The sequence below is a fragment of the Patella vulgata genome, chromosome 1, assembly GCF_932274485.2.
Source record: "Patella vulgata chromosome 1, xgPatVulg1.2, whole genome shotgun sequence".
In the NCBI taxonomy this organism is placed as follows: domain Eukaryota; kingdom Metazoa; phylum Mollusca; class Gastropoda; family Patellidae; genus Patella; species Patella vulgata.
In genome coordinates, this window is record NC_065879.2 from 91141489 (window position 1) to 91206548 (window position 65060).

At 36.2% G+C, this 65060-nt stretch overlaps 2 long non-coding RNA genes across 2 annotated transcripts; both read right to left on the reverse strand.

Moving 5' to 3' along the window:
* Positions 1 to 36601: 36601 nt before the first annotated feature.
* Positions 36602 to 46714, reverse strand: LOC130012816 (uncharacterized). Its single transcript, XR_008788041.1, has 3 exons — positions 46178 to 46714; positions 38422 to 38973; positions 36602 to 37771 (listed from the first exon to the last, which is right to left on the reverse strand). It is a non-coding gene; the product is annotated as an uncharacterized LOC130012816 (long non-coding RNA).
* A 2812-nt stretch (positions 46715 to 49526) lies between these two features.
* On the reverse strand, positions 49527 to 51218 carry LOC126819018 (uncharacterized). The gene is made up of 3 exons (XR_007679462.2): positions 51084 to 51218; positions 50250 to 50351; positions 49527 to 49838 (listed from the first exon to the last, which is right to left on the reverse strand). It is a non-coding gene; the product is annotated as an uncharacterized LOC126819018 (long non-coding RNA).
* Positions 51219 to 65060: the final 13842 nt, after the last annotated feature.

The following is a 65060-nucleotide window of genomic DNA, read 5'->3' on the forward strand; positions in this document are numbered from 1 at the left end:
ACAATATATGATTTTTGACTTTCACCTCTATATAAATTCTGTTAAGCACGAACTTATTAAACATCTAATTGATTCAGTATGATCTTTACAAACTACGTGTGGTCTTTGCACACGCTCCGCTTTACTTCAAAGGAATATGCATTGGTCAGTAGGCATGCCGTGACGAGATAAAATAGACAATTGCATGTATGACCATGTGTGCAAGGGTATATATTGAGGAGTTCACTGACAGTTAGGAGAGAGGAGCCGGGAGGAGAAGAAAGGGTTGGACGAGTGTATGGACTCACCCGGGTTCAGCCGCTGCCGTGGCAGAGGGGCGGAATGGTTGATTCAAGATTGTTAGATGTGTTCCTGTCGTAGACTAGTTCTTGTATAGTTTTAGGACCTGTATTGCTGTTGTAATTCTGTAGATGTTTGATATTTGTTCCCGTTGTAAATAAACCATATATTTACGAAACCGGTCTACTGTTATCACTAACAATAGTGTTACAGTGATTTGTTATGGTGGCCGTGACTGAGAACCTGGGAGTTAATCGCCACAACAGCGTGAAAACCTGGACGATGATCACGGGCTAATGATTGGAAATACTCAGTTCAACGATATGGAAATTCGAACTTAAAAGATGGGTATGAAGAAAGGACCGAGAAATCACCCCCCCAAAAAAAACTACAAAAGACTTTCAAATCAATGGCGGCGGAACTGCGGGGATCCGAAAAATGTGTGTGATTGTTGTTTTACGGTGAGTCATTTTGTTTTTAAAAGAATGTAAATTATAATTGTTTGTTTTTGAACACATATTTTGGCTTTTAAAATGACTAGTAACAAATTATTAAGAGGTTTATATTGGAAAGTAAAATATTTTGTGATTGTTTGGCTGGAATTGAGTTAAGTTCCTAATTAGGAAATTCTTGAATAGACGGTTGAATAGATATTTCACCGTCCATCGCTATATTTGTGGTGAAGATATTAACTCACAAACATTCAAATAGTATTCACGGTTTTATCTCCTATGTTATTTTTTTGTGTGTTTTGTATATACCCCGACGTAACGGGTAAGGTTTTAAAGGGTTTTGCCTCGTAAATTCGAGAGTTTTGTGTATTTTTGCCTCGTAAATTCGAGAGTTTTGTGTATTCCTATTAAGAGGAATCGGTTTTTTATACCCTCAAGGAAGAAGGGTCGCGCTTAGGTTAGAAGCATATGTGGTGTTTTGTTTTGTTTAAGAAAAAGAGCGATAAACCGTTGTTAATTTTGATAAGTTCTTTGAAAAATATCTTATTTAAGATTGGTAAAATGTGTTCAAATCATTCTTTATTATTTATCTCAAGTAAAAAACAATATGACAAAATCCTATGTTAATTTATTTTCTATATATGCACATTTTCTATTCTATAAAATGTTTGCTATTTTTTTTCTTCAAATTATATTTTGATTGTATGGGTTTCCTTCTAATAATGTTTAGATATGACGTTTATATAATGAGTACTGAACTTATATCGTGCGTGCTGTTCTTATATCGTGTGTGATGTAACTTTCTTGTGTGTACCATCACGTAATGCAGATGAAGCAGTGTCCCATCTGTTGGAATTGTGTTAGTTATTTTAGTAAATAACTCAAGGGTGAGAAAGGAATGTGACAAAGTGATTTATATTTCTCACCAAATTGAACAGTATCATTTAGGTACATGGAACGTAATGAACTCCGCTATTACCATGTTTACGGAGAGGTACTTTGTGTGTTGTTGTCCACCAACATGGCGGCGTCCTGTATCTAGGTCATGTATCGGATACCGGTACGCTCTAATAGGCATAGACTATAATCAAAATGGCCGACGAGAATTGAATGTTTTGATAGTTGAATTTCATTAAGACCTAATGTGGCTTTGAACACACGGAATGCAAGCATGCCTGCCTTATTTGACATTATATTATTTCAAATTATACTGTCACCATGGGTCGTAGACGTTATCTAGCGATTAGCGACGATTCCCGAATGATCGAGATTTACGGTCGGCATTTCCTTTATCAGGCTACCGCTTCAATATGTACACAAGTGAATGACGAGTCTTATGTAAAACTCATCTTACAAATAAACTTGCTATTTCTATCAATGATTCGGGTACCTAAATATAATAACAGACCATCATATATGTGTAGGCTACGCGGTAAAAGTAAAAGTAAATTTGGTAATCCTTGTAAGATTTGATGTGTTGTGTCGGCTGCACGGTGCCGGTACATATTTAAAATATTTCATTCAATACGGTATTTTAAAAGACCAAAGCCACCAATAACACTCAATTAGCAATACATGTAATTTTACATCTGACTGAAAAAATAGGGTTGGCTGTCAAAAAATTTTGTAAATGTATATGATAGCCTAATATTGCTGTGATATTTAACTGTAGTTGTCGAGAAGATTTTTTAAGCAAAACTGTATTAAAATAACCAAATAATAAACTGGATCTTAGTAAAGCATCTAAAGAATGGGCTAAGTAAGATTTGGCAAATAAAAATTCCATTTGGCCATAAAATATATAAACAATTTTGCATGTGAAAGTGATAGCTATTAAATTGCTATATCCTATGTTTACAATAGTATGCTACTGACATTATTTGTTGTTGAAATGAGTTAGTGCATATTGCTTTAAGCGGTGGACACAGTAGCCGAATGATTCTGTTGAATGAATCCGCGCCGTCACTGTCATCTGACTGAATGATTCGCAAATCAAACATGTTTGATATATTCGCCCGAATTTTAGTTAATCACCAATCATATCGAGAATTCACGTGATTGTTTGAAGACGTGGTCGCTGCCATGTTTAATCATGCGAGGTCAAAGGTGATGCAATCGACTAGTGAATCGGGTGGGAGTATGCCCACTTATTTGGCCGAAGCCGAATGATTCGGATAGTGTGTCCACGACAGACCTTATGATTTCACGCGCACACATTAAGCACAAGACCATTCAACCCCCACATTGAAAAGAAAAGACGCAAGCAAAGAACTAAATGTTAGCCCGGAAGTTACCCGGTTTGTGTTGAGTGGACATTAAACCCCATTTTTTCACTATCTCATATACAAACACAAAATGTGCAGTGTGCTGTGGGAAATTTTACCTTGACAGCTGCCATATGACCTACTCTTATATCAAATTATAACTTCTTTTACATGTTGCTTTTGATTTCCCGGTTGTACGTGACAAGAAGTAGGGTCGCCTGTCCAACCTCATGGGTTTTCTCTGGGTCCTCTGGTTTCCTCCCACTGCTAAAGACCCCAACGCGAAAGCGAATTATTGAAATAAAATTGAACCCATATGTTAGTCCTGAAATGACCTAGTTTGTGTCGAGTGGAGGTTAAACCCCATTTCTCTCTCTCTTTTACATGCACACACACACACAAGACCTCAGACTCTTTTACGTGCGCACCAATGTCCTAACTACTCCAAACAACTATGGATACTTTCTTGACAGGCCCTCCGCTCTACACCACTGACAATGAGAAACCTTTGGTCAGAAAATCCTAATGAACTGTCTAGGCCAACAGTGGGATCCTGGTTAGTGAGCCTGCATTAAGCAACTGATATGAAATGAAATGGGGTTTAACGTCCTGCTGTTCTTCTCTGACTGAGCAAATGAAAACAGTAATACGCCATTCAAAGCGCTATAAGGGAATTTTTGCCCTGACACATTGAATTCAAACTGCCAAGGGTTCTTTTATGTGCACTCCATTACTTTGTCTCTTGCCAGGCCTTCCGTCCTGCACCGCTAACAATGGGGAACCACACCAGAAAATCATGATAAACTTGGGATTTCTTAGTTAGCGAGCCAATGTCTTACTCACAGAGCCACTATAGTTAGTAAAACAAACGTCTTACCCACCGAGCCACTGTGGCTCCCCTATATTAGCAAGTGACAAATTGAATGATTGGTTATAATGCCCTGTTTTTCTGCTCCATCTGCTGAAACCGGGGAATAATCTGTCAGACAATTTTGGAGAATGCACAGACAGCGGTGCTATATAAACAGTATGAACAACTAGATGCTGTTTCTTGCCAGGACCTCTGTCTGACAGGGGATCACGTGGCTAAGTGGGTAAGACGCTGGCTCGCTAGCCTGGAGGTCGGGTGTTCGATCCCTGCATTGGCCGAGAAAGTTCATCCAGATTTTCCGGCATGATTCCCCCTTGTCAGTGATGCAGGACGGAGGGCCTGACAAGGACAGCTGTCTTGTCCTTCGGATGAGACAAAAAAACCGAGGTCCCGTGTATACATTGGAATGCACGTAAAAGATCCCTTGGCAGTTGGAATTCGATATAAGAGTAGGCGATAGTGCCGCTGCCCGGGCAAAATTTCCCTCATAGCACACTGTATGGCGTATGCCCGTCTTCATTAGCCCAGCATAGGAGCAGAACAGTAGGACATTAAACCCCATTTCATTTGATTTCATTTCCTCTGTCCGACACCACTGTCAATGGTAAATTATTCTGGAAATACTGATTAATTTTGTTGATATGCCGGGATCCATCCTGGGATAATTGAAGCATTTATTCTTAACAAAAAAGAATTACTCATGCTCTTATTATCAATAAAAGACACCCATTACATACGCCATACAGTGTGCAATGAGGCAGTAAGGCCTTATCTTATTTCAAAATCCAACTGTCCAACTTTTACATACAGGCCAATGTGCATGTGTGATGTCGTTTTGTTTGTTGTTGTGCCATCCGCACGACTATACAACTGTTTCCTCCTGGTCCCCATGGTTTTCTCCCACTGCAAAAGACTCCTACAGCCAAATAATTGAAATAAAATTGATCATTGTGTTAGTCCTGCTATAGCGTAGTTTGTGTAGAGTGGACATTAAACTTCATTTCTCTCTCTTCTTGCCAGGCCCTATGTCCTGTACCACTTGAAAGGGGGAACCAAGGCGTAAAATCTAGAAAAGCTTTCCTCGGCAATGACAGGATCGAACATGGGACTCACTCGCTGAGCGGGGGGGGGGGGTGGCCGAATGGTTAGCACGTGCGCGCTGTATTATAAAGTCTGTCATTGAGTCAACTGGCGTGGTTTCGATTCCCCGGTTGTATGTGACAAGGAGTAGGGTCGCCTGTCCAACCTTGTGGGTTTTCTCCGGGTCCTCCGATTTCCTCCCACTGCTAAAGACTCCTACGCGCAAGCGAATTATTGAAATAAAATTGAACCATATATAAGTACCGAAATGACCTAGTTTGTGTCGAGTGGACGTTAAACCCCATTCTCTCTCTCTCACTGAGCCACAGTGTCTCCCAATATCAAGCAAGAATTTTCTTTGATCTGACAAGCTGGATTTTATTCAATATACTTGTAAGAACCAGAATTGTTTCAATTTGAGACAATTTTTTTAGATGTCGTTTATAATTATATTACATTTATTAAAGTGAAAAGAAATTGTACGACATGTACTTTTAAAGTGGGTTGATATATACAGTTTAAAAACAAATTTAGTTTTGTAAAAATAAAAGTTACTGTAGACTCTATTGAAAATTTCTCTTTCAGTATTTGACCAAATTTGTTATGGATGCTGACAAAATTGGGTTTTGATACCATAATTAACCTTCCAATACACCTATGTAAACTTTTGATAATACCGGGGGTGGGTTTTGGATGACTGAATGGTTAGCGTGAGCGCTTTGTATCGTAAGGTCTGTTATTGAGTCAAGTGGCATGGTTTTGATTCCCCAGTTACGTGACAAGGAGTAGTCGCCTGTCCAACCTTGTGGGTTTTCTCCGGGTCCTCCGGTTTCCTCCCACTGCTATAAAAACCCCTACGTGCATGCGCAAATTATTGAAATAAAATTGAACCATATGTTAGTCTCAAAAAGACATTAAGTAGGTCTATAGTCTATATTAAAATTGCGGGAATCTGTCATTTAAAAAAACAAACAGTCCTAGGCCTACGTAGGCCCTACACCTATCATATTTTCAATGACATCGAAATTTCAGAAACTATAATTCATGAAAAGTTAAAATATTGAACAACAATGTTTTGATACAATAATTAACATTTGCTTTGGAAGAAATGTAAAAAGATTACAAAAAATGTTGACATTTAGACATTGCTAAAGTTTGCTTATTATTTTTATTATTTCTGTTTATTAATATTATACTATTATTATTATTACAGCATATTTATAGTGCTCAGGGGATCTTCCAGAGTGACAATACAAAAAAACAATGTTATTGTTAACCAGTTGTATTATAAGGTCCATTGTATAGGCTACTATTAATACAACAGGGAAAAATCATGTTTAAATATGTGTTTTTAAGTTGTTTTTAAAATAAATATATAGAGATGTTGGCCTACAACATTTTAAACTAAATTTTTAATTGTAGGTCTAGCTGTAATTAAATTAGCCTATCTAGTATTATCAAAATGGCGATCAAGTATTTAAAAATATTGTTGACCTATTTATTTTTGTTGGTGTTACTACTGTGTCCCAGATGTGAGATAATTAATACATTAATGATTAGGCCTACAAGTCTCAAGCGAAATATAGCCTAGTTCATGAAAGTTGTTAAGATATTGGAAAACAATGTTTTAATACATAATTCAACATTTTTTTAGGAAATAGATTTATAACCAAACACAAACATAAGAATTTATGTTAATGATACCGGTAGTAAAAAATGATTTTAAAAATTTTATTTTTTTTTACTTGTATTTTCTAAAGATCGCTAGGATTGGTCAACAATGACGTAAGTGAAATTTAATCCAATCGTAGCCTTCGTCTCATGTTATCCGCCATCTTTTTATTTTCGCTAACTTGATCGATTGGCACTGATAAAAAAACAAATTAAGGTAAGTTATTGTTATATTTCTCAATGTTTTAATTGTTGTAAAGGCAGGTTTTTGTTATAGCTAGCCAATTTAATGATTAGTTACAATTTATCACTAACAAAATGTCTAAGTTGCTGAAAATCGCGTAAAAATAAGTTTAGTGTAATTATGACTCGCGAGTCACACACAATTTGAATTTGGATTTAGTGTCATGCATGGCATGGCGTCGACGAAATGCCAATTTCATTGATTGATGAAGTACACCGAATTATTTATAATTTGACGATTTGTCCCAGAAAATTCTTCAGTTTAATTTGAACTACTGTCTGAGTCTTGGTAAATTTTAAACAGATTTCTTCGATTATGAACAAACTACTTAACTTTGGTTATTATAAACTTACCTGTGTGTTTATCAACTCCCGTTCGATAAAATCCATTGCACAACTAATTATCACAACGATGAAAACAAGTTCTCTCTTGAAAAATTGAAATATCACAAACTTTTCCCAGAGGAAAATACCAATATGGAAGATGGTTACGTCACTCTGCGGAGGATATCATTTCGTATTAGGGGTGACAGCATAGGAAATTCAAGTACAATTACGACAAGAATCCATGACCACTCGGACCAAAGACCACCCGGTTCAAGACCAGTCGGACCAACTGATAGACCACTCAGCCCAAACAAATAGACTACTCGGACCATACAAAAAGACTATTCGGACCCAACAGAAAGACGACTCGGACCAATAATATAGTGTTGTTTTAATATATAAATTGATTATTGCGTTTGTTTTAATATGATTACTCGAACCAATAATAAAGTGTTATTTTAATAAATTGATAATTGTGTTTATTTTAATATGACTACTCGAACCAATAATAAAGTGTTATTTGAATAAATTGCTAATTGTGTGTGTTTTAATATGACTACTCGAACTAATAATAACGTGTTGTTTGAATAAATTGATAATTGTATCCCAAATCGCAAAATATCGAGAACCACACTTGTAGTCACGTTTAAAAAGGTGCATATAATAAACGTCCGGTCTTCGTATTATTATGGGCTGTTTATATTAACGCATCAAGGGCGGATAACTTGAAAACGTGTCTCCCCACCCCCCATATATTAACCCAGTCGTTAGTGGGGTAGAACGGAATGAAACCACTGGGGATACTGCGAATGTGGAAAAAGTAAAATTAGGCCATCAGATAAGAACAGTATACCCGTATATGTAGAAACTGTCAAAAGTCTGGACATACCGAGTCTCATTGCAAGAGTAAATAAGAAAAATTAGATTGATATTTTTTTTTGTCACCATTATTAATTAATTTTAAAACTAATCGTTGATTTATTTTCAGTACACAAAATTGAACTAAACAACTCTAAATATAAGAATTATATTATTTGCTTCTTTGTATTGTGATTTAATAATAAAAAAATAGCATATTGTCTAGCCTTATAATATAATTTAATTGGTCCGACTGGTCTTGTTTTGGTCCGACTGGTCTTAGTCCGAGTAGTCTTTGGTCCGAGTGGTCTGGATACCTACGACAATTGGCATTGAGTTTGAGCGTTCGCACACATAACTACCCGCATTCCTGTATTTTAGTTACCGTCTTTTACATTCTAGTACAATCTCTGCTAATTTTATAGCTTTACTTTTTGAAATATTTTGTTCTAATTATTTGATTAGCGATTCGGATGGGATAATTTACTTTTGAACACGCATGCCGCACAAACACAACTATACATTCGTTTTACGGGCTTTATCACACTTCGGTCAAAACTGTCGAATCAAGAATTAATGTTCCGCTTCTTACGGGGTCATACGGGCTTAGTAGCATTATATACCCACCCGGGCACCCAATAGGCACGTTGAGGGCTGTCGCAACACGCTTAAAGATGTTACTGAAGCGGTTATTATTCGATCGAAAGAATGCGTATAAAATTAAAAATACACTCAGAGAATTCGGAGGTAAGCTTCATAATCCTTGTTAAATTATTTATAACAGAAAGAAGATAGGATATTTATAGTTTATATATGACTTTATTTTTACGAGTATCCGTGCAATCAGTGATAATTTAATTGTGAAGAAAATTTGATAGACTGGCGATCAATGGTTTCCATATAAATCTCCTATGTAATTGCCTTCAATTGATATTTTTCGTCGCCCAAACCCATATACGATCAAAATGATCGCGCTGTCAAACTATCTTTCAATGTTAACCAACCCCCGCAACAGGTATATTGGATTCGACCAATACGTCACGAAGACATTGTTGACATCGACTCTGTCGAAATTACAAGTAAATTGTCAAATTTTGCAAGAGAGAACTTGTTTTCATCGTTGTGATAATTAGTTGTGCAATGGATTTTATCGAACGGGAGTTCATTACAAACACACAGGTAAGTTTATAATAACCAAAGTTAAGTAGTTTGTTCATAATCGAAGAAATCTGTTTAAAATTTACGATGGTTCACACAGTAGATCTATGCAGAGAATTGATTTATTCATTTCATTTTCATGGCATATCATTGCCATTGTCGAATTGAGGCGCCATGGGTGTGTCAACGACTAATAAACCAGTGTACATGTATTTTGATATTTGTGGACGACATAACTAGAGTTTTTGTGTGGACGAGTTAACTGGCATTCATTTTGAATGATTAAAGTTGTTTTCGGTAAATTTAAACTGCGGTACACTGCACCGGTACTGGAAAATAGGTGAATTTATTTCGTCTTTATTTTTTTTTCAGAGGTTGTAAATTAATAATCCACCAGTGCCGGTATGTGAAAAATGTGTCTAGACAAGGTGGTAAATTGAAGTAAACTTATTCTGTCACCCCTACATGGGCCGATGATCTGAAATCCGTTAGTTCGATGGTTCTTGAGGTTGATACAGGTTTGGGCGGCCTGAGAATTTGAAAGTCAGTTATAGAGATTACCCCTCAGTACTGCTGTCCAATAATCATACGTTCCCTAATTCCTTGTAGTTTAAAGGCAGCTAATGGCCCGTAAATTTAAATCTTTCAACCTTTTATTCCGATGGTCTTAATATTCAATAATTTTTCAAGTAGAAATCACATGGAATCCACCCTCGCCACTGTTACAGTTCAAGGTTCGATCCCAGTGTTGCCAAGTAAGTTCCTCAGAATTTCCTGGCATGATTTCTCCGTGTCAGATTCAGATAGGAAGAAAACCAGGGTCTCTTTGACATGATGGAGGACACGTAAAAGAACCCTTTGCAGTTGGAATTTGTTATAAAAGGCTGCAACTCTGCGGTCCAAACAAAACTTCCCTCAAAGTAAGTCAAAGCAACAGAAACCCTCATGGTAGGGTGACCCGTGCACTCTACAGAAAGTTGGTCTCGACACGGCTAAATGTGCACGCTTCAGTTGCGTGTCTCAAACTGATTTCTGACTACCCCGCACTCTCTTTGAGTCGATAAATAGCCATGGCACGTGCAATTCTCTACAAATATATCAACTATTACAGCCGTAAAAAATCTATTGTTGACGATTTTGAATAGCAGTAAAATTTAGCTTCTTGGTTATTACAGCAGCTTTAGAAATTACATTTGTTTTATTTTTATACGCCCACATTTTCATGTGGACGTATTATGCCGTTGCCCCTGTCCGTCCGTCCACAATTGTTTGTGGACTCTCTACAGGTCACAATTCTTATCCGATTTCGGCGAAACTTGAAATATAGGTTTATCCCCAAAAGATCTCGGCTGCTTTCGATATTGGCATGTATCGGATCGAAACTTCATGGATTATGGCCCCTGTTTGTACGAAAAATCACGTTTTTAGCTTGTGGACCCTATAGAGGTCACAATTTTTATCCGATTTTGTTGAAACTTGAAATGTAAGTTTATAACCCAAAGATCTCAGTTCCTTTCGATATTTGCGCATATCGGACAGTAACTTCCTGAATTATGGCCCCTGATTGTACGAAAAATCACGTTTTTAGCTTGTGGACTCTACAGAAGTCATAATTTTTATCCGATTTGAAAAACCGTTCTATTATATCACCGTTACACCCTAAGGATGACTGAGTTTGAATTTCGTGAAAATCGGCCCAAAATTGACAGACAAAATGGCCGCCATTCGTTCCCAAATAGCGTAAGAATATGGTATATCAAGGTTGTGGACCCTATAGGGGTCACAATTTTTATCCGATTTTGTTGAAACTTGAAATGTAAGTTTATAACCCAAAGATCTCGGTTCCTTTCGATATTCGTGCATATCGGACCGTAATTTCCTGAATTATGGCCCCTGATTGTACGAAAAATCGCGTTTTTAGCTTGTGGACCCTATAGAGGTCATAATTTTTATCCGATTTAAAAAACCGTATTATTATATCACCGTTACACCCTAAGAACGACTGAGATTGAATTTTGTGAAAATCGGCCCAAAATTGACAGACAAAATGGCCGCAGTTCGTTCTGGAATAGCATAAGAATATGTTATATCAAGGTTGTGGACCCTATAGAGGTCACAATTTTTATCCGATTTTGTTGAAACTTGAAATGTAAGTTTATAACCCAAAGATCTTGGTTTCTTTCGATATTCGCACATATCGGACCGTAACTTCCTGAATTATGGCCCCTGATTGTACAAAAAATTGCGTTTTTAGCTTGTGGATCCTATAGAGGTCATAATTTTTATCCGATTTAAAAAACTGTATTATTATATCACCGCTACACCCTGAGGACGACTGCGTTCGAATTTCGTGAAAATCGGCCCAAAATTGACAGAGAAAATGGCTGCCGTTCGTTCATTTCCTTTCGATATATGCGCATATCGAATTGTAATTTCCTGAATTATGGCCCTTGATTGTAGGAAAAATCACTTTCTTGTTAGCTTGTTCTCTATCCATCTCTCGAAAATGTGGGCGTATCCTGCCTGGCAGCCGCTGGTTTAAATTGCTTTATCATTAACTGTACCTTTAAGAGCGGAGCCCTTCTTTTGGTTTAGTACAAATACTATCTCTGAATCACTTTCTTTAGCAGGAACATGATACTAGCAGTAGTTTCATTTTACTTTTACAAGTTTCTTAAAACAATTGTTGAGTTGTCTAAAGTGCTTATTTCTAAATTCAATTTCTTGTTCTAGCTTTCTATTATGTTTCGTAAAAAAGTAGTCTTGATTATCCCGACCTGTCAATCAGCCGTAGAATGGTCGATAAACTGGTTAAGCGAGACTAATTTCAAAACAAGGGCACGTAACCTATCTTTTACTCAAAAGTGTCTGGATGTTATGGACGACACTTGGAACCAGTTTTCAGTCTATTATTTATAGATGATTAATGGTCATAGCTTATTAAGTACAACATGATCGTTTATTTAGTGACTATAATTGTGTGAAACTGATTTGAGGCTTGGCATATATATAAATATTGTGGCGTAATTGTCGAGATATTTGGAGATATTTATTTACATGTATGGTGGGTCACCCTACTCATGGTCATAGGCCACTTCATAGCGTATGTTCATCTTCATTCAACCTCATTTCCCTTTTTTTTTCAGAAAAATTCCAATTTTAAAGTAAAGAATTCAAAGACGTGTATGACACTCATTACCTTATACATGTGTAGGTAATATTTAAATTGATTTTTAAGAAAACTTTCTTCACAGGTCAAATTTAGCCTAGAAGACTGGAAATGATTAGGCTTAGTAAGACGCAGGCACCCTAACCAAGAGGTCTTTGGTTTGCCAAGAAAGTTCTCGAGCGGTTTTCCCTTGTCAGCGTGGTGGGACTGGGAGGGCCTGGCAAGGACAGTATCCAGTTGTTCAGAATCAGATGGTACAAAAAACGCAAGGTCCAGTGTAAACATTGGTGTAAAAGAACCCTTGACAGAATTCAATATAGTAGGCTTTAGCGGAGTGGTTCTGGGCAAAATTTCCCTTATAGGTTACTGTATGGCATATATCTGTATTCATTAGTCCGGTGGGTGCATAAAAGTAGACATTAAATTATTATGCTTGGGATTGTTGCTGGAAAATAAAACATGACACATTCCTAACTCAACATTAACTTCTTAGGGCAAGTAGTTCAATGATTTCACTTACCTGAAAATGAAACTGATTGCCCAAATGTACAAATTGCATCAATTTTGCTTTGTGGGATAATTAAGTCATATAGGTGGGATTGTTTATGTAGTCTGATAAAAAATCTCCAGTTAACTTTTAATGTCGCTCCCCGATCCTTTTTATACGCTCACATTTTCATGTGGACGTATATTGTCGTCGCCCCTGTCCGTCCGTCCACAATTGCTTGTGAACACTTTACAGGTCACAATATTCTTATCCGATTTCAACGAAACTTGAAATATAGGTTTATCTCCCCAAGATCTCGGTTCCTTTCGATATTAATATTAGCATGTATCGGACTGTAACTTCATGGATTATGGTCCATGATTGTACGAATAATCGCGTTTTTAAGTTGTGAACACTGTTGAGGTCACAATTTTTATCCGATTTGGTTTAAACTTTAAATGTATATTTATAACCCACAGATCTCAGTTCCTTTCGATATTCGCGCATATCGGACCATAACTTCCTGAATTATGGCCCCTGATTGTACGAAAAATCAAGTTTTTAGCTTGTGGACCCCATAGAGGTGAATATATCACCGTTACACCCGTTTCTTACTCATGGAGGGTGATGAAACTTAGTGTATAGTTTAACTAACAGGTACTTCAAAACCTTGACCGAGTTCCAGCATGATCATTTCCTGCTTAGACTTAGTATAGATATCTTTCAAAAAGATATATGTACAATTAATGTGTCTTCTATTTATTATTGTATTACGGTGGGTGTTATCGGTCTGGCTGTTGTTCTTAGTAATACATATTTCGTAATCAGCATATTATATTCTCATAAGCGCTAATACATCATTAATTTTCAGCTATATCACGAATTAAAAGCATGAACTATCTTCACCTGAAAGTATGGAAGAATACACACAACTACTTGGTAACCGAGTTCAGAAACATTAATATATATGAGTTCATGAGTGGGCTGAAGGAACAAAATATTATTCATGAGGACGACATTAACCAGTTAAAAAGGGAGACTGATGACATTCCAATTAAACTTATAGATTTACTCTCTGTACGTGGTAAAAATGTTTTACCAGATATAATAAAAGTTTTGAAATCGTGTGGTCATCATGGTGTAGTGACGAATCTGGTATGTTTACTCTTGGAAATAATAGCTTAACGTGTACTAGACAGAAGGTCATATGGTTCAATTTTATTTCAATAAGTTGCTTGTGCGTAGGGATCTTTAGCAGTAGAAGGAAACCATAGGACCCGGAGAAAACCAACGTGGTTGGATAGGCGACCCTACTCCTTATCTCGTACAACCACGCCACTGATAATAATAATGAATGACGATAATATGATAAGTCATATAATGTACACCTTAATATATCAAAATATATGTATAGTTTTAAAGTAAACCTAGTGATCTACCGAAAATTCATTTCGCCTTAAAATGCTAAGACAATAACTAATTACTGTTAATGAGAATGACAAGGTGTTTCAATAAATAGTTACACTAGGACTATTACAAAAACATATACATTATACACCTGTCAGTCATTCGTCCTTTTTCGACCATTGCTTCTTGAACACTTGCGTGGTGCTCATTCACTCCAATGATTCTCGTTTCAGAGTATATTTCACATTACATTTAGACATATTCTTATTATCATTTTGGCAACTTTTTTCTGATTTTAGTGTTTTGCCGTGTAGACATTTCCCCACATATACTGATAGACTAATTCAACCCATGTATTTGTGATTAATCTCACATGTAATCGGCATCAATTAAAATATCTCATGTTTCAGAATTATCTACATTAACCCAGTCTGTGCAGAAAAGTAGGACGTAAAACCCCATGTCTCATCATATCATTTCAGAATTATTCAGATTCGAAAACACGAATCGGGAAAACCAATCTCAGAATAGTGAAAGCATCCAGGAAGACCGAGGTAACCCAGGTAAAGATGTTCCTAGAATAATATATATATTTAACTATTTATACCTTTTCTGTTTATCTATATTAAATAGATTATAGGTATTTATACTTTACTGGTTTCATAGATAATTATTTATGTTTATATATATTTATATGTTTACTGTTTCTATAGATATTATTTATTTTTTACTGATTTTATAGATTTGTATAATAATAATAATAATAATAATAATAATAAAACCATGTGGTCTCTCGGATGCTTTAATAATCTGACAAGGGGTTTGTTTTTCGTAACTATGTTTACCCATTTATAGTTTAAGTACTTATTTTATTTTAAGAAATCGACATTAATTCAAACATTGATGTTATAGAATAAAACAATATACATCCTTAGACGAATGTACATGGAAACACGATACCTGTGCCGATTTTTCGGCGAATAATTCACGCCTGTGCTGATTTGGTTTTGGCTACATACACTAGTTCGGTGTCGCCATCAAGCTGTGTTGTGAAGCTTTTCGCGGTTGATTGGCTTAGGAATTCACCCCGCATTAGAGTACTTGGGGGGTGTGTCTGTGTCTGTGTATTCGGGTGTGTGTGGGGGGGGGGGGGTATTTCGATGCTTGGTGTCGGATAGTTTTCTCTAATTTCCCGTCTACTACTACTAATGATTATTCTGGTCATTTCCAGTTTATGCAATTGGCGGCTATGTGTTTAAGTTAGTTGGCGTAGCCATTATGGCATTTTTTATGTACCGTTTGGAATTAATAGGTTTTTTTTTATTTTATTCATTACTATAATTTCAGTTTCTGTAGAGATGACAGACGAATCTACAGAAAAGGAGCCGCTGATGTCTCCCGTGTCAACAGTAGGAACATCATCAGTCTAAAAGGAAAGTTTTCAAATAGACAATAAAGTTACAATCAATTCAATTATATTTCTCCAATCAGTTAATGCCGTGAAATACGTTTATTCTTTCTTTCCTTCACCAACATAACACTAGAAATTTCGATATTTCGATTTAATCATCAAATGTAAATTTACTCCCCCCCCCCCCCAAAAAAAAAACAACAAAAGAAATAACCTCAAAAATACGTCAAAACTCTATGACGATATATATAAACGAATCCAATGGAATACTGTAATGAAAATCATTGAAAATATGAATTGGAGAAGTATAGTTATTTAAGATGGGAGTAGTAGGAAGGGTACTTTGAAGCAATTTTGGAATTCCAAACATTCCAAAGGTCTGACGTCACACATTCCTAAGGTCTGACGTCAGAGCATTCCACAGGTGTTCTATTTATAGGTTGAATATGGTTATTGTTGACTGAACAATGAGGTTATGAATAATAAAAAAGGTATGCAGGTGTTATATTCTTTGATCGTGTTTGACTTTTGTAACGAGGGTATGGGGTCCACGAATTGTTTATTGGAGGGTAGGGGGGGAAGATATTTCGCGTTATAGGCAGGTGTGTAGAGGTTACATTGAGTTCACGCCAAGTGTAGCTATACCTGCATTAAGGGACAATGATCACCGCTATTAAGCTTGACAGTTGAACATGTTGTGATTGTTTATCAAAGGCTGTTTATATCCCACACACCAACCCCCCCCCCCCACCCCCGCCCTAACCTCAAAAAACCCACTTCACAGGTCTACACTCTTCAATCCGTGTCGATACTAAGAAACCAACAACAGCCTTTTTTTATAATATTTTATTTAGCCATAATGTTATATATATATATTTTTTTTTTACGGACAATTAATTTGATGGCAGGTTCCATTCTGCCAGCTCCCTATAAGTGGCGAGAACGTTGATTATGTTCTTGAACGCATGGTTCGTTCCCTCAACCATCCTCAACCGTGCCAGTATGTAGTCAGTAAAAGCTAACAATCTACAGAAAAGAACAAATCAGATAGGTATTGGTAAAATAAAATAATATTCATATTAAAAGAATTGCATTGTCTACCCCCCCTCCCCCACAGCCCACACAACTTCCGCTAACCCTTTGAATTTGTAACAGGTAAGCAAAGTTTACAAAGAACGTGTCCAAATTCAAATGGTACTGGTTGTCCTAGTTCCGTGTAAAGTCCGAGTTCAACCGTGTCTATGTAATGTTTGTTGACTGGAATATAATAGGGGTTGTCAAACGTTTTATATACAGCCGATCCAAAGGGTTTAGCTAGATCCACCTGTATAGCTCGCAACAACGGTGCGCTTAACCGATCCTAAACCATAACCTTTCTGATACGGTGACCCCGTAAAAATTGGAAATCCGTCACCCGTTTGACTGAGGTAATAACGTCGTATCTTTGCATCGTCACACCTGTAGGGTTGTAGGCACGTCATTATTCGACCTTGCGCAAGTGCAGTTTACAAAGAACGTGTCCAAATTCAAATGGTACTGGTTGTCCTAGTTCCGTGTAAAGTCCGAGTTCAACCGTGTCTATGTAATGTTTGTTGACTGGAATATAATAGGGGTTGTCAAACGTTTTATATACAGCCGATCCAAAGGGGTTTAGCTAGATCCACCTGTATAGCTCGCAACAACGGTGCGCTTGTATCACCGACCAACTGATTTTCGATAATATCAGTGTAAATATAAATATTGTGAAAATTGGAATCTAAATCGACTTTTGTGTCACTTTTCACACTGCTTGTAAATTCATTCTCTTTCATAAACCCGAATATCCGGGCTAAATTCTTGGACAAATGGACTTTTCGACCGTCTCTTCCTAGGCGTAATAAGACATAACCCTCGGGATCTTTCACGATAGATAATGATGCCCCAACCTCCAACGTCGATTTATTGAAATGATTGATTATGTCGTGTCCAGTATCGTAGTAACCATCGGGTATTGAAAAACGTAAGCGATGCGGTCCCTCTATTTCCGTTTTACTATTAATGGGGCTGTTCATACTAATTATTCCGTTATAAAAGGACTGATTTGTGTCAGAAGTTTAAAATATCTAGAATCAATATACTGGGCTTTAATGTCGCCTATTATTCGACTACGTGGACGTACTCCGAAATGAGTGTACTACAAAAACCAAGGTCCTGTACCTTGAAAACGTAAATCTTGATGTCCTTAGAACAATCACTGGATTTTATAAAAGGACTGATTTGTGTCAGAAGTTTAAAATATCTAGAATCAATATACTGGGCTTTAATGTTTCCTATTATTCGACTACGTGGACGTACTCCGAAATGAGTGTACTACAAAAACCAAGGTCCTGTACCTTGAAAACGTAAATCTTGATGTCCTTAGAACAATCACTGGATTAGTGAGAGCTACATCTTATAACCTATCGTAAATTGCATCAGGGTTCACTTCGATTAAAATGAGACGGCGGCCCCATAAACTAACCCTGTTTTACGAAATGGCGAATTTAGAAATTCTCGTTTGCAATTGTCGAAATCATTTATTTATTTGGACATTTATTGTTTTAAAGAAAGAATTCATACTTTATTTTTTTTTTATTTTGGGGAATATTTTATACTTCTTGCCAAAATATTTTTAGACAAAACAAATTTTCAAATTGTGGAACCTTTGAAAACTAGTAGATGTCATTTAAATTTGACCCCCCCCCCCCCGGTCCCGCCCCTCACATGCGCACACACCCACAAACACCCAACACCCCATCACAGACTTTAACATCAACACGAATAATATCTTTTCATGTTGTTTTATTATAAAATGTATATATTCCCCGCTACGGTCGTTTTTTTTTAAATTATGCATACCAATCTTACCCACCTTTATCTCAAAAATGATGATTAGAACGCTCCAGTACACATGTAATGGTGAAAAGACAGACAACCAGCACGAATAATACCTTTTCATGTTGTTTATTACAAAATGTATATATTTCTTCCACGGTCGTTTATTTTTAAAAATATGCATACCAACCTTACTCTTTTTTCTCCTCAAAAATTGGTGATTAGAACGCTCCGTTACTCATGTCATTGTTTTTTTGTCTTTATGTATTTTCATTATCTATTTGAACTCCCTTTTCAGCCCGAAACATGTAACTTATTATATTCTTGAAATATCACAAGTAAATGATATAGCCGCGTGTGCAACTATTATATCGTTTAGTTTCGAGTAATATTCATTTTGAGCTTTTTAAAGCATCCCCGTGAAAAAATATTATCTAAAATACTTAATCATTCAATATTCCATTATTTTGAAAATAAAAACCACACAAAAAAAATGTTAAGGAAGCAAATTTCTGAGCGTTAATATCCCCGTGAATAATATTATCTAAAATACTAAATCATTCGAGTTACCGTATATCCCCAAAACCTGTAAGAAATAAATTAATTGTTAATTATCATCCTAGTTTATACATGCAATGTGTTCATTTTAGTGTATTTCATACTTGGTCATTTTTGAGAGTAAATAGCAGTTTTATCAATAATGTTCTCAAATTGCATCAATCACACACCAAACGTCAATTGGGATTAGCTTATCAAACGGGGGGAAATTTGTTGCAATAAGAAATACCTATATTCGGACATTGATTTACTATAACATTAATACATCAGCAGTAACTATAAAAAACGTTAAAGGAGCTAAATCGCTAATATTTATGGGACCTAGAAATTGACAGAAATGGGTCGCAACGAATATAATAAGGTAATGTGAATGTATATAAACTGATTTACATTCAATCGTTTCTGTTTTTACCGTAATTTCTAATCAGTTATGTTCGGCGAAATGCGCCAAAGTCTCAATTGAATAACGATCTTTAGCGTCTGGTTATTCCAGTCTAAACCGATGGTATTTATTGCGCATGCTCTCCATATAAGAATATAGCATTGACATGACTTGTGGAATATGTCTAGCCTCGGTCTTCGAGTCCCTTGTGCCAAATGGCAAATGTACCAATGGTAAAATGTTTCTTTTGTCTTGAATATTGGATATCAGAAGCTCATCTATTCCTTGTAAGATCACAAGACCAATGCTGATTTGAATTGACAAATAATTCGTGTTTTCAATGTCGAAGATTTTGATGATATTGAGTTAGAGACTTAGCTACTTTAACAATAATTTTTGTAGATATGGAAAAAAAAGATATTGATCACATAGAAATACCAAATTTTTTTTAAAGATATGGAAAAAGATGTTGATCACATAAAAATACCAAATTTATATTCCATAAATGGTAGATGTAGACATTAAACATACATTATGCAAGGGCTATATCTCCCTATTGCAGGACTTCCTTTAGGCCTGAAATGTTTTCTAAATTATTAATTAGACATTAATTAACTGATCCAAGGCCATAATTAACTGATCCAAGGCCATAATCAACTCTCGATTGCTTCGGATTTCTCAGATATTAAATAGATTAGAACGGTTCAGCCATATTTTAATGGCTGCAATTATTGCAACGTCTTGTCAAACCTTCAAAGGCTAATATCTTCTCTCGCAATAGAGTAATTGGAATGAAAATTTCAAATTATTCACTTTACATTATCTATTGTCGAACTATTATAGCAAGAATGGCTAGCTCTTTATCGAAATCTTACATACTGTATCTTTAAGTTAAAGATAAAAGTTACAAGTTTGTTTTTATATGAAATTTTACAATTTTATAATAATCTACCGGAAATATACATAACAGGGATAAAGCATAACGTTTCCACGATATAATAACCATGAATGTAAGTGAATAAACAACAAACAACACTTCAAAATTCATTTTAATGGCTGCAATTATTGCAACGTCTTGTCAAACCTTCAAAGGCTAATATCTTCTCTCGCAATAGAGTAATTGGAATGAAAATTTCAAATTATTCACTTTACATTATCTATTGTCGAACTATTATAGCAAGAATGGCTAGCTCTTTATCGAAATCTTACATACTGTATCTTTAAGTTAAAGATAAAAGTTACAAGTTTGTTTTTATATGAAATTTTACAATTTTATAATAATCTACCGGAAATATACATAACAGGGATAAAGCATAACGTTTCCACGATATAATAACCATGAATGTAAGTGAATAAACAACAAACAACACTTCAAAATTCATACGTTCATGGAAAAATCTTACCAATCGGTGCATAGATACGATAAGCATTCATTAAAAATCACAGAGAATATAAAATATGTGACTGGACAAAAATATTACTATATGATATATATGTCCAGACTGAAAAATCTCTGTTCAGACTGATATAATAAAATATCTGCAGTTTATAGGGAACTCTGTAAGATGCACATAAGTATATACCACTGTTTTATTTCGAACAAGTATAAAAACATTTCATTGGAGAGATTAAACATTATTGACATAGATTTATAATGATGTTTAGTTATTTTCGAAAGATATTTACTCGTGAAGTAAGGTTTGTTAAATAATCTCTTCAGTGTTTAATCAATTGTAACGGTGATTTTCCGAGTTGTTTGACTTGAACTGTGAATGTTAAATATGTTTTGTACTAGACAATGTAACGGCATATATATACATTTCGATAATTGCACTTTTATTAAAGTTCAAATGTTCGGGGTGCATATTCCATATGTCGTGAATGCGGCGAGGAAAATGATGCATGCCTATTTTTTAAGTCTTCATAATAAACCATCTAGAAACCTCAATTTAAAGCCGGAAATCAGCTGTATCGCGTTATGGGGAATGGAAGTAATTGTATAAGGTATTAGACAGGGAAAGATTTGTCAATGAATGTCGGTGAAGGGGAAATTTCCAAATAATGTTTAACCCGTTTCATATAAGTTGTGAATAAAAGGGGTAGCTTATTCCAAACCATATAGCTCATATTGTCTTGATCATCCCTATGTGCGTAAATAATCATCTAATAATGTGTTTAAGTAAATATAGCCTCATGCAACAGAATGACCATATGTTCAGATAGGGAAAAATGCCTCTTCAGACTAAAATATCTGCAGTTTTGCAGAACGACGAAGTCCAGTTAAGTTTATCCACGTAAAAGTAACTCCATCTCGACAAATAACGACACCCCAGTTTGAAAGGTATATTATTTGTGTGCTGGTGATATCAAATGGAAGTACTAAAATGGCTGAAGTATGTCGAATGTACAACCGTCTGTTATCAACACAATGACGACAGGGTATTCCCTTATAGTAGTAAACCAAGCATCCATTTTTTTAAATGCAGTTAAGCCCCCCCCCCCTTATTATATAATCTGTTACTCTAATGAACTTTTAAAAAAAACCGAAAAAAAAACCGAAGAATTAATTTATAAAATTAAAAATGAAATTATAAAATTAAAAATGAATTTATAAGATTAAAATTGAATTTATAAAATTGTAAATGAATGTCATTATAAAATTGAAAATGAATTTATAAAATTAAAAATGAATTTATAAACTTAAAAATGAATTTATAAAATTAAAAATGAATTTATAAAATCAAAAATGAATTTATAAAGTTAAAAATGAATTTACAAAATTGAAAACAAATTTACAAAAATAAAAATTATTCTACAAATTTAATTTATTTCTTTTTTTTTAAATTGAGGATTATTTTCCAAAATTAAAAATTATTTTCCAAAATTAAAAATTATTTTCCAAAATCAAAAATTATTTTCCAAAATTTCGATTTCCATACTCCCCATGGCAATACAATCTTTTGTTCTTCAAGTGCTGACAGAATCTATTTTTCACTGTCAGAGCATCTTAAATATGGAATAATCTTCTAGATACACACTTAGTCTTCGTTGTGTCATTAGTAACAATAAACAAATTGGAGGGGTGGGGGGGGCAAGAAAACTAACAAAATTCATACTTTCAAATGAAATCTTTATTATACACATTACGGTATCAGAAATTTAAAATCGAAAAGATTATGACGAATACATATATATTTATATATATATATAAACAACATATTAACCATGCCAGTATGACAAAATGTGTATTGTTTTCAATACGTTTTAGGTATGCCACTCTAGAATTTCGTTGGATTTCGTAATGGGGTTTTATTATCTTTCGATGACTTGTTGTCGCAGAATCTCCATTTTAAGTTTATGTTCATTCACGATAGCATTGATCTTAGCATTTAACAATGCCAGTCTTAAATCATGCGCAGATGTCCTATTATTTACACTGAATGGTTCGGAAATGATGTCGAGTGGTTGCTGACTGATTACATTCGGATCTACATTACCACCGTGGCGACCGCCACAGTATTCAGTATTATCTGAAAAAAGAAAATATCCAAATAGTTTAGTCTAACAAGGACATATCAATATTTTAATTATGTGAATAATTTATGTTGTTGCAATGTATCTAAATCTTTCAAGCAAAAAACAACGTATCCACCGATGCATCTAATGTGTCGTTTTAACATAGTATAGTGTTTTAAGTGGCTTTTAATTACTTACCAAAAGAAGCCCCATTTTTTACGCTTTCACCCGGCCTTTTCTTTGAAGTTCTTGTTAGCTTCATTTCGTTTCTTTTAAGATGACGCCAGTAATTCTTTAATTGAGTCGAACTTCTAACAGGGAAATTTGGCTGTGCACAGAAACGTTTTTCAATTTCTTTCCAAGCCTGTTCTTTGAGAGAAACCGATTCTGATACATCCCTTCGCTTATTATCAATTATATTTAGGAATTCTTTTACCACTGTCAATAGGAATTGTTTCTCGAAATCTGTCATTGAAGGTGAGCGACTTTTTGGGGTATCCATCACGTACAAATTATGTCTGTTGTACTGAGAAAACTTATCACAACTCTACTTTATAAATAATCACAATAATACAATAATAGAAGCATTGCAAAAGAAATTGGCCAGATTATAGTACAAACGGTAGTTGTGTACAATATACACAAGATCTGCTACGTCACACAACGTCTTTCAATGCGACTTTTCCGACAACGATACCATTTCGTCCACGCCGTCAGTTATTTCGCTAGGACAAATTTTGTGGTAATTCACTGTTTAAACAAATAAGCTTCGAAATCAAGTGTTTTGGCTGACATGTTGTCTATATCCCACTGTTTGACTTTATCTTCTTTGCAATTCCACTCTGTCAGGAATAAATAAGATCTACCCATACTATCAATATAGCTAAAGTCGGCTTTCTTAGCAGCGTCAATACATTCGGCTTTACACTTGTACAACACACGGGAATGTGCCAACTGGATGACTTTTCCATCTAGTATTCCTTTGTATTCCCATCGGTAACCACCACCCAAAGACCCTTTAATCATTCTCATATAGGGGCAGTTTGGTTTATATTTAGCATGTTCGTGGAATGGATCGTCGAATGGCTTCCAATCCTTCAATATCAATTTACAACTGAAACACTGCACACGACCATTATCCCCGAAATAAACAAATCCGGATTCACTTAACTTGTAAGGTGATGGATGAACATGGGTCCATTGGTTGTCAAACGTGGCTAGACGATTATTATACTCAATGTACTCAGACATGACCGTCTAGTAATGATGCTTGGTGTGGTGTGTGTGGTGTGTATGGCTGTGTGTATGGTGTATATCGGGGCCAAACATCTGAAGGTACAATTACCACAAAATTTGTCCTAGCGAAATACCTGATGGGTGTGTGTATGGTGTATATTGGGGCCAAACATCTGAAGATACAATTACCACAAAAATTTTTCTAGCGAAATAACTGACGGCGTGGACGAAATGGTATCGTTGTCGGAAAAGTCGCATTGAAAGACGTTGTGTGACGTAGCAGATCTTGTGTATATTGTACACAACTACCGTTTGTACTATAATCTGGCCAATTTCTTTTGCAATGCTTCTATTATTGTATTATTGTGATTATTTATAAAGTAGAGTTGTGATAAGTTTTCTCAGTACAACAGACATAATTTGTACGTGATGGATACCCCAAAAAGTCGCTCACCTTCAATGACAGATTTCGAGAAACAATTCCTATTGACAGTGGTAAAAGAATTCCTAAATATAATTGATAATAAGCGAAGGGATGTATCAGAATCGGTTTCTCTCAAAGAACAGGCTTGGAAAGAAATTGAAAAACGTTTCTGTGCACAGCCAAATTTCCCTGTTAGAAGTTCGACTCAATTAAAGAATTACTGGCGTCATCTTAAAAGAAACGAAATGAAGCTAACAAGAACTTCAAAGAAAAGGCCGGGTGAAAGCGTAAAAAATGGGGCTTCTTTTGGTAAGTAATTAAAAGCCACTTAAAACACTATACTATGTTAAAACGACACATTAGATGCATCGGTGGATACGTTGTTTTTTGCTTGAAAGATTTAGATACATTGCAACAACATAAATTATTCACATAATTAAAATATTGATATGTCCTTGTTAGACTAAACTATTTGGATATTTTCTTTTTTCAGATAATACTGAATACTGTGGCGGTCGCCACGGTGGTAATGTAGATACGAATGTAATCAGTCAGCAACCACTCGACATCATTTCCGAACCATTCAGTGTAAATAATAGGACATCTGCGCATGATTTAAGACTGGCATTGTTAAATGCTAAGATCAATGCTATCGTGAATGAACATAAACTTAAAATGGAGATTCTGCGACAACAAGTCATCGAAAGATAATAAAACCCCATTACGAAATCCAACGAAATTCTAGAGTGGCATACCTAAAACGTATTGAAAACAATACACATTTTGTCATACTGGCATGGTTAATATGTTGTTTATATATATATATAAATATATATGTATTCGTCATAATCTTTTCGATTTTAAATTTCTGATACCGTAATGTGTATAATAAAGATTTCATTTGAAAGTATGAATTTTGTTAGTTTTCTTGCCCCCCCACCCCTCCAATTTGTTTATTGTTACTAATGACACAACGAAGACTAAGTGTGTATCTAGAAGATTATTCCATATTTAAGATGCTCTGACAGTGAAAAATAGATTCTGTCAGCACTTGAAGAACAAAAGATTGTATTGCCATGGGGAGTATGGAAATCGAAATTTTGGAAAATAATTTTTGATTTTGGAAAATAATTTTTAATTTTGGAAAATAATTTTTAATTTTGGAAAATAATTTTAAATTTTGGAAAATAATTTTTAATTTTGGAAAATAATCCTCAATTTAAAAAAAAAGAAATAAATTAAATTTGTAGAATAATTTTTATTTTTGTAAATTTGTTTTCAATTTTGTAAATTCATTTTTAACTTTATAAATTCATTTTTGATTTTATAAATTCATTTTTAATTTTATAAATTCATTTTTAAGTTTATAAATTCATTTTTAATTTTATAAATTCATTTTCAATTTTATAATGACATTCATTTACAATTTTATAAATTCAATTTTAATCTTATAAATTCATTTTTAATTTTATAATTTCATTTTTAATTTTATAAATTAATTCTTCGGTTTTTTTTTCGGTTTTTTTTAAAAGTTCATTAGAGTAACAGATTATATAATAAGGGGGGGGGGGCTTAACTGCATTTAAAAAAATGGATGCTTGGTTTACTACTATAAGGGAATACCCTGTCGTCATTGTGTTGATAACAGACGGTTGTACATTCGACATACTTCAGCCATTTTAGTACTTCCATTTGATATCACCAGCACACAAATAATATACCTTTCAAACTGGGGTGTCGTTATTTGTCGAGATGGAGTTACTTTTACGTGGATAAACTTAACTGGACTTCGTCGTTCTGCAAAACTGCAGATATTTTAGTCTGAAGAGGCATTTTTCCCTATCTGAACATATGGTCATTCTGTTGCATGAGGCTATATTTACTTAAACACATTATTAGATGATTATTTACGCACATAGGGATGATCAAGACAATATGAGCTATATGGTTTGGAATAAGCTACCCCTTTTATTCACAACTTATATGAAACGGGTTAAACATTATTTGGAAATTTCCCCTTCACCGACATTCATTGACAAATCTTTCCCTGTCTAATACCTTATACAATTACTTCCATTCCCCATAACGCGATACAGCTGATTTCCGGCTTTAAATTGAGGTTTCTAGATGGTTTATTATGAAGACTTAAAAAATAGGCATGCATCATTTTCCTCGCCGCATTCACGACATATGGAATATGCACCCCGAACATTTGAACTTTAATAAAAGTGCAATTATCGAAATGTATATATATGCCGTTACATTGTCTAGTACAAAACATATTTAACATTCACAGTTCAAGTCAAACAACTCGGAAAATCACCGTTACAATTGATTAAACACTGAAGAGATTATTTAACAAACCTTACTTCACGAGTAAATATCTTTCGAAAATAACTAAACATCATTATAAATCTATGTCAATAATGTTTAATCTCTCCAATGAAATGTTTTTATACTTGTTCGAAATAAAACAGTGGTATATACTTATGTGCATCTTACAGAGTTCCCTATAAACTGCAGATATTTTATTATATCAGTCTGAACAGAGATTTTTCAGTCTGGACATATATATCATATAGTAATATTTTTGTCCAGTCACATATTTTATATTCTCTGTGATTTTTAATGAATGCTTATCGTATCTATGCACCGATTGGTAAGATTTTTCCATGAACGTATGAATTTTGAAGTGTTGTTTGTTGTTTATTCACTTACATTCATGGTTATTATATCGTGGAAACGTTATGCTTTATCCCTGTTATGTATATTTCCGGTAGATTATTATAAAATTGTAAAATTTCATATAAAAACAAACTTGTAACTTTTATCTTTAACTTAAAGATACAGTATGTAAGATTTCGATAAAGAGCTAGCCATTCTTGCTATAATAGTTCGACAATAGATAATGTAAAGTGAATAATTTGAAATTTTCATTCCAATTACTCTATTGCGAGAGAAGATATTAGCCTTTGAAGGTTTGACAAGACGTTGCAATAATTGCAGCCATTAAAATGAATTTTGAAGTGTTGTTTGTTGTTTATTCACTTACATTCATGGTTATTATATCGTGGAAACGTTATGCTTTATCCCTGTTATGTATATTTCCGGTAGATTATTATAAAATTGTAAAATTTCATATAAAAACAAACTTGTAACTTTTATCTTTAACTTAAAGATACAGTATGTAAGATTTCGATAAAGAGCTAGCCATTCTTGCTATAATAGTTCGACAATAGATAATGTAAAGTGAATAATTTGAAATTTTCATTCCAATTACTCTATTGCGAGAGAAGATATTAGCCTTTGAAGGTTTGACAAGACGTTGCAATAATTGCAGCCATTAAAATATGGCTGAACCGTTCTAATCTATTTAATATCTGAGAAATCCGAAGCAATCGAGAGTTGATTATGGCCTTGGATCAGTTAATTATGGCCTTGGATCAGTTAATTAATGTCTAATTAATAATTTAGAAAACATTTCAGGCCTAAAGGAAGTCCTGCAATAGGGAGATATAGCCCTTGCATAATGTATGTTTAATGTCTACATCTACCATTTATGGAATATAAATTTGGTATTTTTATGTGATCAACATCTTTTTCCATATCTTTAAAAAAAATTTGGTATTTCTATGTGATCAATATCTTTTTTTTCCATATCTACAAAAATTATTGTTAAAGTAGCTAAGTCTCTAACTCAATATCATCAAAATCTTCGACATTGAAAACACGAATTATTTGTCAATTCAAATCAGCATTGGTCTTGTGATCTTACAAGGAATAGATGAGCTTCTGATATCCAATATTCAAGACAAAAGAAACATTTTACCATTGGTACATTTGCCATTTGGCACAAGGGACTCGAAGACCGAGGCTAGACATATTCCACAAGTCATGTCAATGCTATATTCTTATATGGAGAGCATGCGCAATAAATACCATCGGTTTAGACTGGAATAACCAGACGCTAAAGATCGTTATTCAATTGAGACTTTGGCGCATTTCGCCGAACATAACTGATTAGAAATTACGGTAAAAACAGAAACGATTGAATGTAAATCAGTTTATATACATTCACATTACCTTATTATATTCGTTGCGACCCATTTCTGTCAATTTCTAGGTCCCATAAATATTAGCGATTTAGCTCCTTTAACGTTTTTTATAGTTACTGCTGATGTATTAATGTTATAGTAAATCAATGTCCGAATATAGGTATTTCTTATTGCAACAAATTTCCCCCCGTTTGATAAGCTAATCCCAATTGACGTTTGGTGTGTGATTGATGCAATTTGAGAACATTATTGATAAAACTGCTATTTACTCTCAAAAATGACCAAGTATGAAATACACTAAAATGAACACATTGCATGTATAAACTAGGATGATAATTAACAATTAATTTATTTCTTACAGGTTTTGGGGATATACGGTAACTCGAATGATTTAGTATTTTAGATAATATTATTCACGGGGATATTAACGCTCAGAAATTTGCTTCCTTAACATTTTTTTTGTGTGGTTTTTATTTTCAAAATAATGGAATATTGAATGATTAAGTATTTTAGATAATATTTTTTCACGGGGATGCTTTAAAAAGCTCAAAATGAATATTACTCGAAACTAAACGATATAATAGTTGCACACGCGGCTATATCATTTACTTGTGATATTTCAAGAATATAATAAGTTACATGTTTCGGGCTGAAAAGGGAGTTCAAATAGATAATGAAAATACATAAAGACAAAAAAACAATGACATGAGTAACGGAGCGTTCTAATCACCAATTTTTGAGGAGAAAAAAGAGTAAGGTTGGTATGCATATTTTTAAAAATAAACGACCGTGGAAGAAATATATACATTTTGTAATAAACAACATGAAAAGGTATTATTCGTGCTGGTTGTCTGTCTTTTCACCATTACATGTGTACTGGAGCGTTCTAATCATCATTTTTGAGATAAAGGTGGGTAAGATTGTTATGCATAATTTAAAAAAAAACGACCGTAGCGGGGAATATATACATTTTATAATAAAACAACATGAAAAGATATTATTCGTGTTGATGTTAAAGTCTGTGATGGGGTGTTGGGTGTTTGTGGGTGTGTGCGCATGTGAGGGGCGGGACCGGGGGGGGGGGGGTCAAATTTAAATGACATCTACTAGTTTTCAAAGGTTCCACAATTTGAAAATTTGTTTTGTCTAAAAATATTTTGGCAAGAAGTATAAAATATTCCCCAAAATAAAAAAAAAATAAAGTATGAATTCTTTCTTTAAAACAATAAATGTCCAAATAAATAAATGATTTCGACAATTGCAAACGAGAATTTCTAAATTCGCCATTTCGTAAAACAGGGTTAGTTTATGGGGCCGCCGTCTCATTTTAATCGAAGTGAACCCTGATGCAATTTACGATAGGTTATAAGATGTAGCTCTCACTAATCCAGTGATTGTTCTAAGGACATCAAGATTTACGTTTTCAAGGTACAGGACCTTGGTTTTTGTAGTACACTCATTTCGGAGTACGTCCACGTAGTCGAATAATAGGAAACATTAAAGCCCAGTATATTGATTCTAGATATTTTAAACTTCTGACACAAATCAGTCCTTTTATAAAATCCAGTGATTGTTCTAAGGACATCAAGATTTACGTTTTCAAGGTACAGGACCTTGGTTTTTGTAGTACACTCATTTCGGAGTACGTCCACGTAGTCGAATAATAGGCGACATTAAAGCCCAGTATATTGATTCTAGATATTTTAAACTTCTGACACAAATCAGTCCTTTTATAACGGAATAATTAGTATGAACAGCCCCATTAATAGTAAAACGGAAATAGAGGGACCGCATCGCTTACGTTTTTCAATACCCGATGGTTACTACGATACTGGACACGACATAATCAATCATTTCAATAAATCGACGTTGGAGGTTGGGGCATCATTATCTATCGTGAAAGATCCCGAGGGTTATGTCTTATTACGCCTAGGAAGAGACGGTCGAAAAGTCCATTTGTCCAAGAATTTAGCCCGGATATTCGGGTTTATGAAAGAGAATGAATTTACAAGCAGTGTGAAAAGTGACACAAAAGTCGATTTAGATTCCAATTTTCACAATATTTATATTTACACTGATATTATCGAAAATCAGTTGGTCGGTGATACAAGCGCACCGTTGTTGCGAGCTATACAGGTGGATCTAGCTAAACCCCTTTGGATCGGCTGTATATAAAACGTTTGACAACCCCTATTATATTCCAGTCAACAAACATTACATAGACACGGTTGAACTCGGACTTTACACGGAACTAGGACAACCAGTACCATTTGAATTTGGACACGTTCTTTGTAAACTGCACTTGCGCAAGGTCGAATAATGACGTGCCTACAACCCTACAGGTGTGACGATGCAAAGATACGACGTTATTACCTCAGTCAAACGGGTGACGGATTTCCAATTTTTACGGGGTCACCGTATCAGAAAGGTTATGGTTTAGGATCGGTTAAGCGCACCGTTGTTGCGAGCTATACAGGTGGATCTAGCTAAACCCTTTGGATCGGCTGTATATAAAACGTTTGACAACCCCTATTATATTCCAGTCAACAAACATTACATAGACACGGTTGAACTCGGACTTTACACGGAACTAGGACAACCAGTACCATTTGAATTTGGACACGTTCTTTGTAAACTTTGCTTACCTGTTACAAATTCAAAGGGTTAGCGGAAGTTGTGTGGGCTGTGGGGGAGGGGGGTAGACAATGCAATTCTTTTAATATGAATATTATTTTATTTTACCAATACCTATCTGATTTGTTCTTTTCTGTAGATTGTTAGCTTTTACTGACTACATACTGGCACGGTTGAGGATGGTTGAGGGAACGAACCATGCGTTCAAGAACATAATCAACGTTCTCGCCACTTATAGGGAGCTGGCAGAATGGAACCTGCCATCAAATTAATTGTCCGTAAAAAAAAAAATATATATATATAACATTATGGCTAAATAAAATATTATAAAAAAAGGCTGTTGTTGGTTTCTTAGTATCGACACGGATTGAAGAGTGTAGACCTGTGAAGTGGGTTTTTTGAGGTTAGGGCGGGGGTGGGGGGGGGTTGGTGTGTGGGATATAAACAGCCTTTGATAAACAATCACAACATGTTCAACTGTCAAGCTTAATAGCGGTGATCATTGTCCCTTAATGCAGGTATAGCTACACTTGGCGTGAACTCAATGTAACCTCTACACACCTGCCTATAAAGCGAAATATCTTCCCCCCCCCTACCCTCCAATAAACAATTCGTGGACCCCATACCCTCGTTACAAAAGTCAAACACGATCAAAGAATATAACACCTGCATACCTTTTTTATTATTCATAACCTCATTGTTCAGTCAACAATAACCATATTCAACCTATAAATAGAACACCTGTGGAATGCTCTGACGTCAGACCTTAGGAATGTGTGACGTCAGACCTTTGGAATGTCTGGAATTCCAAAATTGCTTCAAAGTACCCTTCCTACTACTGATGGGTCCCAATTTAGCTTTATCTTATAAATCATGTACTACTTTATGGGCCGTTGTATATTCCCTATTACATGTATATTGTGCAGCAACTTTACATTTCAAAACCAGACATCTCAATGATCTTGTCGCACAAATTCCACTTAGTCTAGGTAGTCCAGATGATAACATCAGAGGTAAAAAAAATCCCAATGAAAATCAGGGTAAATTCCAATGACCGCCACTTAGTCTAGGTAGTCCAGATGATAACGTCAGAGGTAAAAAATATAGCGGACTGCATTAACATTAATAGTTTGTGTTATTACATGATGGCCTGCCTACTTATCTACACAGCTTTTTTTTTCCTCGATCTCACCATTTGCTCTCCGGTCCTGTTTCAGGATTTTACATGGAGGGTAACTGAAGATCTGTGTGGCAGTTACCACTTTCCTATCTTGATTGATAAATTAAAATACATCCTAAATAATTTAAAAATTATAAATAGTCTAAAATAACCTCAAAATCTTAGAAGAATATTAACATCATCAAAGTTTGATTCTGATATTTCGGTACCCCAATTGGACTACAATTGGATAGATATCGGGTACGTACAGCAGGTCAAGATACGGCTCTAAAGTCTTGACTGACAAGTTTCTACTTCGTAGGCAGGTTAGTTTATTAACGTAATCTAACTAGTACGATACTTCTTATTTAAGAATTTATCGGATGTGAAGTTTACTGCTGTAGACGTACGTAGTGTTAAGTGCAAATTTCTTATAGAACTCTGTCAGAAGTGTGAACCGTGCCAAAACCTTGTATAACTGTATGTTTCTGAAGGAATTATAAAATTATTAAAACCAACTTGGACTTTGTGAAATTATTCCGCGGAGCCAGAAACGAACCAACGAAAGAAATAAAGACGATAGTCCTAGCCACTAGACACCAACGATCTAGCCAGAAGAACCAGTGCTTTAGACCGTTTTCACAACGGGCAGTCTAGAAGGTTTGAGTGACATCCACATCTAGTTCCTCGCAAGAGAGGCTAGAGACTCTCAACCTTTTAATCGAGGAAAGTAAGCGGCAAGGTTACATGAATGAATGAAATGTCTAGTAAGTAAAATAGTTTAACACGGATAACAAAAATCCTGTAATAATCAGTGAATGTATATATTTGAATGAATGTCAACTCTGAATAAATCTGTTTGTGATAATTCACAATACCCTTAAATAGAACAGACCAAAGTTGACAAAAGCCTTTCAATAAAGTGTTGGTTTGTTTGAAAGCAAACTCATGTACACGCATAGTCTTCTCCAGGAAAATAATAGCCTTATTCTAAGTATTAGATGTTTAAGTGTCCTACCTGTTGTGTAAATGTTCCATTACATCATATTTTACTTGTCCAGAGGGTTCGAAAATATTTTTAAATCCAAATCACATTTGAAAAGGTTTACGTCAGGCTTTTTAAATCATTTAGTTGAATTTTTCCAATTTTTTAAATTAGGTGTGTTAAGATGAAATTTGTATCATCAATTAATTGGAATATTGTAAAATAGTACAATTTGTTGACCAGAATAAAGATTGGGACATATTATTCAGTTACAACAAGAGTGGTATTGAGCCTTTAAAGTAAATTAATATCCGAAGTATATTGCGCATTTGATCTTGAAGAAACGTTAACAAAAATAGTTATCTCCTTTTATAAATTACATAAATACATTGAAGCCCCCATTTTACATTTATTACGAAACAGAGCCGGACGAAAGGGTTTCGATTGACATATAATTCCAGGATTTAATGACGGATTACACAGTCACACGGAATATGCATGACATTTAGAATCAGAATTTCAATAATCAACATCATACAAGGTGTGGATCAAGATACTGTCGCATTAAGCTCTTAGAACCACACGAAAGTGTGCCAGGATTGAATGAAGGATTAAATAGTCACGCGGTATACACATGATATTTAAATGAATGTTTACTGCTTGTTTGCTTGTTTTTTTATAAATTGTTTCATGTAAACCAAAATTTCATTAATCAACGTCATGCTAGGTTTGGGGCAAAGACACTGCAACATTTAGCTCCATATGTTGTAAAAAGTTTCCCGCCCTGAAAATGGGAAGGAAATGATTAACAATTGGAAATTCAATGGTGATCTGTTGTCACAGATTCTAAGAGGGTCTGACGCGTTCACTTTAGCTGTTCATAAAGTTTGTCGTCGATGCAAATGTCGCGATGTGTTTGTACGTGTTAATGTAGTGGTGTAATTTGCCTATCTCTTGCGCTTTTACCATCCCTTTAATCTCGATCAGTCCTAAAGCTCAAAAAATAATTTTTTTCTAAAACATTTATCTTAATTTCATTTATTTTTCTGAACGATATTGACAAGTTTTGAAAAAAAAAAACCTATTGCCACATTAAGATGATTTAAAAATGGAAACGGTTTTGGGCCTACATCAGGAGACAACGTTTCGAATAACACGGAAACAAAAACAGCAATTTCCACACCCTGATGTGCTGCTTAGCAAGTAGCGAACACCGGCTTCAGGGTCATGGCTGCTACTATTGGTGTATATTCAATTATTAATCTTGGTAATCGAGGTTCTGACCAATCGGCATAAACATCAAACGTGTTGTGTTTTAGATGCAGAAATTATCTCAGGGTTTCGTCACTCTCACCAGTTCTATGAAATCCGTTCCAACATTCATTGGGAATTTGATTGTTGCATTGTGGTTGAGATCGGTTTCAATGGCCATGTCTGTGTCGTGGACTTAGGGGCATTGGTTGCTACTTATTTCCTATGACTTTTTCTCCCGTGAAATGTCGCCAGGGAATAACAGTATAGCAGTTAGTAGACTTTTGTGGGTTGGTGAAATCGGGATCCTAACATTGTGTCGTAATAAAGAGTTATTGTCTAATTCTAATGATTGTGAAACAAACCGATCTTCTATATATTATACTAAACAGCAAAAAACAAAAAAAAAACCTCAGTACGATTTCAAAATCAGAGAGGAATTTTAATCAAATCATTCTAGAAAACGACTTACTAAATGGATCAAAGCAATTTTTTGTAAACAGTATGTTGACACATTAGTGAATAATTCATCACAATTCCAACACGTTACGTGGAGGTTTAGGGTCTTACACACTCCATACATCCACCGCGAGTGTCAATAACAGCAGCGCAGCGCCTGTACATGGAGTGGACCAGGCGATTGATGAACGCCATTGGCACCTGGAACCACATTCTCAGAAAAGCCTGTCTTAACCCATCGTATGTGTTTGGTCTCGGTACGACTTATTAAATCGCCTCTGAATTTCACCCCAAAGATGTTCAATCGGGTTTACAGTAAAAACAGACACGACTGAATGTAAATCAGTTTATATACATTCATATTACATTATTATGTGCGTTGCGACCCATTTGTGTGAATTTCTATGTCCCAAATATTAGCGATTTAGCTCTTTTAACACATCAAATGTCAACTTGTATTGTGATGACACCATTGTTGTCATTCTAACGCCATCATTGCGTCGACATAAATATCGTTTAAGGTCAAAGGTGACACATCCCTTGTTCAATAAATGTTTGTTAGTTTGGTGTAAAGATATTTTGTGGTAAAAATGCATATACAGTTTTTCTCGATGAATGTAGTCTACGTGCATTAAGCAACGGGTGAATCGTAAATCCCAGAGAATGTGAGTTTTATGGAAACTGATATTTCCGGGGATTACAGTTGTGGTTTATGATCATATACCTTTGAAATAGTTTGAACCACATTAACCCTTTTGTAGCGAGTACAACGGCTAATCCAATTGCACGTTAATCTGTTTTATTCCTGCAATGAAAAGTAAGTACAACCCCCTTCATATACCACTATCGGGCATGACGCTCATATCATAAAAGGGGGTGTTGTGGGGCTACACACTTGGCGTGTTGTTTTTCTCACTAATACAAGGTGGGTGTGGTCTCCAGTCATTGTGAAGTAAAAAGAGGTTCCTTTACGTATGTAGAAGATAATGTACTAGGTAACTGTAAAGTTTGGATAAGTTGAGATTTTACATCAATGAGATAGTAAGGACTGAAGTTGATGGTAAAAACATGTAAATATACATTTTTATCCAAGACCGGAAAATCCCGCTCGGCATTTCTGTGATTCTGGATGGGTCAATGAGTTTAATATCTTATCTACCTAAAAAGCAAGCATATAGACAAAAACGGGCGAAATCACAAACTTGAGTGTTATCATGCTTCCTGCATGATCTTTTTATTAGAAAACAACCTTTAGCAACAAGCTTAGAGATGCAGCTCGTGTTTTGTTTTTGTTAAATAGGTATTAAAAACATCCAACGGTAATTAGTCTGTTAAATTAAAAAAGAATTGCTGGTACAGTGTCTTAAATATAGTTTAATAATACTCAAATAATACAAACAAATTTACTGGTAACAATAAAGATTTCGCTAACAAAACTGCGAACATCACTAACATAACAAAAAAAAAATAATAAAAAATATAATAATAAATGCTCTTGTAAATTTAACAGTAATATAAGGGGTGTGTCTAGCAAAGCTCCAGTTTGATGCAAACATTAACCTTACACATCTTACTATTATTACAAAAAAACCCCCAAAAAACAAGATTTAATAAAAACAATAGCGGTGCTAACAATATTGGTGCATTAGCAAAACGTTCGAGTTCATTAATGACTTCGGTGATAATGATCCATGTTACGCCCACTTCCATAAATATTAAATTGTGGGATATTAATGAACATACATTATCCAATAAAACCTAAATAGTTCAGTTTTAAAGAAGCGTTAAAGACTATATTATAATCACATTTTTAAAAATTAGAATGGGAAAGTCGTTTGGCAAACGAATGATTTTTCTTGCCTCCGGGGTTTGACCAACAGACCACATTTATCGACTGAGCGAAATCTACATGATCAACAAAGAGTTTTGTTCTTTACAAACTAACTTTTTTTGAAAAAGTTAATATCCTTCAAATACTGGAGTTATGTATGTGGAGTTTATTTCATTTTGAATTCGAAAATCCATGGACTCCGTACTAATGCGATCAGTATCATCACCAACGTCAGTAGACAAATTGAAAGAATCGATGCCGTCTCCTGATCTGTCATCGCTGCCATCGCTTGCTTCCTGGACACCACCATCGTCGTTGTCACTCTCTTGAGAGGCGGTAAATTGTTTCAGTTGTGTATAATCGTATTTATCGCTCGACTCCGTTTCAGTTCTAGTTGGTTGATTGTACATGTGAATATATGATTCCGAGTCATGGGAAGATGGTGTATCTCTGTCCGTATTTGATTCCTCAACATCCCCATTGATTACTTCACCGTCACAATTCGCTGTACATCTTTTCAATCGTAAATACTCGTGTTTATCGCTTTCTGTTTCAATCCTATCTGTAGGATTGTACGGGTTGAGATATGGATCTAAGTCATGTGAAGATGAATCAGTCTCGGACACCATAGAGTGATTGTTTTCAGTGATGACACCCACAATGTTGAGTGACTCATATGAGTTGTTAATCGCAACGTTAGCAGCGTTACTGGTTATCTCCGTGTTTTCCGTGTGCGGTGGTCTTTTCATCCCTATACAAAGGAGGAAATTGAAATTAAAGCATACAAGTGTGTTATTCAAGTGGATAGCCCATTGATATCATGTGTCAATCATTTCGGTATGTACACTGATATTGTTATGGTAATTTATCAATACGTTTAGTTGTGTTCTTGATCTTATAAAAGACGCATTAAATACATCAATCTGAATTAATACAATGTTGATAATTTTTTTTTAGCTTTAAAAAATCGGCAATAACCTAGCTTTAAGAAACAAATTGTTAATTTAAAAAAAAAACGTAATTTTCATACGAATATAATCATTTTATTTATTATTCTCAATATTATTATAATAATATTAAATGTTCATAAACCGATGAGCGGAAGTCTCGCTAACGAGACAACGCGATACTCAAAATGTAAACAAACAGGTAGATCGATTATTGATTAGAAAATTAAAATGAGATGAGGGGGTGATTATTGACGGAAGCCGTGAGTAATGTGAGTAAGCAAGAGTTTTAATTTAGAATTTAGAAAAAGAATTGCACCCAAAGACGATCGCCAAAACCAATAACACACTAACAATAGAAATTATGGTCATCACCCACGCCTCCGCCCAATGCGTCCCGCATTGCAGCTATGAAAACAAAAGATGGGTAAAAATAATTAAATAAATAAATTACAATGAGTACTGTCCAACTCGAATGACGCTATAGTCGCTTCACTCGGAATAACGCCATCGCCTCCTGAAACATCTTCGCATCCGTCTCCCACTCCTCTTCGATAGCCACTCTTCTAACTTTCCCATCTTACAGCCTCTCTTCCGTCATAGTGATTCTCTCTATTTTTCCAATCAGCGGCACGCTGTAACTCGTAACATTTTTGTGCATCTCTTGAACAACCTCTTTTCCCTCTTCCTCGGAACTAGCATCAGAATACAGGGAAAATATTAATTTGAGTTCAACCCCAGTAACTTCCCTTCTCCTGCGCGGTGACCCGCTTTATGTTCAGCTGCAGTGGGGACACTATCAATGTGTGACTTTCACTGTGCTCACATTAAATTTTCTTCACCACCATAGACTGCACACACTTCTTTTCCACTATTGCACATTTACCTTGCTACCTCGTTTCCTTTCTATTTATGTGTATCCAATATTGTGACCGGCTTTTGAATTCAGCATTTTTACAGAGAAGGCACATGGATGGTTTAGCAGTGGCAGATGATGCCATATTAACTGAAAATAAAGAAACGAACATTAGGTATAAAAATGCGATGGTCTCACAACCTTTCTAACACGCCAGGTCAGGGCTATACTATATACCGGAAAACACCATGTTCTACTGAATACCGGAAAACACCGGAAAAACACTAAATACCAGAAAACACACAAAATACCGGAAACCACCCTAAATAGGTAACCCGGAGAAGGGCTATACTATAAACCGGAAACAAACCCTAACCCTAACCAGGCACACATAGGACCAGGCTCTCGGTTACCTATTTAGAGTGCCAGTCTCCGGGTTACCTATTTAGGGTATTTTCCGGTATTTAGTGTGTTTTCCGGTATTTAGTGTTTTTCCGGTGTTTCCGGTATTCAGTATAAAATGGTGTTTTCCTGTTGTTTTCCTTTGTTTTCCGGTATATAGTATTACCACCAGGTCATGCGGTGCAAAACCGGGGATGTCCGGGTCGTCTTTGTCGTCGTCCTCTATGTCGGCATCACACACTATGGCGTCCTCGTTACCATCAATATTATACCCATCTAACCGTTGCGTAAATTTACGAAGTTGGTCCAGGTCAACCACTTGTTTACAATGACTGATTATCCACAATTTCGTACTTGATGTCGGTCACTCTTCGAGGTACGGTGTAGGGTCCACTCCAATAATACACAAACGTGGTGGGTATTCCTGCTGACACCGAAGGGGTAAACAACCACACATTATCTCCAGGAGAAAGACTTTCTATACCGATCCGATTTGGATTGCATGTTTAACTAATCCTGTTTTCCTAAATCTTTTCATGATGCTGCAAATAGATCGTGGTGTTTCATCAACAGTCTCATTACACCACGTGCCTGAGTTCGAGCCAACACATTAAAAGTCCGTTCCCACAATTCCAAAATATTGGTTGGAAGTTCAATTCGAGGATTGTTGGACACACTTGAAACGTTGGCACAATCTTTGTTGGGTACAACTTCAACACAAATAGCATTTCCAAGGCTAGTACTTTGAAACAGTAAAACGTCGTGTTTATTTGCATTTAAGAGCCTAATACGTATCCTTTGTTGTTTACTAGAGGGTTGGCACAAGACTCTTGACGGAACTATTTTGTTTTTCGTATATCTTAGCAACTGGTTCAGCCATTATATCACAATGTGAAAACTGTTTGGCGAATTCCGATGGTATATCCCCTTTCACAATTATTTCTTATCTATTAGGAATGTAAGTGTTCTCTGATAATGAAACACGGCATATACCTGCAGGTCCGGGAGCCACGGTGGCTAGGTGGTTAAGACGCTGGATCGCTAGCCTGGAGGTCGGGTGTTCGATCCCTGCATTGGCCGAGAAAGTTCATCTGGATTTTCCGACGTGGTTTCCCCTTGTCAGTGGTGCATAACTGAGGGCCTGACAAGGACAGCTGTCTAGTCCTTCGGATGAGACGAAAAACCCAGGTCCCGTGTATACATTGGAATGCACGTAAAAGATCCCTTGGCAGTTGGAATTCGATATAAGAGTAGACGATAGTGCCGCTGCCCGGGCAAAATTTCCCTTATAGCACACTGTATGGCGTATGCCCGTCTTCATTAGCCCAGTATAGGAGCAGAACAGTAGGATGTTAAACCCCATTTCATTTCATTTCATTTAATACCTGCAGGACCATCCACCATTAATAAATACGGTTTTCCTTTTCACATTTTTGCAAGAAAAAAATGCAAACCATGAATGAATTGCGAACCAGTATAGCCCACTAAACAACTATAGAGATAACTTTCCCCATATATTTCGAGTTTGAGTTTTGCTTTACCCAAAACACCCAGCGCACCCCCCCGTTAGCTGCACCGAAACGTATGAGGCACATGCTTTACTTCTGGTCGCATATTTACAGGTATTATAAAATATGTGTCCTCGCCACAAAATAGTTATTGTTGCCCCGGTATACATCAATTCATTCACAGTTACAGTACAAACATGAGCTTTCTCATTGGGGGTTCCGAAAGACCTGGAATCAGGCTGAGAACAGGGCCCTGTTTCACGAAATTTTAACTAAAGACAAAATCCAAATTTTAGTAGATACTTCAATTTTGATTGGCTAAGCACTAAAATAAGTCTAATATTAGCCAATCGAATTACTGAAATTTGGAATTTACCTTAGTTAAAATTTCGTTTAACAGGCCCCAGAGCCCACCTTGAGGATTGGATTGTACCTATCTTTTCTATGAAAGAGGTCATTGAGTTTGTTTTGTGTTTTTGTTTTTTTTTTTTTTTTTTTTTTTGGGGGGGGGGTGGGGTGGGATTTCGTCATATAACACAATTGTATTAGTATTAAAATTCTTTTTCTATTAACATTCCAAATGTCTATTAGTATTGATTTGGTAGTGCTAATTTACTTTTTCCTATCATTTTATGAATGAATGAATGGATAAATGAAATGTTGTTTAATGGCACGGGGGGGGGGGGGGATTTCGTCATATAACACAATTGCATTAGTATTAAAATTATTTTTCTATTAACATTCCAAATGTCTATTTAGTATTGATTTGGTAGTGCTAATTTACTTTTTCCTATCATTTTATGAATGAATGAATGGATAAATGAAATGTTGTTTAATGGCACGTCAGCTCCAACCGGGCTATATTGCGCCAAACATATGGTGAGGTTTCTCGAGACAAACTAGAAACAAATAATCACAATATTATCTATATATATACATAAATAAAAACAAATATCAAAGTAAATATCAAATACAAATAAATATCACAAACTTTATGTATATATATTTAAAACGTGAAAGGGAAAATCAGATATTTACAATTAAAATTTTCGATAAAGATTTGTCTCTTTTATAAAATCTAGCGCTTTACAATATAGACCCAGTTGTGAAAACAACTGATGAAGTGATTGGCAGCGGGAATGCCGTAATTTTGTATCTTTAAGATGCTTGCACTCAATCAAAATGTGCTTAACTGTCAAGGGAACATAAACGTGTTCACATTCTGGTTGAGGCCCTCGCTTTAAAATGAAAATATGTGTTTAAAAAGTATGACCTATGCGAGAGCGACACAAGACAACATCATCTTTCCTGCTCGTACGATAGGAGCTTGGCCAGTCTCCGAAGAGATGCTTGATGTCAGGAAGTTTATTTGTGTCTGCAAGATGCCAAGACCGCTGCCAGCGATCGAATATAAATTGATTTATAGATAATTTAAAATCGGCGAATGGTGTTAAAAATTCGGATATGGGAAGATCTAAAGCAGACTTGGCAGCCGAGTCTGCTTGATCATTCCCTTTGATATTCATATGACTGAGAGCCATTAAAGGACAATGTCCTTGCTGATTAATTCGTAAGATTATAGCAGACAATAAAAGCGTAAACTATTCGTAACTCTTTCGTAGCTACTGCCGATTCTCAACGATTTTTTTCTGCCGAATCGGCACGAATTTCGATTAATTTTGATTCCACGCTATTTGTGGCATTCGTAGCACGCGCGAAAGTGGGGCGTTTATATAGCCGAGAAATTCAAAGTCGATTTGGGATTGTTCCGAGTCGGTTTCACGAATTTTAGGGAGCCACAAATGGCCACGAGTGTCAAAGAATCGAAAGGGTTACGATAAATCTAAACATTCCAAATTTCGTAGACCGACCACGAAAGTTTTTGACAAACTTCAAGAACCGTCTGCGATTTATCTACGAAAAGGAAACAGTTTGGATTGGTGACATCAGTAACCCACGTCAAAGCCACGCATAACGCCGTCACATGTGTAAAAATAAAATAGATACTAGTATTTGAGTAACTTCCTTGTTGAATAAGTATGCCAATAATAATATATAATATAAAGAAGACGGTATGTGAAATTCTATACGCTGTATAACAGCAACGATATATATATGCTTCGCTTAATTCATTATTTATAAATTTAAATCATGGCGTGAATTTTACATTTTTTAATAACCAAAGCCCCTTTTATGAAGATATCAGATAAATATACTAGTATACATAAAGTAGTCCAGTGTTGCATAGGCGTGTACGGGCTCGATGAATTTTAAAGAGGACTGGGGGAGCTGAATTGCCCAAACCAATTTTGGGTTACAGACAGCGGTACCGGTCGTCTGCGAGAGGCCCCGGAGCGGTGAGTTAGGAGGGTACCTTGTAGGATACAAACACCGCAAAGACAATTTGGAAAAGTTGACGACCGTAAACGCGTTTTCCTGCACTTCAAAGTTGTCAAATACAGCCTAACTTAGCTAGCTGACTCGAATTCCAGTCATTCAAACGTTTACTGTTCATGGAGATGGGACCGTCGGGAGGAAATTTGGCCCGTGAATACAGCAAATTCAATGTGCCCCCCCCCCCCGGGGTGTAGGGGGTGATAATAACATACCCTTCGTAAAAGCCAACTAATGGATCCCTGTAATGGGGTGGGGTGTTTGCCGTGCGTTGCGACCCGTGTCGGTGGAGAGTGGGATCCTTGTAATTGAGTGGGGACTTGGCTTGCGAGCCTTGTGTCTGCAACACATTACTTTGACCCCATGGTTCACTTAGACGGGAGGTCAAAGTGGCCCATTTTTTTAAAAAAACAGACTGCTGTCAGGCACTGATCGCCCAGATAAATAGATCTGATCAGATACCGCCTGTGACCTGACCACTAGTTTATCCGACCAGAAAAAAAAGTGTCGAACTGACTTGCAAACCTCAACGAAGCCCCCGAAAATTTGAAAAGTAGACTGCCGGAAATGCACTCTGGCAATATTTCAGGCACTGATCGTCGAGATAAATAGAGGTTACCAGATACTGTCTGTCGCCAAGTCAATTGTTTATCAGACCAGAGAGGGAAGTGTCGAACGGAGTGATTGAATCAAAGTAAATGAATATTTTCGCCACGTTATTTTGAGAAATAGACCGCCGGAAATGCATGCAGCCTGGCAGTATTTCAGATACCGGTGAACAAAATTAATAGTGTTTTACTTAAGCTACGTAGCGTGAAACCCTAAAAAAGAGGCCTCGCAAATTGTTTGACAATAGATACGCATGTAATACTATGTAGTAATTTATTATGTCCTGTGTGCTGGGAAATTAAAACCAGTGTTTTCCCACTTTTTTACGAGTCCTAACAACTATTCGGCCCACAAAAACATGTTTCTCTATATGCGAGCTTCTAACAAAATCCAATCTTATTTTGATATTAATATGCGAATAATAATTTTTAAGTGTTGTATACGTCATAATTTATTCAAGAACTGATCTAGGTCGGGGAAACCTTCTCGTTTGCTATAAATAGTTTTTTCTTTCCTGTTTGTACATCCATTACTCCCATCAAAAGGCAAAACCTAGTAACTCACTTTTTTATCAAAATTGAGTTAGGACCAAATTTGTAGTTAGTAGGGTATGTGCTTCCTGTTGTTGTACTAGATATTCCAATATTTTGATTTTGTTAGCAGTTACACCAATGGCACAGGCTAGCAACTTCCGTCATTTGCCTAGTATACCACATCAAAACCTAGTAACTCAAAAGTCAAATCAATGGATGAGCTGGGGTTTAATATTCATTCATTATGGTTTCCTTTGCTTTCTCAAAATAAGAAAAAAAGTGAGTTACTAGGTTTTGCCTTTTGACGGGAGATTATTACACAACACACAGTAGGACTGTGTTATGTGTCCTCTGGGTTATTTTACACATGGAACAAGTGTGCACAGTCTTAATAAGATTGGTGTTGAAAAGTTATTGCAACACAGATTTCGGGAGCCACGGTGGCTAAGTGGGTCGCGTGTTCGGTCCCTGCATTGGCCGAGAAAGTTCATCGAGTTTTTCCGACGTGTTTCCCCATGTCAGTGCTGCAGGATGGAGTGCCTGACAAGAACAGCTGGTTAGTCGTTCGGATGGGACGAAAAACCGAGGTCCCGTGTATACTTTGGCGTGCACGTAAAAGATCCCTTCGCACTTGGAATTTGATATAAGAGTAGGGCATAGTGCCGCTGCCCGGGCAAAGTTTTCCCTCATAGCACACTGTATGGCGTATGCCCGTCTTCATTAGCCAGTATAGGAGCAGAACAGTAGGACGTTAAACCCCATTTCATTTAATTTGCAACACAGCTTTCGTAAACGTTCACTGACAACCGGTATAGGTTAGATTACCGCCGGGAAATTTTAGATTCATCGAAGAATGATCATTTAGCTGCGCGCGCATCTCATGTTACCTCTAACCCCGTCAACAACATAGCAGAATTACAATCAAACTTCAACTTCCAGGTAAGTTTCGTTTAATTTTTAAATTCATCAAAGTCAATTTCTTATGCGTAAACATATTCCCAGAGATTCTACTACTGATTTAATTCACTGATATATGAGCGAATTTCAATGTAAATAAAGAAGGTAGGCGTTTACACGAGTAAGCCATCTAACCGTGATATCAAACAAACAAACAAAAATTGTATACATCCTTTTATCTATTCATGGTTAGTGTATTGTGAATCATTATACAAAATTTATTCAGAGTTGGCGTTCATTCAAATACGAATACCTCACATTGAATCAGTATTATAGTAACAAACACTGAGATTTTATTAAGATGTCACTCCAGTTTAGCGGCCAGTCATGAAATTTCCCTTGCGTTTCTGCTTAATACATATTTTACTGTACTTGTTAAACTATTGTATTAGTTTTACCTGATCCAAGTAGCAAATGACAGAATTCACTTATAAGTTTACCGATATTCCCTTAACACAATAATAAAGTCCATCGTTCTCATGAATGGTTACATTACTTTAGCTAATATTAGAAGCTCGACCCTTATTTTTCCATTCAGTCCCCAACAATATATTCTGCTGTTACATGAATCAAATTTATAAAATTAAACCTCGTGTGTTGACCTGGAAAGTTCACCGCAAAACCCTTTAAAACCTTACCCGTTACGTCGGGGTATATACAAAACACACAAAAAAATAACATAGGAGATAAAACCGTGAATACTATTTGAATGATTGTGAGTTAATATCTTCACCACAAATATAGCGATGGACGGTGAAATATCTATTCAACCGTCTATTCAAGAATTTCCTAATTAGGAACTTAACTCAATTCCAGCCAAACAATCACAAAATATTTTACTTTCCAATATAAACCTCTTAATAATTTGTTACTAGTCATTTTAAAAGCCAAAATATGTGTTCAAAAACAAACAATTATAATTTACATTCTTTTAAAAACAAAATGACTCACCGTAAAACAACAATCACACACATTTTTCGGATCCCCGCAGTTCCGCCTCCATTGATTTGAAAGTCTTTAGTAGTTTGTTTTTTTTGGGTGATTTCTCGGTCCTTTCTTCATACCCATCTTTTAAGTTCGAATTTCCATATCGTTGAACTGAGTATTTCCAATCATTGGCCCGTGATCATCGTCCAGGTCTTCACGCTGTTGTGGCGATTAACTCCCAGGTTCTCAGTCACGGCCACCATAACAAATCACTGTAACACTATTGTTAGTGATAACAGTAGACCGGTTTCGTAAATATATGGTTTATACGGGAACAGAATATCAAACATCTACAGAATAACAACAGCAATACAGATCCTAAAACTATACAAGAACTAGTCTACGACAGGAACACATCTAACAATCTTGAATCAACCATTCCGCCCCTCTGCCACGGCAGCGGCTGAACTCGGGTGAGTCCATACACTCGTCCAACCCTTTCTTCTCCTCCCGGCTCCTCTCTCCTAACTGTCAGTGAACTCCTCAATATATACCCTTGCACACATGGTCATACATACAATTGTCTATTTTATCTCGTCACGGCATGCCTACTGACCAAAGCATATTCCTTTGAAGTAAAGCGGAGCGTGTGCAAAGACCACACGTAGTTTGTAAAGATCATACTGAATCAATTAGATGTTTAATAAGTTCGTGCTTAACAGAAGTTTATATAGAGGTGAAAGTCAAAAATCATATATTGTTAAAACTAGCGGAGTTCATTAAGTTCCATGTACCTAAATGATACTGTTCAATTTGGTGAGAAATATAAATCACTTTGTCACAACCGTCTATGTTTACATGTACGCAAATTCCCGAATTCCCATAAGAAAATCTTATATCGTCATGTGTTCTTATGGAAAAAAACCTACCCTGGAAGAATAACCAATTACAGGTTTAAAGAAAAACTTTTAGAAGAATAACCCTAAATTGTCCTGTATATATCCAAAGCCGCTCCCGAATTTCAGACCGCAAGTTATTCCGGGCATAGAATAAACCCCAAAGATCAAAGAGATATGCCGTTATAGGTTTATAAAGCTAAGTGAACAATTACGTCAAGCTCTCGGATCCATTCACGTGATCTAATATATCTGCATATCTTGCGTCCTGTACGTAGGGTTGCTTGTGTAACTGCCGGAGTCTTGTGCGGTCCACCTGCACAATATAGCGAGATAATGAATACATGTTCTTTTCAGGATGAAATAGTCATCTTATTAAGGGGCTATAACATGTTTATTGTATTCAACATCATCTCTTACTACATAATTCTTTTCCAATTGAAGGTCTATCGATCTCCAGGTAAAATATATTATTTAATTAAAACCCATTTGCAGACAATTTATTCATTTGAGTCTGCATATTGCTCTTGATAATTCAACACATTTTATGAGAATGCTGGAGAATTTTACGATAGTGTTGTATAGAACAAATCTCCGAATGTAATACAATATCATTTGGAGTCTAAATTTTATAATTGTATTTTGAATTCATATTTTAATTTATATTTTTCATTTGTAACTCATTTTGGACATGTGACAGATTAATTGTAAAATGTAATCTGCATCAGAGGTGAGGGTTATTTCATATAATTATGTAAGATATAATGGGTTATTCAAACAATGTATAGCCGGCTTGTCTTAGACAAGTATATTATGATATAAGGTTTAGGTAACAAGCATTAACACATATTGTCTAGAGATAAGATGTGTGAATCTTAATGATTAGTTCTCATTGTTCTGATTACTAATGGTATTAACTATGGCGTGCCCTAACCGATATAAAAAGCCTAGTTTAGAAGCAGACGGGGGGAAGTACAGAAGAGACCTGGAGAGAGACCCGTAGAGACTTAGAGGTCCTCCGGACCTCGGGAGAGGGTCTGCCCTCGACACCGGTGCAGAGGGGTCCTGTGAGGCCGAGGAGAAGCCGCTATAGCTAGGCGTTACTACACCCAACCAAATGATGTTCATATGTACCTGTAAATATGTTATCCAGCTTTGGCAGCAAAATCTGCTTGATCATTCCCCCTTATATCTACGTGACTGGGGAGCCAGCAAAAGACGACGTCTTTACTGTTGAACTCGTATGATAATAGCAGATGATAAACATCTGCTACTAATGGGTGTTCAAGCTGTTTGTTGTTAATTGCTTGAAGCGAGGACAGAGAATCAGTAAAGATGATATACTTTAAAGATGAAGAGGATTGTATGAACTCCAAGGCCTGAAGAATGGCCTGGAGCTCAGCTGTAAATATTGAAGCAGCAGGTGGAAGACACACAGAAATGGTCTCAGATGGCGTCACGGTAGCCGAGGCTACCCGATCACCATCTTTAGAACCATCTGTGTAAATAGGAGCATAATCACCATACTTAGACCTTAACTCTCTAAAGAGAGATTGGAACACCGTAGAGCTAGTATCTCTCTTTTTATGTTGAGTTAGATCGAAATCGATCTTTGGGGGAGATATAGCCCACGGTGGAGTCCTAAAGACAGGGGTATTCGCAATACTGTCAAGGCTGATACCAGCCTCAGACAAAAGGGGTTGTATGCGAATACCGAATGATGGAATAACATAAGTCTTCACCAGATACAAATGCTCATAAAGAGGTCTAAATATGGTGTTAAATGAAATGTGATTCGGAAGTGATGCTATTTTCGTAGCATACTATCCAGTATTAAAATATCTTTTTAATAAATAAGAGTTATGTATTCTATCACACCAGTGATCCGTCTACATTAATCTGAATTGAGTAGCAAAGTAGGATGTTAAACCCCATTTCATTCCGATCTTCCTATTGGTCATTGAAAGTGAAGTTCAAATTCATATTGTGCCACTCATGATACTCAAAGTTTAGACAACAAAGCATTTTATTGACTAATGTTAAACAAAAACAACAATAAAACACAATAAAACAATGCAAAAACAGAACGTTAGCAAGATCAAACAATAGTAAAATATTTTGATAGTGTTAATGTCTACCTTTAGAAACATCGATCACGTCATTCAAAGTCAGCACAAGTAAAAAATAAAACAAGGGTTCAGTGCACCCTGTACATCGGATTTTTATTTACACAACCAACCCAACCAGAGACTAATTTCAAAATACGCATGGTTCACCTAACATGACACCATCAGTGATATCACTATTGGTGATATACATGACTAAAACAGCTGACGTATATAATTCAAAACTATGTACATGGCTTATTGTTTGAAATTTAATCTGTTGGCAAAACAAAAAATAAATCATTTTATAATGTAATAATTATTTACATCCTATATTAATAATTTAATTTAATTGTCCATATATACCTCTGGTCAGATTGTGTCGCTTATTCCATTCTCATTGGAACACCGTCTTGTCAAACAATGGTATCAAAATATTTGTTTAAGTTGTTTTAAAAAAAACTAATTTAAGCTCTTAAACATATGTACCCAGATTATGATCAATGGAATATTCTGATATCTTGTATTCTCCGGACCAACACATTTTCTTACATAACGATATATTTTCATTGATCTTTTCCGGAACTGTATCATCTAGGACTGGCCTCGGTTCAACTGTTAGAGGTTCGCATAATGAAGTATTTAGAGCTGAAATCTCATTATGTTTCCTTACTACGTCACATCCTGTCAAAAATAGTAGATTAATGTGCGATTTAATATATCGGGTCATCAAAACTGATTTGCAAAATTGAAGATTGGCAAAGGTATGTAAAATATTTGTTCATGTTAATGCATTTGTCAAGTATTGTCAACAATATGAAAAAATACACTATTGAAAGTTTTGCTAATTTGTCAAGAAGTTCTTTATGTTTGATATATTAAAGCCTTCATGTGAGCAATAGCCTCTTTACACATTGTTGAATCTTTTAATATTTCATCGATGTGATGCCCCAATACAAACATGCACAATTTATACAAAATTGGACAGGTACAATGAAGCTACAAGCAGAGCACACACACACAAAATCAAAAGTACGTTTATGAAGAAAGAACATCTCCCCGCTTTATAGATTTACAAATATCAAAATTACTTACGCCATAAAGATAACACGAGAAGTGCTGTTACCACGACGAACAAAATACTAATTATTATCAGGATCACAGTCACCATGCTCATTCCACTGTTCAAATTAGATGCTGTCAGTTAAAATAATATACCACACAGATTAACGATGAGTCAAGAAAGAGCTAACTTTGCCTATTGTAAGTTTTTAGGGGATATAATATACATTATTATTTAATTATAAATATGTCAAGCCCATAAAAAAACGCTCTGGAACGCCGTATACCTTCGACTATATGTAAATTAGAACATCGCGGCCATCAAACTTTTGTACTATAAAATTCTAATTGAGACTTAGTCTGGTTTATCGATTACCGTTGCTACGCTAATAAACAATCTATGATACATTTTGCCAGCACTTCAGACTCAGATAACTCCGAAAAGAATAAAGTGATTTGACTAAAATTGTCAATATAATATTCATCTTTCATTATCTTTCGTTGGACTAATAAAATACATCTGTAAAGACCTCTCTATATCCAAGAAAAAATACACAATGTGCACAAAGCATATACTTGGTATAAAATCAATTTTCAAATGTTGTTCAATGTGTATAAAAATAATTTGTTTGACAAACATAAATCGATTACATTTTTGAGATTTGAATCATTTCTATAAATGACGTAAAACATTTTTTATTAGCCCTGGTGATGCATAACAGTAGGCCGTTGAGCTTCATTTCGATTCATCTCAAAGACCTATGCGCCTTTAATTTATTCTGCAACGGTAAATATCTATGCATACCATTAACCGTGATATTTATGTATTTAGAACTATATAAATATCACAAATCCTACCGTACATACCTGTGTCTTGTTTTGTAACATTGGTTGTAGTAAATTCTATCTTTGTATGCTGGTACTTGGAAGTATTCCTCTTCTCTTCCACAAAATTTGTAACTTCTTTCTGTTTTAGAAACACAAAGCCAATCTCCAAATCAGTAGATAATACATATTAATTAATTGCAGATCTATCTTTTGGAAAAGTATTGAGCAATCAAACTGATTATTTATACTTAGTCAAAGCAAAGAATGTTTATAATCAAACTCAGTCAAGGTTTTAAAGTACCTGGTAGACATAGGCGTACGAACCAGTGGCAGGGGAGGGGAAGGGGGTGGCTGCCACCCCCCCCCCCCCCCAAACTTTCGGCGAGACGGGTAAAGTGAAAACAAACATTATTATTCCATCTAGTTGGCAAAATAAAGTGCCTGAAATCTAATAAAACACTAATTTTACTTTTTCTTTTAACTGAATACCACGAATTTGTACTGAATTGGCTATGGGTTAAAACATTTTGTCTGGAGCCACCCTACATTGTGCGATATTTTTCAGGCATCGATTATTATTTGTGAATGCAGCTGCAACAGTATGATTGGATGGCTGGAATTTAGGTCGGGTTAGAATGGAATTTCGGTTGCAAACTGATTGGAAAATTTGAAGTTGCTTAATTCACGGCATAGAATAGCAGATATACCCCGCGACGAGTTATTGCTTGTTTGGGAAAACGCGTTTGCGACCGTCAAATTTTCTAAAAGTCATGTCATGATCCAAATGTATAAATAATGAATAACCCCAACTATATTTATCGTTGATGTTATACATACGTATACAATTTCACACACGGTGTTTATATTATTATATTATTGTTATTTGCATACTTGTTGTCCAAGGACGTTACTCAAATATCTATTTTATTTATACACATGTGACGGCGTTAAAGGGCCAATGTCGATTATTATTTCGGAAAATAAAACAGCATAATTTTGTGTTAAAAGCTATTATATTCATCTACCCGAGGGCCGAGCAACTAACTCAATATACGTGATACGTTTTCAAACAACTTAAACCGGTCAGTCTGCATCTGGAAATGGAGACCGGTGTCCTAAACTGTATTATACGGTGTCTGGATAAAACTAGATTTTTATTTTATAAAAAGAATGTGTAGGTGAAATTTACCTTTAGTTACCAAGTACAGCACGTGGCTCATGCACTGTATAGAACTATAAAGGAAAGGCAATAGATTATCATGTCACCTAACGAACAAATTGACCCGAAATCTTAAAAAGGTTACGTGCACGGATAAACGGTTTTTACGTTCATGGACAAACGGGTCAATATTTTGAGTTGAAATTTTGATACGCGGTGAATATCCCATTCTTCTCTATTTTGGGGCTTAAATTTCAGACGTACACGGATATTTATTTCTGATACTCTGTTAAAATCGGGATGGTCCCTTTAAAAGAGGTACATGCATTCGTTGGCAAACGTAAAAGTTGGATTTATGTTAGTAAAAATAAAGCGAAGTATAATATTACACTCTATGTGAGTAATCAGTTTGTTTTAAATGAATTCAGTAATAGAGCAAAAGGAAAACACAAGATATCCTTCTATATAACTGGCTGAAGTAATGAGCGATAGCAGATACGTAGGCGAATTTCTGCTCACTGATGAGGAAAAGTTGTTATATGGTGTATTACGACAGAAAAAATAGATGTTAATCCAACCGTCCTAATGCTAGGCTCTCACGATTCGCGCTAGAAAAATGCGTTTGCGACCTTCAAATTTTCCAAATTTACTTCGGGAGGGCGTGGGGGGGGGGGGGGTCACGGTGTACAGGGCAGGGCAGATCGCAGAACCTTGGCGTTTGTTTTCAACATGCACAAAACAAACGCCGTGACTCGGCGATCATTTGCGACCATCGAGACCACAGGGCGATATCGGGCGTTTCCACCACGCTTTTATCACACTTATGACGATTTTGACGTGCTCTGGAGCCATTTTCCGTCGCCGTAGCAGCGCAGTAAAGGCTTCACCCTGGCCTGACTGTGGTATAAGCACACGACTTTTTTCAAATCTGTAATTTTTGGGGACATTTCTCGCGTTGTGTTTACTTTTGGTGGCAACCTTGTACATTTTCTGGTCGCTGTACGGTCGCCGCAGCGCAGTAAGGACGCCACCAGGTCTGACGGTGGCATGAAGATAAGTTCGGATAAGTTTCGATGCGATTAATACGATTGTCACGACTGACCTCAATATATGAAAATACCTGATAGGATCACCGCGATTACTCCACGATTAAAACCATGATTTGCATCGCAGCGCGAATCATGATAGTGGGAACCTAGCATTAATGATTCAACTCTGTCAAGCCATTCACCTAATGAACATCTACACCAGAGTCGTTATGTTCCAAAATCTTGCCCCTCACAGTGCTTGTCGCTACTGGGGTAGCCTAACCGGGTTATTCTTATCGAACTTAGTCACGTTTTTGATGTAATGTGTGTAACTATACCCAGAGTTTCACCACTCTCGCGCTATTAGAATCAAAGTTATCGAGCTCCAAATTCTCCACCAATCTTTATAATAGGTTATATTTACTATCCAGGTTAGACTTACGTCTGATTTCTCAGTGGTATCCATGGATGCATTTGGGTTCTCAATAAACCGTTCTGAAGCAGAAAAAAAATAACTTATCAAGTTCGTGTGCAGCATTTTGTTACATAAATCAAGGGGATCAAATTTAAATAAAATTAGTATATTACCACAATAAAGGCATGTAGTTATCCCGTTTCAATTACCTATATTGGTGTAGGCATTATACTTCGTTTTAATGACCTATATTGATGGATACATTATATCCCGTTTCAATAACCTATATTGATGGCGACATTACATCCCGTTTCAATAACCTTATATTGGTGACATTTGATACCATTTCGGCTAACCTAAATTGGTGACTTTAGATTCCGTTTCAATAACCTTGTATTGGTGATATTAGATTCCCTTTTAATATTAATTCTGTAATTGTGGATATCTGATTACAATAACTAAACTGATGACGAAGGCGTTAAAGTCATAAATATGGTTATTAATTTATAGTATGATTCACATTAGTATGATTCAAAGCTGAATAATGATGACAAATTATTATGGCTTGAATTGCTTGGATTTATTGCCGCTTTAAATGAAACGGAAACATTTAATAGAAGATGTATATTTTTTTCGATCAATACGTTCCTTCCAATTATTCAGAGGATAGCTGTAATTCAAAGCCTACTGTTAATTCTGGTTCGCGCATTTTCTTGATTTAGCGAACGCCTCAGATGGGAAGTAACTATTCTGATAACGAAATGTCGTACAAACAAAAACTAAGCCAGTAGTGGTAATATTTTATCAGTCATCAACATGAGATCGCGTAGAGTATATCCTAAATTTCCCGTATTTCTGCATGTTATACAGGCATGCTGCCCTTTATCACAAATTAAGATACAATGCATATCAAACACCACAAAATGAAACGTAAGCCGAGCAAAGTCCTCGACGTAAAATCAATTTTTAATATGAATCAACATAAGTGTGTAGCAACACCTGATTAATTAATTATTTATTATTTCTCTATACAAGCAACTTGAGTCTTCAGGCATATATATCTATTATACATACCGCTAATAGCAATGGTGACATTTTTAGACTTATAATTCCATAAATCTACTCTACATCTATATATTCCCCTGTCTTCTATTGTAACATTGGTTATCCCAAATACTATCTTTGTATGCTGGTTTTCTGTTTTCACTCTGATCATGTACTTGGAAGTATTCCTTTTCTCTTCCACACGAAAAGTTATAACTTCTTTCTGTTTTAGAAACAAAAAAACAACAATGAGGATGCTGTCCCCCGGGGCAATCCCCAAATCAGTAGATAATACATATTAATTAATTGCAGATGTATCTTTTTGGAAAGTATTGAGCAATCAAACTGATTATAAATACTTAGTCAAAGCAAGAAACCTTCGGTTGCCATGCAAGATACACCCACATTTTGCAAGAGATGGATAGAAAACACACTAAAATAAAACGTGATTTTTCGTACAATCAATGGCCGTAATCCAATAAATTATGGCCCGAAATGCGAGGATATCGAAATGAGCCAAGATCTTTGGGATAAAAACATATTTTGCGTTTCATCAATATCAGATACAAACTGTGACCTCTAGAGGGTCCATAACTTGGTATTACATACTTTTACACTATTTGCGTTCAAGTGGTCATTTTGTCGGGAAGTATTGGTCCGATTTGTAAGAAATTCGACCTATACCATCATCAGTGTGTCACGATGACATATGTAAATGCATTTTAAAATCGAATGAAAATTTTAACATCTAGAGAGTCCACAAGCTAAAGTTGTGATGATTGTTCGTACAATCAGGGGCCATAATTCAGGCAGTTACGTTCCGATATGCGCGAATATCGAAAGGAACCTACATCTTTGTGATATAAGCACAACAAACTTGATATTACATACACTATTTGCGTACAGGGAGCGGCCATTTAATCCGGAAGTTTCGGTCTGATTTTCACAGGGCCATAATCAAGGAAGTTACGATCCGATACATGCCAGTATCGACAGGAACCGAGATCTTTGGGAGATAAACCCATGTGTCAAGTTTCGTCAAAATCAGATAAAAACTGTGACCTATAGAGTGTCCACAAGCAAATTGTGGACGGGCGCCCAGGGGCGACAACATTTAACGACCACAATGAAAGTGTGGGCGTATAAAACAATAATTGGTATGATCTTGGTTTAACGCTTTATTACATCAACCATTGCAACCCCCTCCAGTAACGATATTAATTTAAAAGTATTTAACACAATTTAAATGACGTCTAATGCTTTTGAGAACAGAACACCTTGTATTCAAAACTGAAACAAACAAACAACACGTTGATTTATGAGACTCTGTAATATGGTATATTTTGGTCAAATAAGTAATATGAAATAACTTACATCATCTTTAAAACACGTTAAAGTATCTTGATAATCGGTTGAATTTAAAATCCAGGTTAGATTAACACCTGATCCTTCAGTAGCATTCATATATTCATTCGAATTCCCAATAAAGCATTCTGAAAAAAAAAAACATAACTTATCAAGTTTGTGTATAACTTTTTGTTACATCAATCAATCAAGTATCGCATATTACCACAACAAATGCATCAGTTATGCTGTTTCACTAACATTCTGACAGGGGATAACGTATAGTTGTTCGGTTGGGTCGAAAGCCGAGGTCCCGTACATACAGGTAAAAGAGAGAGAGAGAGAGAGAAATTGGATTTAACGTCCACTCGACACAAACTAGGTCATTTCGGGACTAACACATGGTTCAATTTTATTTCAATAATTCGCTTGCGCGTAGGGGTCTTTAGCAGTGGGAGGAAACCGGAGGACCCGGATAAAACCCACGAGGTTGGACAGTCGACCCTACTCCTTGTCACGTACAACCGGGGAATCGAAACCCCGCCAGTTGACTCAATGACAGACCGTATGATACAGCGCGCGCATGCTAACCATTCGGCCATCCAACACCCCCCCCCCCCACGTAAAAGAACCCTTGGTGGTTGGAATTGGAAACAAGAATAAGACATAGCGCCCCTGTCAGGGCACGATTTCCCTCACAGCACATTGCATGGCGTATGCCTGATTTTGTTAGCCCGTTCGGAGCACAACAGTAGGACATTATACCCCATTGCATTTCATTTCACATGAAGACATTAGAAAACTAATATTGGTGATATTTGATTCCGTTTCAATAACCTGTATAGCTGAAGACTTTAAATTCCTTTTCAATAACCCGCATTGATGACCTTAGATTCCGTTTCAATAACCTGTATTGATGAAGACTTTAGATTCCATTTCAATAACCCGCATTGATGACCTTAGATTCCGTTTCAATAACCTGTATTGATGAAGACTTTAGATTCCGTTTCAATAACCTGTATTGATGAAGACTTTAGATTCCGTTTCAATAACCTATATTGGTGGAGACATTTGATTCCTTTCCAATAAGTTGTATCGGATATATTAAATTACCAATTCGAAAATTGTTTCTCAATCCCGAGTAAACTCTTTCGTTTCTTTTCGAGTCATTGAGACGGCAGCTAAAATTCAAGTCCCAATGTTTTTCCTATTATGTATTTTCCCGCCTGAAAGAGAGATTGTTAATAACCGCTCTACTAATGAGTTCAGTAGTGGTAGTATTACATTATTAATATTTTTTAAATAATTGAACCCATTATAATATTATATTTAATAACAGTCTTAAAAATCAATTATTAAATTCGAACATGGCACTCTTACAGATTAGCTAATTGCATTGTTTATTTCGGTAATGTCAGGTTCTCGCAGTCGTGTGATGCGTTACGATAGGATTGTCCCTATCGTGTCCACGATCTGCTGTACGTTCGGATACGCTTCGATACGGTAAACAAGATTGCTACCTCTGACCTCAATACTCGACGATAAAAAACACGATTTCAATCGTAGCACGAATGGTTGTAGTGGGAACCTAGCATAATGTAATCGTCTATTTCGCACCCAGTTTTATGCCGAAAATGATCAGTTTTACGTTTATTAAAAAAAACCTTACCGTGCTTTGATGTTACATATGCCAGTTGTATCCAAATTAAATATAAAGAAAATCTGCAGTTCAGAGGCATTGCTGGTGTATTATGATATATCTGTCAAATGGTGTCTAGTCCTATGAAAAACGCATTACACTTCTCATGTTCACTGTGTTTTTTTTTTATTTCCATCTATGCGTCATATTCAACTTCTATTTCCGCGTACGTTGATGTACAGATATATCAGTCCATTTAAGTTTATTGTCTATGCATCATTTATTACACGATTCGAATAATGTCTTTAAAATTAGTTGGTCATACACAAAGAAACAAATGTGGGGAGCCACGGTGACTCAGTAGGTCAGGCGATGGCTCAATAAAAATTATGTATAAGGGGATCAGTCCAGTCGTTTGGATAGGACGCAAAATTTGAGGTTATGTGTGCAAGAAAAGGAACCCTTGACCGTTTGAATTAAAAATAAGAGTAGGCCATAGCGACGCATCGCAGGCAATATTTTCCCCAAAGCACACTTTATGGTGTACGCCCGTCTTCATTAGCATAGGTGGGGGTTACGGTTGGCTATTTATATCAAAAGGAATATGATTAGACGCTAGGACTGTAAACGATATGAGTGATCAAAAAGGAAATATATTATGTCCTTGTCGATCAGACGATTATAAGATATTAAACTAGGCTAGGAATATTCATCTGTATTTAATGAGACACCCGATATAGAAAGAGGCAATGAAATGAGGTTTAACGTCCACTCGACACAAACTAGGTCATTTCGGGACTAACACATTGGTCAATTTTATTTCAATAATTCGCTTGCGCGTAGGGGTCTTTAGTACTGGGAGGAAAACTGGAGGACCCGGAGAAAAACCACGAAGTTGGACAGGCGACCCTACTCGTCGTCACGTACAACCGGGGAATCGAAACCACGCTAGTTGATTCAATGACAGACCTTATGATACTTCGCGCACGTGCTAACCGTCAGTATTTGTTTAAGATGAATATATATATTAATTGTTGTGGCTAGTCGTGTTGTAGCTATTCAAGGGCTCATTAATATTCCGTTAATGGCGACATATATTTAGATTTCATTTATAGTCAATCATATCACTTCATAATCACCATATGTCATATCATTCTGAAAAGACAAATGTAACGACCAAGACGAAATATGACACTTACATGTATAGGCGTACGGGCTCGGTGAATGGTAGGGGCAGAGCCTCCACTGCCCGAAAAAAATTCGGGTTACAGCTGGCGGTGCAGGTCGTCTGCGAGAGATGAAGGAGCGAAGCTTATCGTGTAGGACTCCACCCCCGACCCACAGAGAGAATTTGGACAATTTGACGCCGCAATCGTGATTGTAGGAACCTGACATTAAGACGGTTGTATTAACATCGTCTATTTCTATCGAGTCAATACCTTTTATGCTCCTGAATGCCTGGCTTTCACGTGGGCTACGAATACCACGAATCGAGATTCATCGAAATTCGTGGCGATTCGGCAAAGTTCGCAAATGATCCGATTCTTATTTGGTTCTTAAACATTCGTATAGCCCCGAACAGGCGCGAATATCCAGAATCCACCATGAATCAATTATGATTACCCCGAACCCCCAAGAATTGTTGCCGAATGTGTCAAACATATCACGAATCCTCCGCGAATTCAAAATCTCATGCGCCCAGCGTAGTGTATTCGTAACTGAATTCGGCACATTCGTAACTGAATTCGGCATATTCGTAACCCTATCTCGACATTCGGCCTATTTTTCTCTCAATTACCCAAGAATTAAACAATTCATTACGGCTTTGTAGCTACTGCCGATTCTCAACGATTGTTTTCACCGAATCGCCACTAATCTCGATTCGCCACTATTCGGGGCGATTTGTTGCATTCGTAACCCGCGCGAAAGCGGGGCATTTATATAGTCGAGAAATTGGTAGTCGATTTGTAATAGTTCCGAGTAGGTTTCGCGAATTTAAGGGAGCCACGAATAACCACGAATGTTCAAGAATCGAATAGGAAGCTGATACGAACGATACGAAAGTGTTACGATGGATTTACGATATATCTACACATTCCGAATTTTGACAAACAAACACGTTCGTGGTCGAGCGACGAACTGCTAGGAACAATACGCATACGCAAGAACCAAATAAGAATCATTCACGAACATCTACGAATCGGAAAAAGTTTGGATTCGTGACATTCGTAGCCCACGGGAAAGCCAACATAATCCCGTCACATGTGTAAAAATACAAGCCAAAATAAATAGATGACACATATTAATTAATAGCACATTTATTTTTTCAAAATTATGAAGCATTCAAACTGATTATCAACTATACACTAAGTTTCATCACTCTCTCTAGAATCAAAGTTATCTTGTCCCAAAGCATCAACCAATGAAATTGCCTAGCTCTGCCCAGCTTTGCTTAGCTTTAGTCAAGACATTCACCTAATGAACATGTACATCAGGTTTAAACATTCTACCTCAATTAAAAGCAGAGTTGTTATGTTCCAAAGTCTTGACCAATCAAAATGTTTATCGCTCCTTAGCCTAAGCAGAAAATTCTCATCATCGAACTTAATTAAAACCAAAGATATCGTGCCCCAAACCATCAACCAATCAAATTGCTTACCTCTGCTTACCGAAAGCAGACAATGTTTATCATCGAACTCCATCAAGGCATTCACCCAATGAACGCCTACACCAAGTTTTAACATTCTACCTCAATTAGAAGAAGAGTTATTGCGTTCCAAAGTATCGACCAATCAATTTGCTTATCGCTCTGCTTACACTCAGTAGACAATGTTCATTATCGAACTTGGTCAAGGTATTGATTTAATGAAACTATACACTCGTCCCTCTCACTTAATTAGAACTAAAGTTATCGTGCCCCAAAGCATCAACCAATCAAATTGCTTATCTCTGCTCACCCTAACCAGAAAATTCTCATTTTCGAACTGCATCAAGACATTCACCTAATAAACACCTACGCCAAATGTGAAAATTCTAGCTAAATTAGAATGATGGTTATTCCTTATCGGTCTGCTTACCCTGAGCAGCAGATACTCATTATCGGATTTAGTCAAGGTTTTGATGTAATAAAACTATACACCAAATTTCATCACTCACTTAATTAGAACTAAAGTTATCGTGTACCAAAGCATCAACCAATCAAATTGCTTATCTCTGCTTACTATAAGCAGAGAATTCTCATTTTCGAACTCCATCAAGGCATTCCCCTTATAAACACCTACGCCAAGTGTGAACATTCTAGCTCAATTAGAATGAGAGTTATTGTGTTGCAAACTCTCGACCAATCAAATTTGCTTATCGCTCTGCTTACCCTGAACAGCAGATGCTTTTTATCGAACTTAGTCAAGGTATTAACGTAATAAAACTATACACCAAATTTCATCACTCTCACTAAAGTTATCGTGTCCCAAAGCCTCAACCAATAAAATTGCTTATCTCCGCTTAGCCTAAGCAGAAACACCTACACCAAGTTTTAACATTCTAGCTCAATTAGAAAGAGAGTTATTGTGTCCCAAAAAGTGTGACGGACAGACAGCCGGACGGACGAACCCATTTTAATAGTCCCCTGCTTCGAGTAACTTCCTTGTTGAATAAGTATGTCAATAATAATATAAAGAAGGCGGTGTATGAAATTGTATACGTATGTTTAACATCAACGATAAATATATGCTTCGCTTAATTCAATATTTATAAATTTGGATCATGGCGTGACTTTTACATGTTTTTATAACCAAAGCCTTTTATGAAGAGTGGTTCACCGGTGTCATATTACCATGATAAATATAGAGATATTAGATAAATATAGACTTAAAGTGGTCAAAAGATGAATGTTAAAGGGAGGAGGAGGACGGAGAAATAGAACCGTCGGGAGGAAATTCCAGCCCGTGAATACATCAAGTTTAATGTAACCTACCTTAGGTGACTTACCTTAATCCCAAATCCCAAACAATCATTGTGGGGTACGGGACCCCGCGTTCCCTGAGAAAATTTAGAAAATTAATCGCCGCAAATCCGTATTTCTGCTATTCTAGCCAGTGAATTAAACAACTTCAAAGCTTCCAATCGGTTTGCAACCGAAAACTCACTCTATGCCCATTTACCAAACAGATTGCTGCAGCTAAGTGGCACAAAATAGAGTAGCTCCAAACATATTATTTTATACATAGTCAATTCAGTAATAAATCGTGGTATTCAGTTAAAATGAAAAGTACAATTAGTGTTTTATTAGATTTCGGGCTGCCCGTACCGAAATAAAGTGTACACTTCCTCCGAAGTGTTATTTTCCAACACACTTCTATAGACACTTCAAACGAAGTGTTAAAAAACTCCACCGAAATATTCATTTCTAGCACACTTCCAAAAGATGGCCTGTTTTCACAACATTTCATCGTCACTTCTGAAAGATGGTCTTTATTCACAGCATGTCATTAACACTTCTGGGAGACGGTCTTTATACAACTACATGCCTTTCACACTTCTGGGAGATAGTGAAAATAGATGATCATTTCATCGTCACTTCTGAAAGACTATTAAAAAAACAATCATTTCTTTCACACTTCTGGGAGATACATCATATAGATGATCATTTCATCGTCACTTCTCAAAGATAGTCTATATAGAACTGCATGGCATTAACACTTCTTGGAGATAGTGAAAATAGATGATCATTTCATCGTCACTTCTGAAAGACTATTAAAAAACGATCATTTCATTCACCCCCATCGCCCCATCGTCATTTTGGCGTATATACATACACATTGAGCTTTTTAAACAGAGAAATTCAACACCTCGTTTTACGTCAATTTTTATTATGAATTAATACAGTGACATTGTGATTCAATTTCATGGATGCAAAGTATTAATTGTGATATCACATAATGTCTATATCATTATCTCGTGCTTTGAGTGCCCATCCTGTCCCACATCTGACGATAAAGGATAAAGCACACGGCCGAGAAACTTTTCTCATAAAAATTGTTGATTTACAAAAAAAAAAAATGTGTAGCTGAGCAGGGGAGGGGGGTCGACCCCCCCCCCCCCTCTGGATCCACCCCTGCGCCCGGCTCCGCTCCGCTCATTAACAAACAAAAAAATAATGTATGGATTTTTAAAACAGTTCAGGCGGTAAATCCATATTCATTAGCCTACTCGATTTAAACAAATAAGTGAATGTACTGAAATATGGCGTCTGTCTAAAAATAGGTCATTAGAGGGGTTCGCTCTTCACGGAGTCCAAGTACTAGATACGCAGCTTATTATTGCGATATCCCCCCTTTTTGTATCGGGGAAATGTAATCCTGTATTCATTATTTACACATAATAATTAATCATATTGGTGGTTATTCGCTGTTTAGCTTCATTCAAAGTACCGTGGTACGGAACTCGTATTATTTGACGGGGATATGGCCGGGTATTTAAATTAAAAATATGGGTCTGAATACAAAATTCCAGATGTCATATTACGTATCACTGAAAAGCACGTTCTTTGCTCTTTTCAAATATGTAAATTATTTTCTGGCGCATTTATATTTATTTACATTGAAAAACAATCAATGTTGGATGGTACTAAAATCTATTACCATGTTTACGGAGAGGTGGTGTGTTGTTGTCCACCAACATGGCGGCGTCCTGTATCTAGGTCATGTATCGGATACCGGTACGCTCTATATATAGGCATAGACTATAATCAAAATGGCCGACGAGAATTGAATGTTTTGATAGTTGAATTTCATTAGGACCTAATGTGGATTTGAACAAACGGAATGCAAGCATGCCTGCCTTATTTGACATTATATTATTTCAAATTATACTGCCACCATGGGTCGTAGGCGTTATATAGCGATTAGCGACGATTCCCGAATGATCGAGATTTACGCTTGGCATTTCTTTTATCAGGCTACCGCTTCAAAATGTACACAAGTGAATGACGAGTCTTATGTAAAGCTCGTCTTAAATTTGCTGGAAATTTGGTAATCCTTGTAAAATTTGATGTGTTGTGTAGTTTTACATCTGACTGAAAAAATAGGGTTGGCTGTCATAAAATTTTGTAAATGTATATGATAGCCTAATATTGCTGTGATATTTAAGCAAAACTTTATTAATATAACCAAATAATAAACTGGATCTTAGTAAAGCATCTAAAGAATGGGCTAAGGTAAAGCAAATTAAGATTTGGCAAATAAAAATTCTATTTCGCCATAAAATATATAAACAATTTTGCATGTGAAAGTGATAGCTATTAAATTGCTATATCCTATGTTTACAATATTATGCTGCTGACATTTTATTGTTGTTGAAATGAGTTAGTGCATATTGCTTTAAGCGGTGGACGCCTTAGCCGAATGATTCTGCCGAATGAATCCGCGCCAAAATTGGTCACTGTCATTTGACTTAATGATTCGTGAAATCAAACATGTTTGATATATTCGCCCTAATTATATTTAATCACCAATCATATCGAGAAGTCAAGTGATTGTTTGAAGACATGGTTGCTGCCATGTTTAATCATGCGATGTCAAAGGTGATGCAATCGACTAGTGAATCAGGTGGGAGTATGCCCACTTATTTGGCCGAATGGTTCGGCTAGTGTATCCACGACAGACCTTGTGATTTCATGCGCACACATTAAGCACAAGACCATTCAACCCCCACATTGAAAAAATGAAATGAAATGAAATGGGGTTTAACGTCCTACTGTTCTGCTCCTATGCTGGGCAGCGGCACTATTGCCTACTCTTATATCGAATTCCAACTGCCAAGGGATCTTTTACGTGCATTCTAATGTATACACAGGACCTCGGTTTTTCGCTTCATCCGAAGGACTAGACAGCTGTCCTTATCAGGCCCTCCGTCCTGCATCACTGACAAGGGGGAACCACGCCGGAAAATCTCGATGAACTTTCTCGGCTAATGCAGGGATCGAACACCCGACCTCCAGGCTAGCAAGCCAGCGTCTTACCCACTTAGCCACGTGACCCCCTCCCACATTGAAAAGAAAAGACACAAGCAAAGAACTAAATGTTAGCCCAGAAGTTACCCGGTTTGTGTTGAGTGGACATTAAACCCCATTTTTCTCATATACAAACACAAAATGTGCAGTGTGCTGTGGGAAATTTTACCTTGACAGCTGCCATATGACCTACTCTGCCATGGATTCTTTTACATGCTGGTTTCGATTCCCCGGTTGTACGTGACAAGGAGTAGGGTCGCCTGTCCAACCTCGTGGGTTTTCTCCGGGTCCTCCGGTTTCCTCCCACTGCTAAAGACCCCTATGCACAAGCGAATTAATGAAATAAAATTATACCATATGTTAGTCCCGAAATGACCT